This window comes from Budorcas taxicolor, chromosome 10 (genome assembly GCF_023091745.1).
Source record: "Budorcas taxicolor isolate Tak-1 chromosome 10, Takin1.1, whole genome shotgun sequence".
Taxonomy (NCBI): domain Eukaryota; kingdom Metazoa; phylum Chordata; class Mammalia; order Artiodactyla; family Bovidae; genus Budorcas; species Budorcas taxicolor.
Genome location: NC_068919.1, coordinates 25,172,431 through 25,238,355, shown reverse-complemented (window position 1 = coordinate 25,238,355; position 65,925 = coordinate 25,172,431). Strand labels below are relative to the sequence as shown.

The 65,925-nt window shown below is 44.8% G+C and overlaps 5 protein-coding genes across 6 annotated transcripts in view; 4 read left to right on the top strand and 1 right to left on the bottom strand.

Annotated features, from left to right (window-relative positions):
- Nucleotides 1-481, bottom strand: part of PIP4P1 (phosphatidylinositol-4,5-bisphosphate 4-phosphatase 1) — a 3,627-nt gene extending 3,146 nt beyond the window's left edge. Inside the window, exon 1 of one of the 2 annotated variants that reach the window (XM_052646221.1) lies at nt 227-481. In XM_052646221.1, coding sequence (XP_052502181.1) covers nt 227-389 — 163 coding nt within the window. In that variant the 5' untranslated portion in view covers nt 390-481. The remainder of the gene's footprint in view (nt 1-226) is intronic. The other variant, XM_052646222.1, reaches the window with a different exon arrangement.
- Nucleotides 482-17,376: 16,895 nt separating this feature from the next.
- On the top strand, nt 17,377-23,900 carry LOC128054659 (purine nucleoside phosphorylase). Its single transcript, XM_052647306.1, has 6 exons — nt 17,377-17,499; nt 19,502-19,671; nt 21,878-21,981; nt 22,187-22,362; nt 22,454-22,644; nt 23,372-23,900. The coding sequence occupies exons 1-6, from the start codon at nt 17,489-17,491 to the stop codon at nt 23,587-23,589; spliced, it is 870 nt and encodes a 289-aa protein (XP_052503266.1). The 5' UTR covers nt 17,377-17,488; the 3' UTR covers nt 23,590-23,900.
- A 5,279-nt stretch (nt 23,901-29,179) lies between these two features.
- Nucleotides 29,180-35,696, top strand: LOC128054660 (purine nucleoside phosphorylase). Its single transcript, XM_052647307.1, has 6 exons — nt 29,180-29,302; nt 31,305-31,474; nt 33,681-33,784; nt 33,990-34,165; nt 34,257-34,447; nt 35,173-35,696. The coding sequence occupies exons 1-6, from the start codon at nt 29,292-29,294 to the stop codon at nt 35,388-35,390; spliced, it is 870 nt and encodes a 289-aa protein (XP_052503267.1). The 5' UTR covers nt 29,180-29,291; the 3' UTR covers nt 35,391-35,696.
- A 5,284-nt stretch (nt 35,697-40,980) lies between these two features.
- On the top strand, nt 40,981-47,497 carry LOC128054661 (purine nucleoside phosphorylase). The gene is made up of 6 exons (XM_052647308.1): nt 40,981-41,103; nt 43,106-43,275; nt 45,482-45,585; nt 45,791-45,966; nt 46,058-46,248; nt 46,974-47,497. Exons 1-6 carry the CDS (start codon nt 41,093-41,095, stop codon nt 47,189-47,191), a joined length of 870 nt encoding a protein of 289 aa, XP_052503268.1. The 5' UTR covers nt 40,981-41,092; the 3' UTR covers nt 47,192-47,497.
- Nucleotides 47,498-57,222: 9,725 nt separating this feature from the next.
- Nucleotides 57,223-63,378, top strand: LOC128054658 (purine nucleoside phosphorylase-like). The gene is made up of 6 exons (XM_052647305.1): nt 57,223-57,335; nt 59,198-59,367; nt 61,356-61,459; nt 61,665-61,840; nt 61,932-62,122; nt 62,855-63,378. Exons 1-6 carry the CDS (start codon nt 57,280-57,282, stop codon nt 63,070-63,072), a joined length of 915 nt encoding a protein of 304 aa, XP_052503265.1. The 5' UTR covers nt 57,223-57,279; the 3' UTR covers nt 63,073-63,378.
- The last annotated feature ends 2,547 nt before the right edge of the window (nt 63,379-65,925 follow it).

Genomic DNA, 65,925 nt, shown 5'->3' with positions numbered 1-65,925 from the left:
TCTGACAAGCTCAGCGTGATTGTTATGATCAGTGCTTCCATCAGATTCCTCAGAGCTCCCTTCTGCTCCCAAGCTGCGGTCGCGATTGCGGAGGAAAGGAAGCCTCACCCAGTCACAGGTGCAACAGCCCCGCACCTGGCGCTTGGGCCCCGCCTCCGCCCTCGGCCCCGCCCCCTCCGCCTGTCAGAGTACCCCTGGGAACACCTCGGACCCCGCCCCGGCTTACCCTGGGGCGGGGCATGTTTACCGGCTCCGTACGGTGGTGCGGAGGGGGTCAGGCCTCCCCCGGGCCCAGGCCCACTCCCGCCCGGCCCCATTAATCCGTTTCCACCGGCGCCACCGTCGATGGGCTCGGAGAGCAGGGGGGATCTCTCTCCATCTGCCGCCATGGCCGCCACCGCCGCCTCCCGCTTCGGCCAAAGATACGGCTCTTTTCGCCTCTGCCGTCACCGCAGACACCACCGCCGCCGCCGCTACCGGGTCCCCAGGGCGCCTGCGCGCCGCGCGCCCAGCTCGCCCCGCAACCAGTGGCCTGCCCCGCCCCGTTCCGCCCCGCAGCACGTGATAGGCTATCCCCGCCCCGCCGTGCTGTTATTCGCGGAGACATAGCAATTTCTGGTCCTGTGAAGGCAGGTCTTGTTTTCCATTGGGAAGCTTGGCGCCAACGTCAACTGTCACATGACTTTCAGGACGCCGCTGGGCCTGCAAAAACTGCACGTGACGAGAAGTTCTTCTAACCATTGGAAGCGTGGCCCATCGCGCTACCTCCAGACCAGGAGGTGGGGCAGGGCTGCTTCAGCTCACTGGTCACGTGTTTCAGGAAGCCGCCCGTGATCTGTCGGTAGCCCAGAGCCGGCGCATAATCATTGCTCTTCATTGGCCTGAAGACACCACTAAAAGACTTTTCTACTCTTTGCGGTTATAGTTGGCCTCTCATTGGCTGGAGGCTTCCCTTCCCTGGGCCTGCGATCCTTGGGGCGCAACTTTATTGGCCGGAACTTAGCCCCAGAACCTGGGGGCGTGGCTCAAAGAGAGGCAGTAAACGCGTGAGGAAGTTAGGGCTGTTCTGAGCACGGAGAGTAGAAAAGATAGGCATCAGTTAGCCACTCTACTCAAAGGAATACCCTTGAAAAGTCACAGTGAAGATATGCCAGGAAGAAATGGATTAAAACGTTAAGATGTTTACCCTAGTCTTCGTCGCTGAAGTCACCTCTGGAACAGGACACAAGACCGGCTTCTCCAGAAAGCTGCCTTGCAGAATCCACCCTCCTAACATCTCCGGTTAAATTATGAAATTTTCTTTACATGAATCTGTTTCTGTTACTACAGGGGTGTCTCATCGTTTTACTCGGTTTTCTGGCCCCCAGTTGTAAACAGATATGCGTGATAAGAGTGTTTTGACTGAGTTAACCAATCAAGTCCGAGGATATTTTTGTTCGTGTTTGGCATAGAGACAGCCTTTAGACTTGTCTCAACCTCACCACCAGCCACGAGCCTGCTAACAGAGTTTATTCTAACAAGCATAGGAAAAGATCTTAAGCAGCTCCTGTGTTTAAACATACAGCCAATCCACCTAGCCATTCTTCTTTTCATCCATAGTCATCCATCCTCTACTTGCATAGCAAATAAGACTACTTTTCAAATCTATCAAGGGGATCCATTTCTGTCTGGGTCCAGACAGAAATGAAATGTGTAGAGTTCCCTCCTGTGGCTTAAAGGAACTTTTTGTTTCAGCTTTGTTGAGGATTCAAGGTTCTACCTGTTCTGGGTAGAGCAGGTACAGGTGGACAAAGTTATTATGCAATGATTTAGAAGGATTTCTTTAGTCATATGAATGCAGGGTGAGTAGACTGTTACTCTGGGATTGATGATGGTTGATAGAGTAAAAGTGAGTCACCTTAACGAGATCTTTGTTTCACAATGTAACTGAAGTAATTTCCTTTAGTTATGCAAGTGCAGGAATGGAAAGACCTCATTGTCATAGAAGGGAGTACCCAGAAATCAAAGGAAGTTGGTTCCAGCTCATAATCTTGGGAAATATCTGACTGCTCTGAATAGGAACATTTTAGCAGGTCTATTAACCATACAGGAGACAGGGATCAAGACCATCGCCATGGAAAAGAAATGCAAAAAAGCAAAATGGCTATGAAAAGAAGAGAAGCGAAAAGCAAAGGAGAAAAGGAAAGATATAAGCATCTGAATGCAGAGTTCCAAAGAATAGCAAGGAGAGATAAGAAAGCCTTCCTCAGCGATCAATGCAAAGAAATAGAGGAAAAGAACAGAATGGGAAAGACTAGAGATCTCTTCAAGAAAATTAGAGATACCAAGGGAACATTTCATGCACAGATGGGCTCAATAAAGGACAGAAATGATATGGACCTAACAGAAGCAGAAGATATTAAGAAGAGGTGGCAAGAATACATGGAAGAACTGTACAAAAAAGAGCTTCACGACCAAGATAATCACAATGGTGTGATCACTCACCTAGAGCCAGACATCCTGGAATGTGAAGTCAAGTGGGCCTTAGAAAGCATCATTACAAACAAAGCTAGTGGAGGTGATGGAATTCCAGTTGAGCTGTTTCAAATCCTGAAAGATGATGCTGTGAAAGTGCTGCACTCAATCTGCCAGCACATTTGGAAAACTCAGCAGTGGCCACAGGACTGGAAAAGGTCAGTTTTCATTCCAATGCCAAAGAAAGGCAATGCCAAAGAATGCTCAAACTACTACACAATTGCACTCATCTCACACGCTAGTAAAGTAATGCTCAAAATTCTCCAAGCCAGGCTTCAGCAAGATGTGAACCATGAACTTCCAGGTGTTCAAGCTGGTTTTAGAAAAGGCAGAGGAACCACAGATCAAATTGCCAACATCCACTGGATCATGGAAAAAGCAAGAGAGTTCCAGAAAAACATCTATTTCTGCTTTATTGACTATGCCAAAGCCTTTGACTGTGTGGATCACAGTAAACTCTGGAAAATTCTGAAAGAGATGGGAATACCAGACCACCTGACCTGCCTCTTAAGAAATCTGTATGCAGGTCAGGAAGCAACAGTTAGAACTGGACATGGAACAACAGACTGGTTCCAAATAGGAAAAGGAGTGTGTCAAGGCTGTATATTGTCACCCTGCTTATTTAACTTATATGCAGAGTATATCATGAGAAATGCTGGGCTGGAGGAAGCACAAGCTGGTATCAAGATTACTGGGAGAAATATCAAAAACCTCAGATATGCAGATGACACCACCCTTATGGCAGAAAGTGAAGAGGAACTAAGGAGCCTCTTGGTGAAAGTGAAAGAGGGGAGTGAAAAAGTTGGCTTAAAGCTCAACGAAGATCATGGCATCTGGTCCCATCACTTCATGGGAAATAGATGGGGAAACAGTGGAAACAGTGTCAGACTTTATTTTTGGGGGCTCCAAAATCACTGCAGATGGTGACTGTAGCCATGAAATTAAAAGACGCTTACTCCTTGGAAGAAAAGTTATGACCAACCTAGATAGCATATTGAAAAGCAGAGACATTACTTTGCCAACAAAGGTCTGTCTAGTCAAAGCTATAGTTTTTCCAGTGGTCATGTATGGATGTGAGAGTTGGGCTGTGAAGAAAGCTGAGTGCAGAAGAATTGATGCTTTTGAACTGCTGGTGCTGGAGAAGACTCTTGAGAGTCCCTTGGACTGCAAGGAGATCAACCTGGGATTTCTTTGGAAGGAATGATGCTGAAGCTGAAACTCCAGTACTTTGGCCACCTCATGCGAAGAGTTGACTCACTGGAAAAGACTCTGATGCTGGAAGGATGGCAGGAGAAGAAGGGGACGACGGAGCATGAGATGGCTGGATGGCATCACTGACTTGATGGACATGAGTTTGAGTGAACTCCGGAAGCTGGTGATGGACAGGGAGGCCTGGCATGCTGCAGTTCATGGGGTGGCAAAGAGTCGGACATGACTGAGCGACTGAACTGAACTGATTAACTGTAGGGGCTCCTTGACTGAGAATAATTCTGAATGGCTGCCTTTCCCTGAAGAAACCCTCAGGTGAGGGTTTTACCTTACCCTTTCCAAGAAACCAAAGCAGAATCCTAAGGGTCTCTCAGTAACCTCTAAACCCAACCTTTGCGGACCAGCTTTCTTCTCCAATCTCATATGATTGTTACAAGAGTCTGAACCACACTTCAATTTCCCCCATATCATAACCCAAAGTGTGACTGTCTTAAATGGATGAAGCAACAAGAAATTGAAAAACACAACTCTGAGGACCATGACTGGTTTAGCTAGAAGCCTCTTTATTGAGCCTAACATAGGAAAGTGCAGCCTGCCCCAAATACTTAATAATAAAAAGAACTGCTGCTTTTCTAGCACTTGTAGCTGCTAAAGGGGCTGGAGACTTCACCTGAATTCTGATTTTGAGACACAGCTTTCCCAGGCCAGGTAAGTCCCACAGACAATTCAGAACTAAAGAACCTCTGAATACACAATGGAGAGGGGGCTGTAGCTCCACAGGGTAGCAGGCCAGTCTGCTGTTCTTTCTGTTGTTTCTGGGCGTACAGATGCTCAAGTGTTTGCTCTAGAGTGTAGTAGGGTTCATTACTTGCACCTTGGTTACACGTCATTCCACAACCTGTTCTTTTGTGATTCTTCTCACCCTCACCAAAGCCATATTTGATGTTTGTTTCATCTAGGTTTATAAAAATGTGGGAGAGTTGGAGAATTGGATACAGTACCAAGGATCCTAGAGGATGGTTGAGTAGAATGGCTTTTTTTCTTTTTTTCAGTAGTTTGGCCTCTTGGTGATGTTTTCATCATAGGTTAAATATAGAAATATGTGCTAGAGAAGTAAATGAAGAGGTAAGTGTTAACCAGGAGGAAGAATAGTCTTTCTGACTAATATGTGAGTCACTGAAGGAGAGATATGACGCAATAATCCTTGTATGTTTCCTGTTACAGAGCTCTTTTAATGCTAGCCTATCCTCTACCCATGTAGGTGTGAGAGAGGGTCAAGGGAAGTACAATGACTCTCTAAGTGCTCTCATTTGGAAGTGCCTTCTAATAAATTCCTTTGGGACCTGATTTCCAAGACTTCCTTGGAAGGAACCATTATGTACTTGGCAAATGGACTCATCACCGACTACATATAGTTGTAGGCATAGTTCTTTAGAAGAAATCTAAGATGAGTAAATTGTCTCACCCGGAGTGATATTACAACCTGGCGGCGGTCAGAAGAGACATATCCAGAAAGCAAGGTAATTTTTGAGAAGGGCCCTAAAAGAAGCAGGAAAAATTCCTATGAGTGTGAAGGAGAGGAATCCCTCTTCTGGTCTTCCATTATCTCTTGCTGCATAATAAGTAGCACTCAACCAAATGATACATTTTTTTCCTCATGATTCTGCAGGTTGTCTGAACCGTTCTTTCAGTGGTCTCACCTGGGCTCATTCATGAAAATAACTGAATGGTCCAAGATGGACTCTTCACATGTCTGGCAATTGTGTATACTGGTTCAGCTAGCTTCTTTATAGCAGGTGGAACTTAGGGTGATGGTCCAAGAGGGTGAGAGGAGAAGCTGCAAGACATATTTAGGCCTAGGCTGCAGCACTGGTATAACTTCATTCCTACCTCATTCAGGGTCATAGCACGTCATCAGGCCTGCCCAGATTCAAGGTGTGGGGAAAAGGACTTACAATTCTTTTTTTTCTTTTTTTTTTTCCTGTAGGACTTCAGTTCTTGATGGGAGGAGCTGCAAAATGTTATGGCCATGTTTTTCAACCTACTGTAAATGGTAGAATTTCAGCAAGCAATACATCTATACACATTTGTTATGTATCTACTCTGTGAAAGACACTCCTTAAGAAACTTAAACTCTGGGTAGGGAGGAATAGCAATGTGAAAATTCACAGTATAAAATATCAACCCTAGGGAATCTCCTAGTAGTCTAATGGTTAGGAGTCCGTGCTTTCAGTGCCAAGGGCCTGGGTTCAGTCCCTTGTTGGGGAACTAATATCACACAAGCCACGTGATGCAACCAAGAGAAGAGAGAGAATAAAATAAAATATCAACACAGGTAATGTTTTATTACATGGGAAAAATATCAATTCTAGATGTCTAGAATTTCTAAATATCTAGAAATTCATGGTGCAACACATGCTTCATAGGATATGAATTAAACAGTCTACAAATTCAAGGAAAGAGGAAATCACTTCTATCCAGAGCAGCCAAAGAAATCTTTTAAAAACATAAAGGATTATTATATTATTGTGCATGGATAACTTGGATTTGAGCTCTGCCTTGAGTGGGTCAGTAGGCAGAGTGATGCAAAAAGTAGTGATATTTGTTCATAGCTAATAAAGCAGTTTTATATCCATATTCATTTGATTTCAAAACCCACTGTAAGTTGAGCAGGGAAGGCAAGGTTGTTTTTTATTTTGCAGTCTGAAAACTGAGGCTCTGTAAGCTAGTCATTTAAGCTAACGCAAAGATTGAAATGGGATTAAAAGTCCAGCTCTCCTTAAAAATGAGACCACTCTGCAATCAGGTCTGAACACAGTCAAAACACGAACATTCTCCAAGCCAAAAAATCCCCAGTAGCCCCTCCTCCAGCGAATATGAATGACTGCTACTTCTTTACTTATTAGCGCTTTAGCCTCTGTGTAGTCTTCTCTGCTTCAAGATAAAATGGATTAGATACCCAATTATAGAATTGCCCTAATTCCTGACAGCACCCAATCCAGAGCAAAATCCCGTTTCGTTAAATCCTTTCAAAATTTCTTAACAAAAGCCTAATTGTATAACAAGTCCTTTCTAGCACCCTCTCACTGACAACACCTTAGTTCTTCATGATTTGTGCTTTTTCTCACTGCATGAAGTAGTAAAACAATTTTTTTAAAAAAATCCAGGTCTTCAGACTATGGTTTAATGCTTTTGCACTCACATCATCTACTAGGCAGATGGAAAAGGGCAAAAATTCAGGGGTGGCAAAGTGCATGGTATCTGGGATGGATCCCTTTTTATGCTCAATGCCTAGCCCATAGAAATTGTTTTAAAAAGTGAAGTCACTCAGTCATGTCAGACAAATGACAATTAAATGATTTAATTACCTTAAGCTGTATCTTGAAGGTATATTTCTATACTGAGCAATATTGTCAGCTGTAGTTCCAAGCAGGGTGGATATTCAGCTAAGACACTCCAGTGTGGCTGGCATCAGTTCTTTATGGCTGGCATTGGTTCTGATTGGTTGGTTCCTGTACTATACAAGTAAATAGTTTCAGTATTTCCCCCAGTACCGGGTATCTTACTTATTGGATGGGAGTTTCTCACTTAGATTGAGAAAAATCAGGCCTTGAAAGTATATTAGTTTGCTGGGACTGTCATAATAAAATATCACAGACTGGGTGTCTTAAACAATGAAAGTGAAAGTCACTCAGTTGTGTCTGACTCTTTGCAAGTCCATGAAATTCTCCAGGCCATAATATTGGAGTGGGTAGCCTTTCCCTTCTCCAGGGGATCTTCCTGACCCAGGAATCGAACTGGAGTCTCCTGCATTACAGGCGGATTCTTTACCAACTGAGCTATCACAATAGAAACTTATTCTCCCACAGTTCTGGAGCCTTGAAGCCCAAGATCAATGTGTCAGCACAGGCCTCTGTTCTTGGTTTGCAGATAGCTGCGTTCTCCACTGTGTCCTCACATGGACTTCTCTCTGTACACAGATATTCCTGCTGTCTTTTCCTCTTCTTTAAAGGAGTTAGGGCCCCTTATGATCTCATTTAACTTATTTTCTCTTTAAAGGCCCTGTCTCCAAATATGGTCAGTTGGGGTTGGGGCTTCAACATATGAATTTTGAAATAGTCCATGAGACTCCATAGTGGGAGGATATAAAGAAAGGAACTGCAAAGATTTGGAAGCATTTTTTTCTTCAGGCTTCCAACCAAGTGGCAACTACTATCACATTGGGTAGATGACCAAGAATGAGGCTGGAGATATCCACCTGGCTTCTGCTCCCTGGCGTCCCAATTGACTTCTCTTTTCCACGTACCCTATTTCTTCTTTACCCTTTACTGAAGTGGTAGTTTATCGCCCATGTGAAACCAACACAGACCCTTACTCCACTTCCAGGGCAAAGAATGTTTTTGATAATATGCAGAGTGAGTTAAGATAAGGAGTAGTGTCAGAGTTGGATGGAGTGGGGTAGGGTGCGTTCTAATTTTAAGAGATTATTTCTCTTTATCACTCTGAACATTTGTTCCCTTCTGTTCCAGGTCCTTTCCATGCCCCAGATCTTTGTCCCTTCTTTTAGGGTGTAGTCAGCTTCCCTATCTGGGAATGAGGGTGTTAGGTCACTTTACTCCTACTGTGCCTACTGACTGAGGCACAGATAGGGATCTCACACAGAAATGAAAGTGATCCTTTTGCCACCAGGATAAAAACTAAACTAATATTTTAATTTCAGGACTTGTAGAAAATGGAAGGTAAAAGATTGTTGTGATAGTAGGATAGGTATTTAAACAGGGAAACATCTATCTTGTGATACAGAGAGACTGAGTAATTTCAGGCAAGAGGCAGGAATAAACATGTTTCCTGCCTAAAACATCCTAAGATGTTGAGCCTGCTTCTATAAATGTTGCCGCTGGGAGTCACTAACTCGAGACATCTTTCCACTCCATAAGCCAATATTTGGTGATTTAGAGCCAGGCACTTCCATTCTCCAGTTTCCTTGATATTGAGCATAGACGATGGATGTGTTACTGCATGTGTGCCCAGCCATGGGAGCCCCTCAGAAATAGAAGGAGGCATGAGAAGAAGACAGAAAAGGGGTAATAAGGCAGTAATGAGCCAAATCACCCTAAAGTTGATGATCGTTCGGTTCCTGACTACAGGAACCTTACAAATACAGAATAAAACATAGTTCTAGCTTTTAAAAATGTGGATACAGGGTAAGCAGTAACTAGAAAAGATAAGAAAAGTGTTATGCAATAGAACTTTCTGTAGTGATTGAAATCTTTCTATGCTATGCAGTGTGGTAGACACTAGCCACTTGTGGCTTTTGAGCAGTTGGGATGTGCTTAGTATAACTAAGAACTAATTTTTATCTGTTTAATTTTGCCTTTCAGTTTTATTAAATTTAAATAGTCACATTTGGCTAGTGGCTCCTGTTTTAAACAATTCAGGGTTAGAGTTGCTGCACATGGGCTGGGCATACCTCTAGTTTTTTTCTGATCCAATTCATGTTTAGATAGTCTAGAGAAATAAAAAATAATAGCCAATATTTTCCATGTGCTTACTGTAATTCCAGGCACCTATCTGAACATTTATTTAACTGGCACTTTATTTAATCCTTGCAATAAGAGTAAATACCATTATTATCACCATTTAACAGAGAAAACTGAGGCATAACAAGATTTATTTTACTTGTTCTGGATCACACAGCTGGTCGGTAAGGCGTGGAGATGGAATTTATTCCATGGAATTCACAAGTAGTTTGATTAGAGTTCATTCATTTACAGGACACATTTAGGAACAAGGTGGCAAGGAGTGCCCCGGGGCCATGGGGCCATAGTTCTCAGACTCTGTGCCAAGGGGCAAATTCACAGGGGTACCATGGGATATTTAAAAAATTTAAGAGAAACACAGCAATATCTGACATATCTCTAGTGTGCTATGCAAACTACTAGCTCAAGGAAGTTCACAACTTAAACATTGGACTGTGCTACATTTATTTTCATAATAAAATATCTTTGCAAAGCCAGACTTAGAAGGTCCCTTTGATAAAAAAAAGTAAGAACTGTGTGAAAATCAGCATGGAACAGGAAATGAGGGTAAAAGTGCTGGACTCCAAGGTTTTAGAAGTTGAGCAGGGCCCAACAGACACACACAGTCCACTAGTAACTATCTGTGCTTATTTAAGAAAAAAAATATATTTTCTTTTAACTTATGTGTATTATTTTTTTTCAAATGATTACTAAGTTGTCAGGCACCAAGCAAAACTCTTAGGTGTTTCTTTTGATCTAGATGTGCTGTGAAAATGTTGCTGAGATCCTAAGTACCCTATAAACTGAGTAACTGGAAACCTCTGGACTGGGATATTGAAAACAGATCAAAATGGAGTATGGAGACTTGGCTTGTGATGGCCTAAAGAGAAATAATAGACATTTGGTAGATATTTCACATATGTGACCATTAAGTATTAGCTGCATACCAGTGTTCTTACTACCCCAAATACACACACAGACAGAATGTCTAAATCTGTTCCCTTGAAAGGTAAAAATCCTGTGAGGAAAAAAAGTCCTGTGGAAAGTAGTGAGAGATGTTAACCAGCCAAGGTTAGGGGTAGGAAGGGACCCAAGGTAGGGTTTAAGGCAATCTGGGGCCTGGGACCTTTTGGTGGATAGACCACTAAAATGTGTCCTGAAGAGGTCTGCTGGGCCTCATAGAGGAGACTTCTCACTAGGCCACTGGTGAATTTGAGATTAAAAAGGTTAGGGTCCAAATGATTGTGTATAGAAGCTTGGTTTCTGTACTTGAATTCAGAATAAAGTATGTGGTGTGGGTCTGAAGGTTACGTGGCCCTGGCCAAGGTGCAATCTGGTAAATCGTCCTTGCCTTTCATATAATAATACATTTCTTTGGTGCCCAGAATATTTATATACACTTCTGACTCTTCTTTGAATGACACTGGAAAAACACTACAGAATATTGAGTCTTGTTCCCCAGTTTTCCTTTTGTAGATATATTGAAGATCATCTTCACTTACTTTAGACAGAGACCATTACAATTAATTGATTAAGGAACTTTCCCAGTTGCCAGTGGCTAAGACTCTGTACTCCCAATGCAGTGGGCCTGGGCTCAATCCCTGGTCAGGGAACTAGATCCCACATACCACAACTAAAGATCCTGCATGCCGCGACAAAGCTCAAAGGTCCCAAGTACTACTACTAAGACCGGGTGCAGCCAAATAAAAAAGTATTAAAATAAAACAAAACAAAAAACAAACTTAATTAAGGGAATTCCCTGGAAGTCCAGTGGTTAGGACTTGGTGCTTTCACTGCCAAGGGCCTGGTTCAATTTGTGGTCAGGTGCTAGGATCCCACAAGCTGAGTGGCACAGCAAAAATAATAATAGTTATGTTCTGTTCTTGTCTTTTGAGTAAACTGAATTGGATTTGGGGTGTTTAACAAGAATATTTTTTTTACTTCCCTGGTGGTCTAGTGATTAAGAATCTGCCTGCCAATGCAAGGGACACAGGTTCGATCCCTGGTCCAGGAAGATCCCACATGCCATGGAGCAACTAAGTCTGTGTGCTCTGCAACAAGAAGCCAAAACATCAAAAGGAAAAGCAGTCCCTGCTCACAAAAGTAGAGAAAGCCTGCGTGCACCAATGAAGACCCAGAGCAGCCAAAAATAAACAAATAAAAATTTAAAAAATAAATTAAAAAAACCTTTCAGGGACTTCCCCAGTGTCCACTGGTTAGGACTCCATGCTTCCAACGTAAGGGATATGAGTTGGTGAACTAAGATCACACATGCCATGTGGCACAACCAAGAAAATTAAAAGGAAAAAAAAAACAACCTTCAGCAACTGAATATTGATAGATATTATCCCTGGGCTGATTTTTTCTTATGACTGAACTTATCCATCATTCAAAATCATGCTTTCTATGTCTCAATTGTACACACATTTCTAAGGTGAAACATTACTTTTAGACCACCCATTTGTTACCTTTGCTAAAATTACTGGATGAATAAGGAAAATAATAATAATAATAAACCAATAATAGTGATAGAATAAATCAGTCATTTGACACTGCACTCAGTTCTTTATATATGTTATTTTTGTTTTTATATATATTGGAAAATTCCACGGACAGAAGATCTTGACTGGCTGTAGTCCATGGGGTTGCAAAGAGTCATACACAACTGAATATGCACCCATATTGTCATTATTCTTATGTCCCTAACACAAGAACAGTTCTAGTACATAGTTGATCATGAATGAGTTAGAAACAGGGCTAGGAAACATTGGTTTGAGCCATGGTGTTGGGTAAAAAGGCCAGCAGGAAAGGTTTGAGTTCAGGAGAGTGGAAATAGGTGGAGGATTCCAATAACTAAGTAAGGACCATTGATTTGTGATTTGACGTGAATTTGGTTAAACTTATAAACGTAGGGGCAGAAAATAGCTGAATTCTTACAAAGATGTTATTTTTAGTAGTTCTGTTACAAAAAATTTCATTTGGGGGAAAAGTTCTCTAATTATCTGAATTCCTTGCATCAATTATTGTGTAAATCAAGAAATTGTCTGTTATTTTCTCATTCGATCCCCACCCTATCCCCATCCTTTGCCTGTTTCAAGGATCCAGGAATTGTGTGTGTGTGTGTGTGTGTGTGTTTTCCAATAAAACTTATTTACCAAAACAGACTGACAGCTGTATTTTGCTTGCTATTAGGATACCACCCAATAATGTTCACTGACAGTTTACAGCATTTGACTATCTGTTACAGACTACAATTCTTTGTAAATACTATTATTTATTTCTTATTCAACAACTTAAAAAATATATATCCATAATAATGAGTAAAGAATGTATGGAAATATTTTATAAATGACATAATTTGGAGAACATGGGGGAAATTCCTATTTCTCATTCAGTTCAGTTCAGTTCAGTTCAGTTGCTCAGTCATGTCCAACTCTTTGCAACCTCATGGACTGCAGCATGCCAGGCTTCCCTGTCCATCACCAACTCCTGGAGTTCACTCAGACTCATGTCCATTGAGCTGGTGATGCCATCTGACCAGCTCATCCTCTGTCATTCCCTTCGCCTCCTGTCTTCAATCTTTCTCAGCATCAGGGTCTTTTCCAAAGAGTCAGTTCTTCACACCAGGTGGCCAAAGTATTGGAGTTTCAACTTCAACATCAGTCCTTCCAGTGAATATTCAGGACTGATTTCCTTTAGGATTCACTGGTTTGATCTTCTTGCAGTCCAAGGGACTCTCAAGAATCTTCTCCAACAACACAGTTCAAAAGCATCAACTCTTCAGCGCTCAGCTTTCTTTATGGTCCAACTCTCACATCCATACACGACTATTGGAATATTTCTCATTACCGAATACCAAAGCTTAATACCCATAAGGAATTTGGTTGAAAACACCCAGAGAAGGGGATTTGCTGCATCCTCCTGTGATGATCTCGGAATTCTTGCCACTAGAAACATTTTCTTCTCCTCTGGGTCTAGATTTAGATCCCTGATTGTTGTTCAGTTGCTCAGATGTGTCCAACTCTTTGCAACACATGGACTGCAGCATTCCAGGCTTCCCTATTCTTTACTGTCTCCGAGGGTTCCTCAAACTCATGTCCGTTAAGCTGAAGACACAATCCAACTATCTCATTCTGTGTCGCACCCTTCTCTTTCCACCCTCAGTCTTTCCCACAGTCAGAGTTTTTTCCAATGTGTCGGCTCTTCCCATCAGGTAGCTGAGCATTAGAGCTTTAGCTTCAGCATCAGTCCTTCCAATAACTGTTCAGGGGTGATTTCCTTTAGGATTGACTGGTTTGATCTCCTTGCTATCCAAGTGACTCTCAAGAGTCTTCTCCAACACAATTTGAAAGCATCAATTCTTTGGAGCTCAGCCTTCTTTATGGTCCAACTCTTACATCCTTATATGACTACTGGAAAAACCATTCCAGTTGTCTTTTACTATAAAGACCTTTGACTAACTTTGACTAGACAGACCTTTTGTTAGCAAAGTGATGTCTCTGCTTTTTAATATGCTGTCTAGGTTTGTCATAGCTTTTCTTCCAAAGAGCAAGCATCTTTTAATTTCATGGCTGCACTCACTGGCTGCAGGGATTTTGGAGCCCAAGAAAATAGTCTGTCACTGTTTCCATTGGTTCCCCATCTAGTGATGGGCAAGTGATGGGACATCTGCATATCTGAAGTTATTGCTATTTCTTCAGGCAATCTTGATTCCAGCTTGCATTTCATCCAGCCCAGTATTTCATATGATGTACTCCGCATAGAAGTTAAATAAGCAGGGTAAAAATATATAGCCTTGATGTACACCTTTCCCAAGTTTGAACCAGTCTGTTGTTCCATGTCTGGTTCTAACTGTTGCTTCTTCATCTGCATACAGGTTTCTGGTAAGGCGGTCTGGCATTCCCCTCTCTTCAAGAATATTCCTCAGTTTGCTGTGATGCACACAGTCAAAGGCTTTGGTGTAGTCAATGAAGCAGAAGTAGATGTTTTTCTGGAATTCTCTTGCTTTTTCTACAATCCAGTGGATGTCGCGGCAATTTGATCTCTGATTCCTTTGCCTTTACTAAATCCAGTTTGTGCATCTGAAAGTTCTCAGTTCACATATTGTTGACGTTTGACTTGAAGGATTTTGAGAATTACCTTGCTAGCATGTGAAATGAGTGCAGTCGTGGGGTAATTTGAACATTCTTTGGCATTGCCCTTCTTTGGGATTAGAATGAAAACTGAGCTTTTCCAGTCTTATGGCCACTGCTGAGTTTCCCAATTTTGCTGGCATAGTGAGCGCAGCACTTTCACAGCATCATCTTTTAGGATTTGAAATAGCTCAGCTAGAATTCCATCACTTTTACTAACTTTGTTAATAGTGATGCTTCCTAAGGCCCACTTGACTTCGCAGTCCACCATATCTGGCTCTAGGTGAGTGACCACACCGTCATGTTTATCTGGGTCATTAAGATCTTTTTTGTATAGTTCTTCTGTGTATTCTTACCACCTCTTCTTATCTTCTTCTTTTAGGTCCATACCGTTTCTGTCGTTTGTTGTGCCCATTTTTGCATGAAATATTCCCCTGTTATCTCTAATTTTCTATTTTCTATGTGCTCTGCATAGAAGTTAAATAAGCAGGATGAAAATATACAGCCTTGATGTACATAGAAGAGACCTCTAGCCTTTCCCATTCTATTGTTTTCCTCTCTTTCTTTGCATCATTCACTTAAGAAGGCTTTCTTGTCTCTCCTTGCTATTCTTTGGAGCTCTGCATTCAGAGTACATCTTTCCTTTTCTCCTTTGCCTTTCGCTTCTCTTCGCTTCTCAGCTATCTGTAAGGCCTCCTCAGACAACCATTTTGCCTTGTTGTATTTCTTTTTTGGGTATGGTTTTGATCACTGCCTCCTGTACAATGTTACAAACCTCTGTCCATAGTTCTTCAGGTACTCTTTCTATCAGATCTAATCCCTTGAATCTGTTTGTCACTTCCACTGTCTAATCGTAAGGGATTTGATCTAGGTGAGACCTGAATGGCCTAATGATTTCCCCTACTTTCTTCAGTTTAAGCCTGGATTTTCCAACAGGGAGCTCATGATCTGAGCCACAGTCAGCTCCAGGTCTTGTTTTGCTGACTGTTTAGAGCTTCTCCATCTTGAGCTGCAAAAAAACTCAGATTTTGATATTGACCATCTGGTGATGTCCACGTGTAGAGCCTTTCTTGTGCTGTAGGAAGAGTGTATGCTATGGTCAGTGCGTTCTGTGGTCAAAACTCTGTTAGCCTTTGTCCTGCTTCATTTTGTACTCCAAAGCCAAACTTGCCCATTACTCCAGGTATCTTTTGACTTCCTGCTTTGCATTCTAATCCCCTATGATGAAAAGGACATCTTTTTTTGGTGTTAGCTCTAAAAGGTCTTGTAGGTCTTCATAGAACCAGTCAGCATCAGCTTCTTCAACATTAGTGGCTGGGACATAGACTTGGATTACTGTGATATTGAATGGTTTGCCTTGGAAACAAACTGAGCCCCTTCTGGTCATGTTTGAGATTGCACCCAAGTATTGCATTTCAGACTCTTTTGTTGACTATGAGGGCTACTTCATTTCTTCTAAGACAGTCTTGCCCACAGTAGTTGGTCTTCCGAATTAAATTCATCCATTCCCATTCATTTCAGTTCACTGATTCCTAAAAGGTTAATGCTCACTCTTGCCATCTCCTATTCGACCACTTCCAATTCACCTTGATTCATGGACCTTACATTCCAGGTTCTGCTTTGGCTCAGCCTCTTCATTCTTTCTGGAGCTATTTCTCCTCTCTTCTCCAGCAGCCTGTTGTACACCTACCAATCTGGGGGCTTCATCTTTCAGTGTCTTATCTTTTTGTCTTTTCATACTATTCATGGGGTTTGCAAGGCAAGAACACTGAAGTGGTTTGCCATTCCCTTCTCCAATGGACCACATTTTGTCAAAACGTTCTACCGTGACTCATCTGTCTTGGGTGGCCCTACACTGCCTGGCTTGTAGTTTCACTGAGTTACAGAAGGCTGTGATCCATGTGATCATTTTGGTTAGTCTACTGTGGTTATGGTTTTCATTCTGACTGCCCTCCTGATGGATGAGGATAAAAGGCCTGTGCAAGCTTCCTGATGGGAGGGACTGGCTGTGGGGAAAACTGAGTCTTGCTCTGAAGGGCAGGGCCATGCTCAATAAATCTTGAATCCAATTTTCTGCTGATGGGTGGGGCTGTGCTCCCTCCTTGTAATTTGGCCTGAAGCAGCCTAGAGTCTCTCTGGTAGGGCTATATGTTTTTCCAAATCCTATAACCTCCAGGTTAGCCTATCCCCAGTGAAATTTGCTCAGTCTTGTTCTACTCTTTGTGACCTATCAGATAACCATGTCGGTGTGGTCACTCACCGAGAGCCAGATATGGTGGATTGCGAAGTCAAGCAGCCCTGAGGAATACCCTAGCTGGGGAGTTCACCTTTCAGTGTCACATGTTCACGGGGTTCCCAAGCGAAGAATACGGAAGTGATTTGCCATTCTCTTCTCCAGTGCATGGCCTATACAGTCCACGGAATTCTCCAGACCAGAATACTGGCGTGGGTAGCTGTTCCCTTCTCCAGGGGCTGTTCCCACTCAGGGAGCAGCACCCAGGTCTCGCACTGCAGGCGGATTCTTTACCATCTGAGTCACCAGGGAAGTAGAATGGACCCTTTTTCCTTTGTTCAGGAAGGAACTCAGAGAGAGGCTACTTAATTTTATTCCGAGTTTGCAGGGTCTAGGGTTAAGATTTTTCTCTTTTCAAATCTCTCCTGATTTGCTGTAGACACAGTCAGGAATGGGGTTGCAGACAGGTGGTTAGAGGCTGTCCTCCGGGACTTCTAGCCCTCTTCCCGCACAGGCTTCCGAGCTGGAAACCCGACGTGCTGTAAGGACTGGGTGCAGAGACACAACACTGGATGCTCCCACCTCCCTCCGCCCCGTCTCCCCTAGCCCCTCCTCCTAAGGTAGAGTGCAGCTCGAGAAAGATACTGTGGGTGAGCGCCTTGCCCAGGGCTATTGAGTCGGGGCGGGTCACCATGGAAACGAGGCCGGCTGCGTACTCGCTTGCCATTGGCTGGGGACTCTGGCGCTGGGGATATAATGAGCCAGCGCGGTGCAAACAAGTGTGCTGTGTGGATAACACTCGGTGACAGAAGCCAGCTCAGCTCAGCGAAGCAGATATAAACCGAGAAGGGCAAACTCATTCAGAGGGCGTCTTCGGGACCATGGAGAATGGGTAAGGCGGGGACCAGGCCCAGGGGGTCCAGGAGGCCCCTGGAGAGAGGAAATGGCTGTCTTCGAGCCCTGAAAACACAGCACTCTGGGTCTCGAGAGGGCCAAGAGAGGGAACGAGTGCCCCGGAGATGCAGATATGCCTGCACTGGAGCCCGCTATCAGGGGCAAGGCAGCAGGGCGGTGGTGCGGCCGGCCCCGGCAGAGGCGCGCGCGGGAATCGAGCAGGGTGGCGCCGCCAGAGCAGGAAGGGGACAGGCTAGTAAGCCGTGGACTACTCCTTAAAGGAGCCGGTGTGTGCGTGCGTGCGCCGGGCCACGCACTTACTGAAGTGAGTATAGAGAGAGCGTGCTCCTCCACCCACGTATCGGGGAAGAGGTCTTCTGAACCCACCTGCTGCTGACAGATTCCGATTCGAGTGTGTAGGGAAAGCCGCGAGGTACTTTTGGTGCCTATATCTAGTGTTCGTCCTTCCAAGGAGAGAGTACTCCTCGTCCCTCGCGAACACTTCTCTTCCCTCCAAGTTGGAGGTCCAGTTAAGTTGCGGATGGCCTCTCCAAGAAAACGAAATTCTTACTCATGAAACTGAACAACAGATTCTTCCCATTCCCTGCCACCTCTCCCTCAGCCTTACCCTCCCACCCCGCACTCTCTCGCGCCCTTGCCTTTGAAAACCTTTATTTCTGCTTTTGTCCTTGAAATCCCTACCCAGCATTAGGGATCACAGTGGCTTTAGGGTGCCCAGGGATTCGGGGCGCTCTTTTTTTTTTTTTTTTTTGCTTTTTATAAAAGAAATTTATTTGCACGTAAATAAACACATTTTTGTAATGTTTTGGGAAAAAAATCCCACAGATTTTTGTCTACTTTCGGGGCGTTCTTGGGATATTGATGGCTAATGAAGAAGTCCTGTAAGCTGTGGCTCCCACGTGCTTGATGGGCCAGGGCTTAACAATTATTTTCCTTTCCTTTGCACCTTTTGGGGATGATATTTGATTCATTTTTACCATCTCACTCTTCTCTCAGCTCCATCTTCCTTTGACCCCAGTTCTGTTGCCCCCACCCTGTCCCTTGCCCAGCTACTTGTTTGAGGGTAGCCCAGTGTATGGTAGAGTCATCTGGTTTCCAAGGCAGTACTTTTGAAAAAAAAAGAAAAAGGTTTCCTCTGGAGGTTTGTTTGGTTAGTTGTGTTCAGCTCTGTCACACCTCAGTCTCCCCACCTCCCTTCTCCTTGTTTTTTCCAGATAGGTATGAGAGAATTGGACTAGAATTGTGAGAAAAATTCTCAGTTGATTGTTGGGGATGTCTGGTTATGTCTTTAGGTCTCTGAAAGGCAAAGGACCTTGGATCTTGATGAAGAGAAGGAAAGATGGGAGAAGGCAGGGAGGAAAAATATAGGCAGGGGGAAGAGTTGTTAAAAAAAAAAACAAGGTTCAAGTTCTGTGGACCTGTACCATGATTTTATGGACTCAAAGGTCTTTCGAGCTTGTTAGCAAGTTTTTAATTCCTTTCAAACAGAGCTTATACAGTAGGTGAGGCCAATCACATTTCCTTGCTTTACCCTAGAGGAAAGAATTTGAAGCACAAGTTAACTTGCTTAAAAAGACAAAATTGGGACTAGAATCCAGATAGAGTTCTGCTTCCCTCTAGGCCAGAATTATGAAACCTGGTTCTCAGATGAAAATTACCTGAGGCACTTTAGTAAGAAGTGTAGATTCTGGGGCCTCTCCCCAGAATGATCAGTCTGTAGAGGTGGGCTCCAGAGTCTATAGTGTTCACAAACTGCTGCTGAGAAACTTACACAGCCAGTTCTCCCCCAGCCCTTGACAAGCAGAACTTGGCCTGGATTTGCTTCTTTGTGCAGTAGCTTGTTCTAGCTCTTTGGCCAACTTCTGTATCCCCTGTCATCTTGGTACCCCTGCCAGCCTTTCTACACTGAAGGTTATTATTTTATGATACCCTTGGGTTGGGAGTGAACCTCACTTTGGTTTTCCATTTCTTCCCCCTAGATTTACATATGAAGATTATCAAGACACTGCAAAATGGCTTCTGTCTCACACCAAACACCGACCTCAAGTGGCAGTGATCTGTGGTTCTGGGTTAGGAGGTCTGATTAACAGATTAACTCAAGCCCAGACCTTTGACTACAGTGAAATACCAAATTTTCCCAAAAGTACAGGTACTGGCAACGGGAAGAGGGGATGAGACTGAGGGATACTGATGGGATTGTGATGGGAGGTCAACGCTTCTATGCCTGATCCTGGGTATCCTAGTAGCATTTGCCGAGCAACAACTGTTGTGAGAGAGGGAAAAAAACCCTACAAGAATCAGAATGACTTTAGAGATTCCTCCAGTAAAAACGTTTTAACACCATGTGTGTGTCACTGGTACTGTATGATGACATATTTCCTATGCCTAATGACTCAGTTCCTTAAAGCTTTACAACACTTCCCCTAGACATCCTTTCCCCCCACACACCGTGGTCACCACATCCTCAGACACCTCACTCATTTCTTTCAGTCTGCATCCCATGTGGAGAAAGAAGTGCCTGTGACCTCCCGGGACAAAGTCAGCCCCCCACCCCCACCCCACACCCCCACCCTCACCCTATCCTGTGTGTTCCTACCATTCTCAATCTCCCCAGCTCTAGTTCCAGTCCTAGAATAAGGCACACACTGGTACATACCAACAAATGAACACACTGGCTGCCGTGTTCTTGCAGACAAATACCCAGGTAATATATGAAAACACAAGACTTGGTTCACACTGACCTTTGTTGGGGGTGGGGAAGGGCCCCCTATGCACAGTGGAGCTCTGAGGCATCTGAGGAGAGTGTATCCAGCATCTCAATAGCAGCCAGAAGGCTCCAAGGCCAGACTTCCCTGGAAGTCCAGTGGCTAACACTCCCCAGTTCACTGCAGGGACTGGGTTCCATCCCTGATTGAGGGAGTTTCTCATGCCAAGGGTGAGGCTTAGAGGAGGGTCAGGTGAGAAATGGCCTAGTTTACTTGTTCAAGGACAAGGGTAGTTTATTTGATTTAATTATTAATTTCTCAGGACTAACTTCTGTTGGTTTATTATTAATTTTTCAGATTGTGCCTTCCTTTCTCTTTTCCCTGGAGAGTTAAGACTTTTAACAGATATTTTTCATTCCCTTTGGAACAAGACTAGGAGACCAGAGCAGGGAGTGGCAATGGGGTTGGAGAAGGAAATAGTAGAGAGAAGGGAGTGCAAAGTTTTCTCAGGGAGTAGTGACTTTGGCTCCATCTGCCACTCTACCCAGTGACAAGGGCACTGCACTCAGTGAAAAGTGGTTAATATCTTTAAACTTTGTCAATTTATTTTTCATACTCTATTTGGGTTTTCCTAACTGTATCACCTCTGCTCTATTACAGGTAACTTTTTCATATGCTCCTCAATCTCTGAGTACCCTCTGAACTCTCCCTCTTTGTTTTGGTTGTTCTCCCAGACCATTGATTCCCTTTAGAAATGGTAGATGAAAGAAATAGTAATAATTGTTACTATGTCTGTGTGAGGAGTTATCTTTGCAGTCCCATGCCCCTACCTGTCACATACAGGGCATGTATTCCCACAGGACTATCTTGTGAGTCACAGAAACGACTTGTATGGGTCCAGTGTTGGCCCGTTTCCTTGTTCATAGCCTTTTTAGGAAGCTAGGCTATACCATGAGCTTCCTTTCATGAGTCAGGAAGCATATAGCTTAGTTATGGTCATAAGAATATGCATTTTGAGAGTTTTGAAAATTTTGGAAAAGAGGTCTGTGATTACGACACTCACTGCATTCATTATTACGCACTTAGTCTGTTTTTACCCACTGTTCTATTACCTACTTATTTCTTTTATTCTCTTGCCTTATGACTTTCTCATTCTTTTAAAGTTTCTTTAAGAAGTAACTGGTGTATATTCACATTGAACATCTTTCCCCCATCGCCCTAATCTCAGAGTGTACGTGTATCTAAGTTTATGATTACTTTCTGTCTCCCCCACCCGTGGCTTCCCTGGTGGTTCAGTAGTAAAGAATCCACCTGCAGTACAGGAGACCCTGGTTCAGTCCTGAAGCTGGGAAGATCCCCTGGAGAAGGGAATGGCAACCTACTCCAGTATTATTCTTGCCTAGAGAGTCCCATGGACAGAGGAGCCTGGCAGGCTATAGTCCACAGGGTCACAAAGAGCTGGACACGACTGAAGCAGCTGAGCACACCTCCAGACTTAAACTTTCTGAGAGTGGAGAGGATGACGTTTTCTATTGGTTAATTATACTCTCACATGTTGAACAGGGTGAGTCGGGCCAGTGTAGGTGCTCAGGGGATATGTGTTGTATGAAAGCATCATTCCATGCATTTCCTTCTCTTTTCTGCATACAGTGCCAGGTCATGCTGGTCGACTGGTGTTTGGGATCTTGAATGGCAGAGCCTGTGTGATGATGCAGGGCAGGTTCCACATGTATGAAGGCTACCCGCTCTGGAAGGTAAAACAGAGGCACAAGCCTGACTGGGTCTGGAAGAAGGGACATAGACCTCTCTCTCCTATTTTACTACCTAGCTGCTTAAGCAAGGTAGATTTTAGGTCCCCCCACCTTTCTCTTCTTTCATGATGTATGTCATGTTTTTCTGCTTGGGTGTATTGGTAAAATTTTAAAGAAAACTCTCTGATGTTTATTTTTCTCTTCTAAGGTGACATTCCCAGTGAGGGTTTTCCGGCTTCTGGGTGTGGAGACCCTAGTGGTCACCAATGCGGCTGGAGGGCTCAACCCCAACTTTGAGGTTGGCGATATCATGCTGATCCGTGATCACATCAACCTACCTGGTTTCAGTGGTGAGAACCCTCTCAGAGGGCCCAATGATGAAAGGTATCTCTCCTGCTTCTTTTTGTTTAGATGGGTCAGCTTGGGAGAGCTCGCTGTATTCCATTAATCTGAGATAATCCAACCTGTGCTCTAGGTTTGGAGTTCGTTTCCCTGCCATGTCTGATGCCTACGACCGGGACATGAGGCAGAAAGCTCACAGTACCTGGAAACAAATGGGAGAGCAGAGAGAGTTACAGGAAGGCACCTACGTGATGGTGGCGGGCCCCAATTTTGAAACTGTGGCAGAGTGTCACCTGCTGCAGACACTAGGGGCAGATGCTGTTGGTGAGAAGGGGAACTTGGCTGGTGGCTTCATAATTTGGGGGGACTTTTTTGTTTTGTCTTTTTTCTTTTTTCTGGCTGCTCTGCAGGGCATGTGGGATCTTAGTTCCCCAGTCGGGGATTGAATCTGCAGTCCCTGCATTGGAAGTACAGAGTCTTAAACACTGGATTGCCAAGGAACTCCCTTGACTTGGAGGCTTGAAGAGAGGATCCTGGTAAAATAGGTTGGAAAAGAGTAAAAGATTGTAGCTTTAGATGATACACTGAAGTAGGGGTCTGCTTTAAGGGAAGATTGAATTAACTGACTTTAAAGGTGATTGGGAGGTTTGCACTGTAGCCTCAACCCACCACCCAGCACCAAGGACTTTAACCAGTGTAATGCTAATGTGAGAACTGTCCATTGTGTGATAACTGTTTTTGATTATTTTAACAAAAATCGTAGGTACCTTCTATACCTCTGGCTGGAAAATAGAATTGCAACATTAGAATTGACTTTAAAATGATTACAAGCAGAGATAGAAATAAAGCATTGCAATATTATAAGAAATGTGTAAAGCCCCCTGAAGCCCAAATCTTTTAGATAATACAGAGCAACCTAAGCTTGACACTAATTTAGCTGCTTCTTTGGATGTTTTCTTAGTGTCGAATTGTCAACGAGGTGGTGAATGGAGGTGAGGCTAAGGGTCATTTGGGGATTCTGACAGTTTATTTCCCTCTTTCTTCACATCAGGCATGAGCACGGTACCAGAAGTTATAGTCGCAAGACACTGTGGACTTCGAGTCTTTGGCTTCTCACTCATCACAAACAAGGTCATCTTGGATTATGAGAGCCAGGGGAAGGCCAATCACGAGGAAGTACTAGAGGCCGGGAAGCAAGCTGCTCAGAGATTGGAGCAGTTTGTCTCCATTCTTATGGCTAGCATTCCACTGTCCCAGCACGCCAGTTAACCAGCCCCGGCGTGGGTTGGCCTCTCCATTATGGGATCTGAGGAGCTGCTACCTACTTCAGCCCTTGCTGGAGTCACGTGCCTCTGCCTTAGTTGGCGGCAGAAAGGAGGGTCACCTTCCCTGCTTCTCCCACCAGACCTTACTGCTGCTGAGCCCTCTTCTGGTCAGTTTGTCATCTCAAAATGATTTCCACTCCTATTCCTCTTCAAGAACTGGAGCCCAAGCCCCAGCACACATCCAGAGATTTGGTTTGGGGCCCTCAAACTCAGACAGTAACTATTACTGGCTTAAGATGGTCCTGTCACATTCCTCAGGGCTCAGTTCTGCCTCAGAGCACTGGAGACCACACTGGAAATAACCTATTCCTTTTGGATTTTTATGCTATTGTATTTTGAGAATAAAGAGAAAGATGAAATAAATTTCTTCATTTTTATGTAGTTTGGGATAAGGTTGGGATATGGACCTAGAGTGACATGAAAGCAATCATGAGACCTCATTTTGTTTGACTCTGTTGCTTCTCAGACAGCGAAGAACTGAGATGTGGTTTTATGTGAATTGAGGGTAGGATGAAGCAAAGGCAAAGAGGTGAAAGTGAGAGGACGTGCTAGAAGATAAGGAAAGGCTAACTTCTGGCACCTGATGGCTACTTCCCTCGGATCAGTCTTCCTCTGCCCCTTTGCTTTCTGGTAGTTTCTGTCTGCTCGTGAGTATCTGAATTAGTTCACTGATCTCAGCTTGTGTTCCATCGTTGCCACTTCCTTGTTAAGTCCTAGTTGTATTTCCTATTGATTTCCTTCAGTTCCCTCACCCAAACATCTGCCATAATTCACGGCAGCCATACACTCCTTCCTTCCATTCTCACAGTGCAATGGCAAATCAAATACCCTTTTCTCTGCTGCTTGCCATGCCACTGCTGATGAGAGTGCTGCCAGCCCTTGCGAGGCTGACTCATACCCTGGCCTCTCGGACCACCCCCTTTCCTCCTATTGCTTTTTCCTGGACATTAGCCTTTCTTTTCAGTCTGCTTGATCAGAACCTCCCCGTGACATAAGCCCAGGCTTGCCTCGTTGGCTCACTGAACTCTTTGTGCTTCTCAGTTTGCATTCAGCTGACTGGCGTGTTTGAAAGACATACTACTCCCACCTCCTCAGGCCTGTTTGCCTTTTGGGAGAGGGTAGAGCTGGGGGAGCCTCCAACAGTGGTAACATTTCAATTAGTAGTAGTATAATGTGGAAGAGAAATTTTGGCAGGAAAGCTTTCCAGAACTCTTATAGATAATCCTTTGTTTGGTAACTGACCTACTTAGCTGAACCCAACACAAAAAGCATTCTGGAGGGGCACTATGACTATTCTTCCTTTCATCCATTCTTCTTTTCATCAAGTTAGTGAATACTTGTTTAACACTGAGCTAAGAGAATGTTAAGTTCAGAATATAAAAATGATCTTTTCCTCTCAAGGGCCTTACAGTTCCCTACAGACATTTTGTTGTTCAGTCTCCAAGTGGTGTCCGACTCTGCAACCCCAGGGACTGCAGCACACCAGGCTTCCCTGTCCTTCACTGTCTCCTGGAGTTTGCTCAAACTCATGTCTGTTGAGTCAGTGATGCCGTCCAACCAAATCATCCTCTGTTGCCCCCTTGTTTTGCCTTCCATCTTTCCCAGCATCAGGGTCTTTTCCACTGAATCAGGTTTTCACATCAGGTACCCAAAAGCTTCAGCTTCAGTATCCATCCTTCCAATGGATACTCAGGATTGATTTCCATTGGAATTGACTGGCTTGATCTTACAGTCCAAGACACTCTCAAGAGTCTTCTCCAGCAACACAATTCGAAAGCATCAATTCTTTGGTGCTCAGTCTTCCTTATGGTCCAACTCTCACATCCTTACATGACTACTGGAAAAACAAGTAGTCTTTGACTATACGGACCTTTGACTAACTTTGGCTAGAACTTTTGTCAGCAAAGTGATGTCTCTGCTTTTTAATATGCTGTCTACTTTGTCATAGCTTTTCTTCGAAAGTGCAGGCATCTTTTAATTTCATGGCTGCACTCACTGGCTGCAGGGATTTTGGAGCCCAAGAAAATAGTCTGTCACTGTTTCCATTGGTTCCCCATCTAGTGATGGGCAAGTGATGGGACATCTGCATATCTGAAGAATTGCTATTTCTTCAGGCAATCTTGATTCCAGCTTGCATTTCATCCAGCCCAGTATCATATGATGTACTCTACATAGAAGTTAAATAAGCAGGGTGAAAATATATAGCCTTGATGTACACCTTTCCCAAGTTTGAACCAGTCTGTTGTTCCATGTCTGGTTCTAACTGTTGCTTCTTCATCCGCATACAGGTTTCTGGTAAGGTGGTCTGGCATTCCCCTCTCTTCAAGAATATTCCTCAGTTTGCTGTGATGCACACAGTCAAAGGCTTTGGTGTAGTCAATGAAGCAGAAGTAGATGTTTTTCTGGAATTCTCTTGCTTTTTCTACAATCCAGTGGAGGTCGGCAATTTGATCTCTGATTCCTTTGCCTTTACTAAATCCAGTTTGTGCATCTGAAAGTTCTCAGTTCACATATTGTTGACGTTTGACTTGAAGGATTTTGAGAATTACCTTGCTAGCATGTGAAATGAGTGCAGTCGTGGGGTAATTTGAACATTCTTTGGCATTGCCCTTCTTTGGGATTAGAATGAAAACTGAGCTTTTCCAGTCTTATATCCACTGCTGAGTTTCCCAATTTTGCTGGCATAGTGAGCGCAGCACTTTCACAGCATCATCTTTTAGGATTTGAAATAGCTCAGCTAGAATTCCATCACTTTTACTAACTTTGTTAATAGTGATGCTTCCTAAGGCCCACTTGACTTCGCAGTCCACCATATCTGGCTCTAGGTGAGTGACCACACCGTCATGTTTATCTGGGTCATTAAGATCTTTTTTGTATAGTTCTTCTGTGTATTCTTACCACCTCTTCTTATCTTCTTCTTTTAGGTCCATACCGTTTCTGTCGTTTGTTGTGCCCATTTTTGCATGAAATATTCCCCTGTTATCTCTAATTTTCTATTTTCTATGTGCTCTGCATAGAAGTTAAATAAGCAGGATGAAAATATACAGCCTTGATGTACATAGAAGAGACCTCTAGCCTTTCCCATTCTATTGTTTTCCTCTCTTTCTTTGCATCATTCACTTAAGAAGGCTTTCTTGTCTCTCCTTGCTATTCTTTGGAACTCTGCATTCAGAGTACATCTTTCCTTTTCTCCTTTGCCTTTCGCTTCTCAGCTATCTGTAAGGCCTCCTCAGACAACCATTTTGCCTTGTTGTATTTCTTTTTGGGGTATGGTTTTGATCACTGCCTCCTGTACAATGTTACAAACCTCTGTCCATAGTTCTTCAGGTACTCTTTCTATCAGATCTAATCTCTTGAATCTGTTTGTCACTTCCACTGTCTAATCGTAAGGGATTTGATCTAGGTGAGACCTGAATGGCCTAATGATTTCCCCTACTTTCTTCAGTTTAAGCCTGGATTTTCCAACAGGGAGCTCATGATCTGAGCCACAGTCAGCTCCAGGTCTTGTTTTGCTGACTGTTTAGAGCTTCTCCATCTTGAGCTGCAAAAAAACTCAGATTTTGATATTGACCATCTGGTGATGTCCACGTGTAGAGCCTTTCTTGTGCTGTAGGAAGAGTGTATGCTATGGTCAGTGCGTTCTGTGGTCAAAACTCTGTTAGCCTTTGTCCTGCTTCATTTTGTACTCCAAAGCCAAACTTGCCCATTACTCCAGGTATCTTTTGACTTCCTGCTTTGCATTCTAATCCCCTATGATGAAAAGGACATCTTTTTTTGGTGTTAGCTCTAAAAGGTCTTGTAGGTCTTCATAGAACCAGTCAGCATCAGCTTCTTCAACATTAGTGGCTGGGACATAGACTTGGATTACTGTGATATTGAATGGTTTGCCTTGGAAACAAACTGAGCCCCTTCTGGTCATGTTTGAGATTGCACCCAAGTATTGCATTTCAGACTCTTTTGTTGACTATGGGGGCTACTTCATTTCTTCTAAGACAGTCTTGCCCACAGTAGTTGGTCTTCCGAATTAAATTCATCCATTCCCATTCATTTCAGTTCACTGATTCCTAAAAGGTTAATGCTCACTCTTGCCATCTCCTATTCGACCACTTCCAATTCACCTTGATTCATGGACCTTACATTCCAGGTTCTGCTTTGGCTCAGCCTCTTCATTCTTTCTGGAGCTATTTCTCCTCTCTTCTCCAGCAGCCTGTTGTACACCTACCAATCTGGGGGCTTCATCTTTCAGTGTCTTATCTTTTTGTCTTTTCATACTATTCATGGGGTTTGCAAGGCAAGAACACTGAAGTGGTTTGCCATTCCCTTCTCCAATGGACCACATTTTGTCAAAACGTTCTACCATGACTCATCTGTCTTGGGTGGCCCTACACTGCCTGGCTTGTAGTTTCACTGAGTTACAGAAGGCTGTGATCCATGTGATCATTTTGGTTAGTCTACTGTGGTTATGGTTTTCATTCTGACTGCCCTCCTGATGGATGAGGATAAAAGGCCTGTGCAAGCTTCCTGATGGGAGGGACTGGCTGTGGGGAAAACTGAGTCTTGCTCTGAAGGGCAGGGCCATGCTCAATAAATCTTGAATCCAATTTTCTGCTGATGGGTGGGGCTGTGCTCCCTCCTTGTAATTTGGCCTGAAGCAGCCTAGAGTCTCTCTGGTAGGGCTATATGTTTTTCCAAATCCTATAACCTCCAGGTTAGCCTATCCCCAGTGAAATTTGCTCAGTCTTGTTCTACTCTTTGTGACCTATCAGATAACCATGTCGGTGTGGTCACTCACCGAGAGCCAGATATGGTGGATTGCGAAGTCAAGCAGCCCTGAGGAATACCCTAGCTGGGGAGTTCACCTTTCAGTGTCACATGTTCACGGGGTTCCCAAGCGAAGAATACGGAAGTGATTTGCCATTCTCTTCTCCAGTGCATGGCCTATACAGTCCACGGAATTCTCCAGACCAGAATACTGGCGTGGGTAGCTGTTCCCTTCTCCAGGGGCTGTTCCCACTCAGGGAGCAGCACCCAGGTCTCGCACTGCAGGCGGATTCTTTACCATCTGAGTCACCAGGGAAGTAGAATGGACCCTTTTTCCTTTGTTCAGGAAGGAACTCAGAGAGAGGCTACTTAATTTTATTCCGAGTTTGCAGGGTCTAGGGTTAAGATTTTTCTCTTTTCAAATCTCTCCTGATTTGCTGTAGACACAGTCAGGAATGGGGTTGCAGACAGGTGGTTAGAGGCTGTCCTCCGGGACTTCTAGCCCTCTTCCCGCACAGGCTTCCGAGCTGGAAACCCGACGTGCTGTAAGGACTGGGTGCAGAGACACAACACTGGATGCTCCCACCTCCCTCCGCCCCGTCTCCCCTAGCCCCTCCTCCTAAGGTAGAGTGCAGCTCGAGAAAGATACTGTGGGTGAGCGCCTTGCCCAGGGCTATTGAGTCGGGGCGGGTCACCATGGAAACGAGGCCGGCTGCGTACTCGCTTGCCATTGGCTGGGGACTCTGGCGCTGGGGATATAATGAGCCAGCGCGGTGCAAACAAGTGTGCTGTGTGGATAACACTCGGTGACAGAAGCCAGCTCAGCTCAGCGAAGCAGATATAAACCGAGAAGGGCAAACTCATTCAGAGGGCGTCTTCGGGACCATGGAGAATGGGTAAGGCGGGGACCAGGCCCAGGGGGTCCAGGAGGCCCCTGGAGAGAGGAAATGGCTGTCTTCGAGCCCTGAAAACACAGCACTCTGGGTCTCGAGAGGGCCAAGAGAGGGAACGAGTGCCCCGGAGATGCAGATATGCCTGCACTGGAGCCCGCTATCAGGGGCAAGGCAGCAGGGCGGTGGTGCGGCCGGCCCCGGCAGAGGCGCGCGCGGGAATCGAGCAGGGTGGCGCCGCCAGAGCAGGAAGGGGACAGGCTAGTAAGCCGTGGACTACTCCTTAAAGGAGCCGGTGTGTGCGTGCGTGCGCCGGGCCACGCACTTACTGAAGTGAGTATAGAGAGAGCGTGCTCCTCCACCCACGTATCGGGGAAGAGGTCTTCTGAACCCACGTGCTGCTCACAGATTCCGATTCGAGTGTGTAGGGAAAGCCGCGAGGTACTTTTGGTGCCTATATCTAGTGTTCGTCCTTCCAAGGAGAGAGTACTCCTCGTCCCTCGCGAACACTTCTCTTCCCTCCAAGTTGGAGGTCCAGTTAAGTTGCGGATGGCCTCTCCAAGAAAACGAAATTCTTACTCATGAAACTGAACAACAGATTCTTCCCATTCCCTGCCACCTCTCCCTCAGCCTTACCCTCCCACCCCGCACTCTCTCGCGCCCTTGCCTTTGAAAACCTTTATTTCTGCTTTTGTCCTTGAAATCCCTACCCAGCATTAGGGATCACAGTGGCTTTAGGGTGCCCAGGGATTCGGGGCGCTCTTTTTTTTTTTTTTTTTTGCTTTTTATAAAAGAAATTTATTTGCACGTAAATAAACACATTTTTGTAATGTTTTGGGAAAAAAATCCCACAGATTTTTGTCTACTTTCGGGGCGTTCTTGGGATATTGATGGCTAATGAAGAAGTCCTGTAAGCTGTGGCTCCCACGTGCTTGATGGGCCAGGGCTTAACAATTATTTTCCTTTCCTTTGCACCTTTTGGGGATGATATTTGATTCATTTTTACCATCTCACTCTTCTCTCAGCTCCATCTTCCTTTGACCCCAGTTCTGTTGCCCCCACCCTGTCCCTTGCCCAGCTACTTGTTTGAGGGTAGCCCAGTGTATGGTAGAGTCATCTGGTTTCCAAGGCAGTACTTTTGAAAAAAAAAGAAAAAGGTTTCCTCTGGAGGTTTGTTTGGTTAGTTGTGTTCAGCTCTGTCACACCTCAGTCTCCCCACCTCCCTTCTCCTTGTTTTTTCCAGATAGGTATGAGAGAATTGGACTAGAATTGTGAGAAAAATTCTCAGTTGATTGTTGGGGATGTCTGGTTATGTCTTTAGGTCTCTGAAAGGCAAAGGACCTTGGATCTTGATGAAGAGAAGGAAAGATGGGAGAAGGCAGGGAGGAAAAATATAGGCAGGGGGAAGAGATGTTAAAAAAAAAAACAAGGTTCAAGTTCTGTGGACCTGTACCATGATTTTATGGACTCAAAGGTCTTTCGAGCTTGTTAGCAAGTTTTTAATTCCTTTCAAACAGAGCTTATACAGTAGGTGAGGCCAATCACATTTCCTTGCTTTACCCTAGAGGAAAGAATTTGAAGCACAAGTTAACTTGCTTAAAAAGACAAAATTGGGACTAGAATCCAGATAGAGTTCTGCTTCCCTCTAGGCCAGAATTATGAAACCTGGTTCTCAGATGAAAATTACCTGAGGCACTTTAGTAAGAAGTGTAGATTCTGGGGCCTCTCCCCAGAATGATCAGTCTGTAGAGGTGGGCTCCAGAGTCTATAGTGTTCACAAACTGCTGCTGAGAAACTTACACAGCCAGTTCTCCCCCAGCCCTTGACAAGCAGAACTTGGCCTGGATTTGCTTCTTTGTGCAGTAGCTTGTTCTAGCTCTTTGGCCAACTTCTGTATCCCCTGTCATCTTGGTACCCCTGCCAGCCTTTCTACACTGAAGGTTATTATTTTATGATACCCTTGGGTTGGGAGTGAATCTCACTTTGGTTTTCCATTTCTTCCCCCTAGATTTACATATGAAGATTATCAAGACACTGCAAAATGGCTTCTGTCTCACACCAAACACCGACCTCAAGTGGCAGTGATCTGTGGTTCTGGGTTAGGAGGTCTGATTAACAGATTAACTCAAGCCCAGACCTTTGACTACAGTGAAATACCAAATTTTCCCAAAAGTACAGGTACTGGCAACGGGAAGAGGGGATGAGACTGAGGGATACTGATGGGATTGTGATGGGAGGTCAACGCTTCTATGCCTGATCCTGGGTATCCTAGTAGCATTTGCCGAGCAACAACTGTTGTGAGAGAGGGAAAAAAACCCTACAAGAATCAGAATGACTTTAGAGATTCCTCCAGTAAAAACGTTTTAACACCATGTGTGTGTCACTGGTACTGTATGATGACATATTTCCTATGCCTAATGACTCAGTTCCTTAAAGCTTTACAACACTTCCCCTAGACATCCTTTCCCCCCACATACCGTGGTCACCACATCCTCAGACACCTCACTCATTTCTTTCAGTCTGCATCCCATGTGGAGAAAGAAGTGCCTGTGACCTCCCGGGACAAAGTCAGCCCCCCACCCCCACCCCACACCCCCACCCTCACCCTATCCTGTGTGTTCCTACCATTCTCAATCTCCCCAGCTCTAGTTCCAGTCCTAGAATAAGGCACACACTGGTACATACCAACAAATGAACACACTGGCTGCCGTGTTCTTGCAGACAAATACCCAGGTAATATATGAAAACACAAGACTTGGTTCACACTGACCTTTGTTGGGGGTGGGGAAGGGCCCCCTATGCACAGTGGAGCTCTGAGGCATCTGAGGAGAGTGTATCCAGCATCTCAATAGCAGCCAGAAGGCTCCAAGGCCAGACTTCCCTGGAAGTCCAGTGGCTAACACTCCCCAGTTCACTGCAGGGACTGGGTTCCATCCCTGATTGAGGGAGTTTCTCATGCCAAGGGTGAGGCTTAGAGGAGGGTCAGGTGAGAAATGGCCTAGTTTACTTGTTCAAGGACAAGGGTAGTTTATTTGATTTAATTATTAATTTCTCAGGACTAACTTCTGTTGGTTTATTATTAATTTTTCAGATTGTGCCTTCCTTTCTCTTTTCCCTGGAGAGTTAAGACTTTTAACAGATATTTTTCATTCCCTTTGGAACAAGACTAGGAGACCAGAGCAGGGAGTGGCAATGGGGTTGGAGAAGGAAATAGTAGAGAGAAGGGAGTGCAAAGTTTTCTCAGGGAGTAGTGACTTTGGCTCCATCTGCCACTCTACCCAGTGACAAGGGCACTGCACTCAGTGAAAAGTGGTTAATATCTTTAAACTTTGTCAATTTATTTTTCATACTCTATTTGGGTTTTCCTAACTGTATCACCTCTGCTCTATTACAGGTAACTTTTTCATATGCTCCTCAATCTCTGAGTACCCTCTGAACTCTCCCTCTTTGTTTTGGTTGTTCTCCCAGACCATTGATTCCCTTTAGAAATGGTAGATGAAAGAAATAGTAATAATTGTTACTATGTCTGTGTGAGGAGTTATCTTTGCAGTCCCATGCCCCTACCTGTCACATACAGGGCATGTATTCCCACAGGACTATCTTGTGAGTCACAGAAACGACTTGTATGGGTCCAGTGTTGGCCCGTTTCCTTGTTCATAGCCTTTTTAGGAAGCTAGGCTATACCATGAGCTTCCTTTCATGAGTCAGGAAGCATATAGCTTAGTTATGGTCATAAGAATATGCATTTTGAGAGTTTTGAAAATTTTGGAAAAGAGGTCTGTGATTACGACACTCACTGCATTCATTATTACGCACTTAGTCTGTTTTTACCCACTGTTCTATTACCTACTTATTTCTTTTATTCTCTTGCCTTATGACTTTCTCATTCTTTTAAAGTTTCTTTAAGAAGTAACTGGTGTATATTCACATTGAACATCTTTCCCCCATCGCCCTAATCTCAGAGTGTACGTGTATCTAAGTTTATGATTACTTTCTGTCTCCCCCACCCGTGGCTTCCCTGGTGGTTCAGTAGTAAAGAATCCACCTGCAGTACAGGAGACCCTGGTTCAGTCCTGAAGCTGGGAAGATCCCCTGGAGAAGGGAATGGCAACCTACTCCAGTATTATTCTTGCCTAGAGAGTCCCATGGACAGAGGAGCCTGGCAGGCTATAGTCCACAGGGTCACAAAGAGCTGGACACGACTGAAGCAGCTGAGCACACCTCCAGACTTAAACTTTCTGAGAGTGGAGAGGATGACGTTTTCTATTGGTTAATTATACTCTCACATGTTGAACAGGGTGAGTCGGGCCAGTGTAGGTGCTCAGGGGATATGTGTTGTATGAAAGCATCATTCCATGCATTTCCTTCTCTTTTCTGCATACAGTGCCAGGTCATGCTGGTCGACTGGTGTTTGGGATCTTGAATGGCAGAGCCTGTGTGATGATGCAGGGCAGGTTCCACATGTATGAAGGCTACCCGCTCTGGAAGGTAAAACAGAGGCACAAGCCTGACTGGGTCTGGAAGAAGGGACATAGACCTCTCTCTCCTATTTTACTACCTAGCTGCTTAAGCAAGGTAGATTTTAGGTCCCCCCACCTTTCTCTTCTTTCATGATGTATGTCATGTTTTTCTGCTTGGGTGTATTGGTAAAATTTTAAAGAAAACTCTCTGATGTTTATTTTTCTCTTCTAAGGTGACATTCCCAGTGAGGGTTTTCCGGCTTCTGGGTGTGGAGACCCTAGTGGTCACCAATGCAGCTGGAGGGCTCAACCCCAACTTTGAGGTTGGCGATATCATGCTGATCCGTGATCACATCAACCTACCTGGTTTCAGTGGTGAGAACCCTCTCAGAGGGCCCAATGATGAAAGGTATCTCTCCTGCTTCTTTTTGTTTAGATGGGTCAGCTTGGGAGAGCTCGCTGTATTCCATTAATCTGAGATAATCCAACCTGTGCTCTAGGTTTGGAGTTCGTTTCCCTGCCATGTCTGATGCCTACGACCGGGACATGAGGCAGAAAGCTCACAGTACCTGGAAACAAATGGGAGAGCAGAGAGAGTTACAGGAAGGCACCTACGTGATGGTGGCGGGCCCCAATTTTGAAACTGTGGCAGAGTGTCACCTGCTGCAGACACTAGGGGCAGATGCTGTTGGTGAGAAGGGGAACTTGGCTGGTGGCTTCATAATTTGGGGGGACTTTTTTGTTTTGTCTTTTTTTTTTTCTGGCTGCTCTGCAGGGCATGTGGGATCTTAGTTCCCCAGTCGGGGATTGAATCTGCAGTCCCTGCATTGGAAGTACAGAGTCTTAAACACTGGATTGCCAAGGAACTCCCTTGACTTGGAGGCTTGAAGAGAGGATCCTGGTAAAATAGGTTGGAAAAGAGTAAAAGATTGTAGCTTTAGATGATACACTGAAGTAGGGGTCTGCTTTAAGGGAAGATTGAATTAACTGACTTTAAAGGTGATTGGGAGGTTTGCACTGTAGCCTCAACCCACCACCCAGCACCAAGGACTTTAACCAGTGTAATGCTAATGTGAGAACTGTCCATTGTGTGATAACTGTTTTTGATTATTTTAACAAAAATCGTAGGTACCTTCTATACCTCTGGCTGGAAAATAGAATTGCAACATTAGAATTGACTTTAAAATGATTACAAGCAGAGATAGAAATAAAGCATTGCAATATTATAAGAAATGTGTAAAGCCCCCTGAAGCCCAAATCTTTTAGATAATACAGAGCAACCTAAGCTTGACACTAATTTAGCTGCTTCTTTGGATGTTTTCTTAGTGTCGAATTGTCAACGAGGTGGTGAATGGAGGTGAGGCTAAGGGTCATTTGGGGATTCTGACAGTTTATTTCCCTCTTTCTTCACATCAGGCATGAGCACGGTACCAGAAGTTATAGTCGCAAGACACTGTGGACTTCGAGTCTTTGGCTTCTCACTCATCACAAACAAGGTCATCTTGGATTATGAGAGCCAGGGGAAGGCCAATCACGAGGAAGTACTAGAGGCCGGGAAGCAAGCTGCTCAGAGATTGGAGCAGTTTGTCTCCATTCTTATGGCTAGCATTCCACTGTCCCAGCACGCCAGTTAACCAGCCCCGGCGTGGGTTGGCCTCTCCATTATGGGATCTGAGGAGCTGCTACCTACTTCAGCCCTTGCCGGAGTCACGTGCCTCTGCCTTAGTTGGCGGCAGAAAGGAGGGTCACCTTCCCTGCTTCTCCCACCAGACCTTACTGCTGCTGAGCCCTCTTCTGGTCAGTTTGTCATCTCAAAATGATTTCCACTCCTATTCCTCTTCAAGAACTGGAGCCCAAGCCCCAGCACACATCCAGAGATTTGGTTTGGGGCCCTCAAACTCAGACAGTAACTATTACTGGCTTAAGATGGTCCTGTCACATTCCTCGGGGCTCAGTTCTGCCTCAGAGCACTGGAGACCACACTGGAAATAACCTATTCCTTTTGGATTTTTATGCTATTGTATTTTGAGAATAAAGAGAAAGATGAAATAAATTTCTTCATTTTTATGTAGTTTGGGATAAGGTTGGGATATGGACCTAGAGTGACATGAAAGCAATCATGAGACCTCATTTTGTTTGACTCTGTTGCTTCTCAGACAGCGAAGAACTGAGATGTGGTTTTATGTGAATTGAGGGTAGGATGAAGCAAAGGCAAAGAGGTGAAAGTGAGAGGACGTGCTAGAAGATAAGGAAAGGCTAACTTCTGGCACCTGATGGCTACTTCCCTCGGATCAGTCTTCCTCTGCCCCTTTGCTTTCTGGTAGTTTCTGTCTGCTCGTGAGTATCTGAATTAGTTCACTGATCTCAGCTTGTGTTCCATCGTTGCCACTTCCTTGTTAAGTCCTAGTTGTATTTCCTATTGATTTCCTTCAGTTCCCTCACCCAAACATCTGCCATAATTCACGGCAGCCATACACTCCTTCCTTCCATTCTCACAGTGCAATGGCAAATCAAATACCCTTTTCTCTGCTGCTTGCCATGCCACTGCTGATGAGAGTGCTGCCAGCCCTTGCGAGGCTGACTCATACCCTGGCCTCTCGGACCACCCCCTTTCCTCCTATTGCTTTTTCCTGGACATTAGCCTTTCTTTTCAGTCTGCTTGATCAGAACCTCCCCGTGACATAAGCCCAGGCTTGCCTCGTTGGCTCACTGAACTCTTTGTGCTTCTCAGTTTGCATTCAGCTGACTGGCGTGTTTGAAAGACATACTACTCCCACCTCCTCAGGCCTGTTTGCCTTTTGGGAGAGGGTAGAGCTGGGGGAGCCTCCAACAGTGGTAACATTTCAATTAGTAGTAGTATAATGTGGAAGAGAAATTTTGGCAGGAAAGCTTTCCAGAACTCTTATAGATAATCCTTTGTTTGGTAACTGACCTACTTAGCTGAACCCAACACAAAAAGCATTCTGGAGGGGCACTATGACTATTCTTCCTTTCATCCATTCTTCTTTTCATCAAGTTAGTGAATACTTGTTTAACACTGAGCTAAGAGAATGTTAAGTTCAGAATATAAAAATGATCTTTTCCTCTCAAGGGCCTTACAGTTCCCTACAGACATTTTGTTGTTCAGTCTCCAAGTGGTGTCCGACTCTGCAACCCCAGGGACTGCAGCACACCAGGCTTCCCTGTCCTTCACTGTCTCCTGGAGTTTGCTCAAACTCATGTCTGTTGAGTCAGTGATGCCGTCCAACCAAATCATCCTCTGTTGCCCCCTTGTTTTGCCTTCCATCTTTCCCAGCATCAGGGTCTTTTCCACTGAATCAGGTTTTCACATCAGGTACCCAAAAGCTTCAGCTTCAGTATCCATCCTTCCAATGGATACTCAGGATTGATTTCCATTGGAATTGACTGGCTTGATCTTACAGTCCAAGACACTCTCAAGAGTCTTCTCCAGCAACACAATTCGAAAGCATCAATTCTTTGGTGCTCAGTCTTCCTTATGGTCCAACTCTCACATCCTTACATGACTACTGGAAAAACAAGTAGTCTTTGACTATACGGACCTTTGACTAACTTTGGCTAGAACTTTTGTCAGCAAAGTGATGTCTCTGCTTTTTAATATGCTGTCTACTTTGTCATAGCTTTTCTTCGAAAGTGCAGGCATCTTTTAATTTCATGGCTGCACTCACTGGCTGCAGGGATTTTGGAGCCCAAGAAAATAGTCTGTCACTGTTTCCATTGGTTCCCCATCTAGTGATGGGCAAGTGATGGGACATCTGCATATCTGAAGAATTGCTATTTCTTCAGGCAATCTTGATTCCAGCTTGCATTTCATCCAGCCCAGTATCATATGATGTACTCTACATAGAAGTTAAATAAGCAGGGTGAAAATATATAGCCTTGATGTACACCTTTCCCAAGTTTGAACCAGTCTGTTGTTCCATGTCTGGTTCTAACTGTTGCTTCTTCATCCGCATACAGGTTTCTGGTAAGGTGGTCTGGCATTCCCCTCTCTTCAAGAATATTCCTCAGTTTGCTGTGATGCACACAGTCAAAGGCTTTGGTGTAGTCAATGAAGCAGAAGTAGATGTTTTTCTGGAATTCTCTTGCTTTTTCTACAATCCAGTGGAGGTCGGCAATTTGATCTCTGATTCCTTTGCCTTTACTAAATCCAGTTTGTGCATCTGAAAGTTCTCAGTTCACATATTGTTGACGTTTGACTTGAAGGATTTTGAGAATTACCTTGCTAGCATGTGAAATGAGTGCAGTCGTGGGGTAATTTGAACATTCTTTGGCATTGCCCTTCTTTGGGATTAGAATGAAAACTGAGCTTTTCCAGTCTTATATCCACTGCTGAGTTTCCCAATTTTGCTGGCATAGTGAGCGCAGCACTTTCACAGCATCATCTTTTAGGATTTGAAATAGCTCAGCTAGAATTCCATCACTTTTACTAACTTTGTTAATAGTGATGCTTCCTAAGGCCCACTTGACTTCGCAGTCCACCATATCTGGCTCTAGGTGAGTGACCACACCGTCATGTTTATCTGGGTCATTAAGATCTTTTTTGTATAGTTCTTCTGTGTATTCTTACCACCTCTTCTTATCTTCTTCTTTTAGGTCCATACCGTTTCTGTCGTTTGTTGTGCCCATTTTTGCATGAAATATTCCCCTGTTATCTCTAATTTTCTATTTTCTATGTGCTCTGCATAGAAGTTAAATAAGCAGGATGAAAATATACAGCCTTGATGTACATAGAAGAGACCTCTAGCCTTTCCCATTCTATTGTTTTCCTCTCTTTCTTTGCATCATTCACTTAAGAAGGCTTTCTTGTCTCTCCTTGCTATTCTTTGGAACTCTGCATTCAGAGTACATCTTTCCTTTTCTCCTTTGCCTTTCGCTTCTCAGCTATCTGTAAGGCCTCCTCAGACAACCATTTTGCCTTGTTGTATTTCTTTTTGGGGTATGGTTTTGATCACTGCCTCCTGTACAATGTTACAAACCTCTGTCCATAGTTCTTCAGGTACTCTTTCTATCAGATCTAATCTCTTGAATCTGTTTGTCACTTCCACTGTCTAATCGTAAGGGATTTGATCTAGGTGAGACCTGAATGGCCTAATGATTTCCCCTACTTTCTTCAGTTTAAGCCTGGATTTTCCAACAGGGAGCTCATGATCTGAGCCACAGTCAGCTCCAGGTCTTGTTTTGCTGACTGTTTAGAGCTTCTCCATCTTGAGCTGCAAAAAAACTCAGATTTTGATATTGACCGTCTGGTGATGTCCACGTGTAGAGCCTTTCTTGTGCTGTAGGAAGAGTGTATGCTATGGTCAGTGCGTTCTGTGGTCAAAACTCTGTTAGCCTTTGTCCTGCTTCATTTTGTACTCCAAAGCCAAACTTGCCCATTACTCCAGGTATCTTTTGACTTCCTGCTTTGCATTCTAATCCCCTATGATGAAAAGGACATCTTTTTTTGGTGTTAGCTCTAAAAGGTCTTGTAGGTCTTCATAGAACCAGTCAGCATCAGCTTCTTCAACATTAGTGGCTGGGACATAGACTTGGATTACTGTGATATTGAATGGTTTGCCTTGGAAACAAACTGAGCCCCTTCTGGTCATGTTTGAGATTGCACCCAAGTATTGCATTTCAGACTCTTTTGTTGACTATGGGGGCTACTTCATTTCTTCTAAGACAGTCTTGCCCACAGTAGTTGGTCTTCCGAATTAAATTCATCCATTCCCATTCATTTCAGTTCACTGATTCCTAAAAGGTTAATGCTCACTCTTGCCATCTCCTATTCGACCACTTCCAATTCACCTTGATTCATGGACCTTACATTCCAGGTTCTGCTTTGGCTCAGCCTCTTCATTCTTTCTGGAGCTATTTCTCCTCTCTTCTCCAGCAGCCTGTTGTACACCTACCAATCTGGGGGCTTCATCTTTCAGTGTCTTATCTTTTTGTCTTTTCATACTATTCATGGGGTTTGCAAGGCAAGAACACTGAAGTGGTTTGCCATTCCCTTCTCCAATGGACCACATTTTGTCAAAACGTTCTACCATGACTCATCTGTCTTGGGTGGCCCTACACTGCCTGGCTTGTAGTTTCACTGAGTTACAGAAGGCTGTGATCCATGTGATCATTTTGGTTAGTCTACTGTGGTTATGGTTTTCATTCTGACTGCCCTCCTGATGGATGAGGATAAAAGGCCTGTGCAAGCTTCCTGATGGGAGGGACTGGCTGTGGGGAAAACTGAGTCTTGCTCTGAAGGGCAGGGCCATGCTCAATAAATCTTGAATCCAATTTTCTGCTGATGGGTGGGGCTGTGCTCCCTCCTTGTAATTTGGCCTGAAGCAGCCTAGAGTCTCTCTGGTAGGGCTATATGTTTTTCCAAATCCTATAACCTCCAGGTTAGCCTATCCCCAGTGAAATTTGCTCAGTCTTGTTCTACTCTTTGTGACCTATCAGATAACCATGTCGGTGTGGTCACTCACCGAGAGCCAGATATGGTGGATTGCGAAGTCAAGCAGCCCTGAGGAATACCCTAGCTGGGGAGTTCACCTTTCAGTGTCACATGTTCACGGGGTTCCCAAGCGAAGAATACGGAAGTGATTTGCCATTCTCTTCTCCAGTGCATGGCCTATACAGTCCACGGAATTCTCCAGACCAGAATACTGGCGTGGGTAGCTGTTCCCTTCTCCAGGGGCTGTTCCCACTCAGGGAGCAGCACCCAGGTCTCGCACTGCAGGCGGATTCTTTACCATCTGAGTCACCAGGGAAGTAGAATGGACCCTTTTTCCTTTGTTCAGGAAGGAACTCAGAGAGAGGCTACTTAATTTTATTCCGAGTTTGCAGGGTCTAGGGTTAAGATTTTTCTCTTTTCAAATCTCTCCTGATTTGCTGTAGACACAGTCAGGAATGGGGTTGCAGACAGGTGGTTAGAGGCTGTCCTCCGGGACTTCTAGCCCTCTTCCCGCACAGGCTTCCGAGCTGGAAACCCGACGTGCTGTAAGGACTGGGTGCAGAGACACAACACTGGATGCTCCCACCTCCCTCCGCCCCGTCTCCCCTAGCCCCTCCTCCTAAGGTAGAGTGCAGCTCGAGAAAGATACTGTGGGTGAGCGCCTTGCCCAGGGCTATTGAGTCGGGGCGGGTCACCATGGAAACGAGGCCGGCTGCGTACTCGCTTGCCATTGGCTGGGGACTCTGGCGCTGGGGATATAATGAGCCAGCGCGGTGCAAACAAGTGTGCTGTGTGGATAACACTCGGTGACAGAAGCCAGCTCAGCTCAGCGAAGCAGATATAAACCGAGAAGGGCAAACTCATTCAGAGGGCGTCTTCGGGACCATGGAGAATGGGTAAGGCGGGGACCAGGCCCAGGGGGTCCAGGAGGCCCCTGGAGAGAGGAAATGGCTGTCTTCGAGCCCTGAAAACACAGCACTCTGGGTCTCGAGAGGGCCAAGAGAGGGAACGAGTGCCCCGGAGATGCAGATATGCCTGCACTGGAGCCCGCTATCAGGGGCAAGGCAGCAGGGCGGTGGTGCGGCCGGCCCCGGCAGAGGCGCGCGCGGGAATCGAGCAGGGTGGCGCCGCCAGAGCAGGAAGGGGACAGGCTAGTAAGCCGTGGACTACTCCTTAAAGGAGCCGGTGTGTGCGTGCGTGCGCCGGGCCACGCACTTACTGAAGTGAGTATAGAGAGAGCGTGCTCCTCCACCCACGTATCGGGGAAGAGGTCTTCTGAACCCACGTGCTGCTCACAGATTCCGATTCGAGTGTGTAGGGAAAGCCGCGAGGTACTTTTGGTGCCTATATCTAGTGTTCGTCCTTCCAAGGAGAGAGTACTCCTCGTCCCTCGCGAACACTTCTCTTCCCTCCAAGTTGGAGGTCCAGTTAAGTTGCGGATGGCCTCTCCAAGAAAACGAAATTCTTACTCATGAAACTGAACAACAGATTCTTCCCATTCCCTGCCACCTCTCCCTCAGCCTTACCCTCCCACCCCGCACTCTCTCGCGCCCTTGCCTTTGAAAACCTTTATTTCTGCTTTTGTCCTTGAAATCCCTACCCAGCATTAGGGATCACAGTGGCTTTAGGGTGCCCAGGGATTCGGGGCGCTCTTTTTTTTTTTTTTTTTTGCTTTTTATAAAAGAAATTTATTTGCACGTAAATAAACACATTTTTGTAATGTTTTGGGAAAAAAATCCCACAGATTTTTGTCTACTTTCGGGGCGTTCTTGGGATATTGATGGCTAATGAAGAAGTCCTGTAAGCTGTGGCTCCCACGTGCTTGATGGGCCAGGGCTTAACAATTATTTTCCTTTCCTTTGCACCTTTTGGGGATGATATTTGATTCATTTTTACCATCTCACTCTTCTCTCAGCTCCATCTTCCTTTGACCCCAGTTCTGTTGCCCCCACCCTGTCCCTTGCCCAGCTACTTGTTTGAGGGTAGCCCAGTGTATGGTAGAGTCATCTGGTTTCCAAGGCAGTACTTTTGAAAAAAAAAGAAAAAGGTTTCCTCTGGAGGTTTGTTTGGTTAGTTGTGTTCAGCTCTGTCACACCTCAGTCTCCCCACCTCCCTTCTCCTTGTTTTTTCCAGATAGGTATGAGAGAATTGGACTAGAATTGTGAGAAAAATTCTCAGTTGATTGTTGGGGATGTCTGGTTATGTCTTTAGGTCTCTGAAAGGCAAAGGACCTTGGATCTTGATGAAGAGAAGGAAAGATGGGAGAAGGCAGGGAGGAAAAATATAGGCAGGGGGAAGAGATGTTAAAAAAAAAAACAAGGTTCAAGTTCTGTGGACCTGTACCATGATTTTATGGACTCAAAGGTCTTTCGAGCTTGTTAGCAAGTTTTTAATTCCTTTCAAACAGAGCTTATACAGTAGGTGAGGCCAATCACATTTCCTTGCTTTACCCTAGAGGAAAGAATTTGAAGCACAAGTTAACTTGCTTAAAAAGACAAAATTGGGACTAGAATCCAGATAGAGTTCTGCTTCCCTCTAGGCCAGAATTATGAAACCTGGTTCTCAGATGAAAATTACCTGAGGCACTTTAGTAAGAAGTGTAGATTCTGGGGCCTCTCCCCAGAATGATCAGTCTGTAGAGGTGGGCTCCAGAGTCTATAGTGTTCACAAACTGCTGCTGAGAAACTTACACAGCCAGTTCTCCCCCAGCCCTTGACAAGCAGAACTTGGCCTGGATTTGCTTCTTTGTGCAGTAGCTTGTTCTAGCTCTTTGGCCAACTTCTGTATCCCCTGTCATCTTGGTACCCCTGCCAGCCTTTCTACACTGAAGGTTATTATTTTATGATACCCTTGGGTTGGGAGTGAATCTCACTTTGGTTTTCCATTTCTTCCCCCTAGATTTACATATGAAGATTATCAAGACACTGCAAAATGGCTTCTGTCTCACACCAAACACCGACCTCAAGTGGCAGTGATCTGTGGTTCTGGGTTAGGAGGTCTGATTAACAGATTAACTCAAGCCCAGACCTTTGACTACAGTGAAATACCAAATTTTCCCAAAAGTACAGGTACTGGCAACGGGAAGAGGGGATGAGACTGAGGGATACTGATGGGATTGTGATGGGAGGTCAACGCTTCTATGCCTGATCCTGGGTATCCTAGTAGCATTTGCCGAGCAACAACTGTTGTGAGAGAGGGAAAAAAACCCTACAAGAATCAGAATGACTTTAGAGATTCCTCCAGTAAAAACGTTTTAACACCATGTGTGTGTCACTGGTACTGTATGATGACATATTTCCTATGCCTAATGACTCAGTTCCTTAAAGCTTTACAACACTTCCCCTAGACATCCTTTCCCCCCACATACCGTGGTCACCACATCCTCAGACACCTCACTCATTTCTTTCAGTCTGCATCCCATGTGGAGAAAGAAGTGCCTGTGACCTCCCGGGACAAAGTCAGCCCCCCACCCCCACCCCACACCCCCACCCTCACCCTATCCTGTGTGTTCCTACCATTCTCAATCTCCCCAGCTCTAGTTCCAGTCCTAGAATAAGGCACACACTGGTACATACCAACAAATGAACACACTGGCTGCCGTGTTCTTGCAGACAAATACCCAGGTAATATATGAAAACACAAGACTTGGTTCACACTGACCTTTGTTGGGGGTGGGGAAGGGCCCCCTATGCACAGTGGAGCTCTGAGGCATCTGAGGAGAGTGTATCCAGCATCTCAATAGCAGCCAGAAGGCTCCAAGGCCAGACTTCCCTGGAAGTCCAGTGGCTAACACTCCCCAGTTCACTGCAGGGACTGGGTTCCATCCCTGATTGAGGGAGTTTCTCATGCCAAGGGTGAGGCTTAGAGGAGGGTCAGGTGAGAAATGGCCTAGTTTACTTGTTCAAGGACAAGGGTAGTTTATTTGATTTAATTATTAATTTCTCAGGACTAACTTCTGTTGGTTTATTATTAATTTTTCAGATTGTGCCTTCCTTTCTCTTTTCCCTGGAGAGTTAAGACTTTTAACAGATATTTTTCATTCCCTTTGGAACAAGACTAGGAGACCAGAGCAGGGAGTGGCAATGGGGTTGGAGAAGGAAATAGTAGAGAGAAGGGAGTGCAAAGTTTTCTCAGGGAGTAGTGACTTTGGCTCCATCTGCCACTCTACCCAGTGACAAGGGCACTGCACTCAGTGAAAAGTGGTTAATATCTTTAAACTTTGTCAATTTATTTTTCATACTCTATTTGGGTTTTCCTAACTGTATCACCTCTGCTCTATTACAGGTAACTTTTTCATATGCTCCTCAATCTCTGAGTACCCTCTGAACTCTCCCTCTTTGTTTTGGTTGTTCTCCCAGACCATTGATTCCCTTTAGAAATGGTAGATGAAAGAAATAGTAATAATTGTTACTATGTCTGTGTGAGGAGTTATCTTTGCAGTCCCATGCCCCTACCTGTCACATACAGGGCATGTATTCCCACAGGACTATCTTGTGAGTCACAGAAACGACTTGTATGGGTCCAGTGTTGGCCCGTTTCCTTGTTCATAGCCTTTTTAGGAAGCTAGGCTATACCATGAGCTTCCTTTCATGAGTCAGGAAGCATATAGCTTAGTTATGGTCATAAGAATATGCATTTTGAGAGTTTTGAAAATTTTGGAAAAGAGGTCTGTGATTACGACACTCACTGCATTCATTATTACGCACTTAGTCTGTTTTTACCCACTGTTCTATTACCTACTTATTTCTTTTATTCTCTTGCCTTATGACTTTCTCATTCTTTTAAAGTTTCTTTAAGAAGTAACTGGTGTATATTCACATTGAACATCTTTCCCCCATCGCCCTAATCTCAGAGTGTACGTGTATCTAAGTTTATGATTACTTTCTGTCTCCCCCACCCGTGGCTTCCCTGGTGGTTCAGTAGTAAAGAATCCACCTGCAGTACAGGAGACCCTGGTTCAGTCCTGAAGCTGGGAAGATCCCCTGGAGAAGGGAATGGCAACCTACTCCAGTATTATTCTTGCCTAGAGAGTCCCATGGACAGAGGAGCCTGGCAGGCTATAGTCCACAGGGTCACAAAGAGCTGGACACGACTGAAGCAGCTGAGCACACCTCCAGACTTAAACTTTCTGAGAGTGGAGAGGATGACGTTTTCTATTGGTTAATTATACTCTCACATGTTGAACAGAGTGAGTCGGGCCAGTGTAGGTGCTCAGGGGATATGTGTTGTATGAAAGCATCATTCCATGCATTTCCTTCTCTTTTCTGCATACAGTGCCAGGTCATGCTGGTCGACTGGTGTTTGGGATCTTGAATGGCAGAGCCTGTGTGATGATGCAGGGCAGGTTCCACATGTATGAAGGCTACCCGCTCTGGAAGGTAAAACAGAGGCACAAGCCTGACTGGGTCTGGAAGAAGGGACATAGACCTCTCTCTCCTATTTTACTACCTAGCTGCTTAAGCAAGGTAGATTTTAGGTCCCCCCACCTTTCTCTTCTTTCATGATGTATGTCATGTTTTTCTGCTTGGGTGTATTGGTAAAATTTTAAAGAAAACTCTCTGATGTTTATTTTTCTCTTCTAAGGTGACATTCCCAGTGAGGGTTTTCCGGCTTCTGGGTGTGGAGACCCTAGTGGTCACCAATGCAGCTGGAGGGCTCAACCCCAACTTTGAGGTTGGCGATATCATGCTGATCCGTGATCACATCAACCTACCTGGTTTCAGTGGTGAGAACCCTCTCAGAGGGCCCAATGATGAAAGGTATCTCTCCTGCTTCTTTTTGTTTAGATGGGTCAGCTTGGGAGAGCTCGCTGTATTCCATTAATCTGAGATAATCCAACCTGTGCTCTAGGTTTGGAGTTCGTTTCCCTGCCATGTCTGATGCCTACGACCGGGACATGAGGCAGAAAGCTCACAGTACCTGGAAACAAATGGGAGAGCAGAGAGAGTTACAGGAAGGCACCTACGTGATGGTGGCGGGCCCCAATTTTGAAACTGTGGCAGAGTGTCACCTGCTGCAGACACTAGGGGCAGATGCTGTTGGTGAGAAGGGGAACTTGGCTGGTGGCTTCATAATTTGGGGGGACTTTTTTGTTTTGTCTTTTTTTTTTTCTGGCTGCTCTGCAGGGCATGTGGGATCTTAGTTCCCCAGTCGGGGATTGAATCTGCAGTCCCTGCATTGGAAGTACAGAGTCTTAAACACTGGATTGCCAAGGAACTCCCTTGACTTGGAGGCTTGAAGAGAGGATCCTGGTAAAATAGGTTGGAAAAGAGTAAAAGATTGTAGCTTTAGATGATACACTGAAGTAGGGGTCTGCTTTAAGGGAAGATTGAATTAACTGACTTTAAAGGTGATTGGGAGGTTTGCACTGTAGCCTCAACCCACCACCCAGCACCAAGGACTTTAACCAGTGTAATGCTAATGTGAGAACTGTCCATTGTGTGATAACTGTTTTTGATTATTTTAACAAAAATCGTAGGTACCTTCTATACCTCTGGCTGGAAAATAGAATTGCAACATTAGAATTGACTTTAAAATGATTACAAGCAGAGATAGAAATAAAGCATTGCAATATTATAAGAAATGTGTAAAGCCCCCTGAAGCCCAAATCTTTTAGATAATACAGAGCAACCTAAGCTTGACACTAATTTAGCTGCTTCTTTGGATGTTTTCTTAGTGTCGAATTGTCAACGAGGTGGTGAATGGAGGTGAGGCTAAGGGTCATTTGGGGATTCTGACAGTTTATTTCCCTCTTTCTTCACATCAGGCATGAGCACGGTACCAGAAGTTATAGTCGCAAGACACTGTGGACTTCGAGTCTTTGGCTTCTCACTCATCACAAACAAGGTCATCTTGGATTATGAGAGCCAGGGGAAGGCCAATCACGAGGAAGTACTAGAGGCCGGGAAGCAAGCTGCTCAGAGATTGGAGCAGTTTGTCTCCATTCTTATGGCTAGCATTCCACTGTCCCAGCACGCCAGTTAACCAGCCCCGGCGTGGGTTGGCCTCTCCATTATGGGATCTGAGGAGCTGCTACCTACTTCAGCCCTTGCCGGAGTCACGTGCCTCTGCCTTAGTTGGCGGCAGAAAGGAGGGTCACCTTCCCTGCTTCTCCCACCAGACCTTACTGCTGCTGAGCCCTCTTCTGGTCAGTTTGTCATCTCAAAATGATTTCCACTCCTATTCCTCTTCAAGAACTGGAGCCCAAGCCCCAGCACACATCCAGAGATTTGGTTTGGGGCCCTCAAACTCAGACAGTAACTATTACTGGCTTAAGATGGTCCTGTCACATTCCTCGGGGCTCAGTTCTGCCTCAGAGCACTGGAGACCACACTGGAAATAACCTATTCCTTTTGGATTTTTATGCTATTGTATTTTGAGAATAAAGAGAAAGATGAAATAAATTTCTTCATTTTTATGTAGTTTGGGATAAGGTTGGGATATGGACCTAGAGTGACATGAAAGCAATCATGAGACCTCATTTTGTTTGACTCTGTTGCTTCTCAGACAGCGAAGAACTGAGATGTGGTTTTATGTGAATTGAGGGTAGGATGAAGCAAAGGCAAAGAGGTGAAAGTGAGAGGACGTGCTAGAAGATAAGGAAAGGCTAACTTCTGGCACCTGATGGCTACTTCCCTCGGATCAGTCTTCCTCTGCCCCTTTGCTTTCTGGTAGTTTCTGTCTGCTCGTGAGTATCTGAATTAGTTCACTGATCTCAGCTTGTGTTCCATCGTTGCCACTTCCTTGTTAAGTCCTAGTTGTATTTCCTATTGATTTCCTTCAGTTCCCTCACCCAAACATCTGCCATAATTCACGGCAGCCATACACTCCTTCCTTCCATTCTCACAGTGCAATGGCAAATCAAATACCCTTTTCTCTGCTGCTTGCCATGCCACTGCTGATGAGAGTGCTGCCAGCCCTTGCGAGGCTGACTCATACCCTGGCCTCTCGGACCACCCCCTTTCCTCCTATTGCTTTTTCCTGGACATTAGCCTTTCTTTTCAGTCTGCTTGATCAGAACCTCCCCGTGACATAAGCCCAGGCTTGCCTCGTTGGCTCACTGAACTCTTTGTGCTTCTCAGTTTGCATTCAGCTGACTGGCGTGTTTGAAAGACATACTACTCCCACCTCCTCAGGCCTGTTTGCCTTTTGGGAGAGGGTAGAGCTGGGGGAGCCTCCAACAGTGGTAACATTTCAATTAGTAGTAGTATAATGTGGAAGAGAAATTTTGGCAGGAAAGCTTTCCAGAACTCTTATAGATAATCCTTTGTTTGGTAACTGACCTACTTAGCTGAACCCAACACAAAAAGCATTCTGGAGGGGCACTATGACTATTCTTCCTTTCATCCATTCTTCTTTTCATCAAGTTAGTGAATACTTGTTTAACACTGAGCTAAGAGAATGTTAAGTTCAGAATATAAAAATGATCTTTTCCTCTCAAGGGCCTTACAGTTCCCTACAGACATTTTGTTGTTCAGTCTCCAAGTGGTGTCCGACTCTGCAACCCCAGGGACTGCAGCACACCAGGCTTCCCTGTCCTTCACTGTCTCCTGGAGTTTGCTCAAACTCATGTCTGTTGAGTCAGTGATGCCGTCCAACCAAATCATCCTCTGTTGCCCCCTTGTTTTGCCTTCCATCTTTCCCAGCATCAGGGTCTTTTCCACTGAATCAGGTTTTCACATCAGGTACCCAAAAGCTTCAGCTTCAGTATCCATCCTTCCAATGGATACTCAGGATTGATTTCCATTGGAATTGACTGGCTTGATCTTACAGTCCAAGACACTCTCAAGAGTCTTCTCCAGCAACACAATTCGAAAGCATCAATTCTTTGGTGCTCAGTCTTCCTTATGGTCCAACTCTCACATCCTTACATGACTACTGGAAAAACAAGTAGTCTTTGACTATACGGACCTTTGACTAACTTTGGCTAGAACTTTTGTCAGCAAAGTGATGTCTCTGCTTTTTAATATGCTGTCTACTTTGTCATAGCTTTTCTTCGAAAGTGCAGGCATCTTTTAATTTCATGGCTGCACTCACTGGCTGCAGGGATTTTGGAGCCCAAGAAAATAGTCTGTCACTGTTTCCATTGGTTCCCCATCTAGTGATGGGCAAGTGATGGGACATCTGCATATCTGAAGAATTGCTATTTCTTCAGGCAATCTTGATTCCAGCTTGCATTTCATCCAGCCCAGTATCATATGATGTACTCTACATAGAAGTTAAATAAGCAGGGTGAAAATATATAGCCTTGATGTACACCTTTCCCAAGTTTGAACCAGTCTGTTGTTCCATGTCTGGTTCTAACTGTTGCTTCTTCATCCGCATACAGGTTTCTGGTAAGGTGGTCTGGCATTCCCCTCTCTTCAAGAATATTCCTCAGTTTGCTGTGATGCACACAGTCAAAGGCTTTGGTGTAGTCAATGAAGCAGAAGTAGATGTTTTTCTGGAATTCTCTTGCTTTTTCTACAATCCAGTGGAGGTCGGCAATTTGATCTCTGATTCCTTTGCCTTTACTAAATCCAGTTTGTGCATCTGAAAGTTCTCAGTTCACATATTGTTGACGTTTGACTTGAAGGATTTTGAGAATTACCTTGCTAGCATGTGAAATGAGTGCAGTCGTGGGGTAATTTGAACATTCTTTGGCATTGCCCTTCTTTGGGATTAGAATGAAAACTGAGCTTTTCCAGTCTTATATCCACTGCTGAGTTTCCCAATTTTGCTGGCATAGTGAGCGCAGCACTTTCACAGCATCATCTTTTAGGATTTGAAATAGCTCAGCTAGAATTCCATCACTTTTACTAACTTTGTTAATAGTGATGCTTCCTAAGGCCCACTTGACTTCGCAGTCCACCATATCTGGCTCTAGGTGAGTGACCACACCGTCATGTTTATCTGGGTCATTAAGATCTTTTTTGTATAGTTCTTCTGTGTATTCTTACCACCTCTTCTTATCTTCTTCTTTTAGGTCCATACCGTTTCTGTCGTTTGTTGTGCCCATTTTTGCATGAAATATTCCCCTGTTATCTCTAATTTTCTATTTTCTATGTGCTCTGCATAGAAGTTAAATAAGCAGGATGAAAATATACAGCCTTGATGTACATAGAAGAGACCTCTAGCCTTTCCCATTCTATTGTTTTCCTCTCTTTCTTTGCATCATTCACTTAAGAAGGCTTTCTTGTCTCTCCTTGCTATTCTTTGGAACTCTGCATTCAGAGTACATCTTTCCTTTTCTCCTTTGCCTTTCGCTTCTCAGCTATCTGTAAGGCCTCCTCAGACAACCATTTTGCCTTGTTGTATTTCTTTTTGGGGTATGGTTTTGATCACTGCCTCCTGTACAATGTTACAAACCTCTGTCCATAGTTCTTCAGGTACTCTTTCTATCAGATCTAATCTCTTGAATCTGTTTGTCACTTCCACTGTCTAATCGTAAGGGATTTGATCTAGGTGAGACCTGAATGGCCTAATGATTTCCCCTACTTTCTTCAGTTTAAGCCTGGATTTTCCAACAGGGAGCTCATGATCTGAGCCACAGTCAGCTCCAGGTCTTGTTTTGCTGACTGTTTAGAGCTTCTCCATCTTGAGCTGCAAAAAAACTCAGATTTTGATATTGACCGTCTGGTGATGTCCACGTGTAGAGCCTTTCTTGTGCTGTAGGAAGAGTGTATGCTATGGTCAGTGCGTTCTGTGGTCAAAACTCTGTTAGCCTTTGTCCTGCTTCATTTTGTACTCCAAAGCCAAACTTGCCCATTACTCCAGGTATCTTTTGACTTCCTACTTGTGCATTCTAATCCCCTTTGATGAAGTTCAGTTCAGTCGCTCAGTCGTGTCCGACTCTTTGCGACCCCATGAATCGCAGCACGCCAGTCCTCCCTGGCCATCACCAACTCCCGGAGTTCACTCAGACTCATGTCCATCGAGTCAGTGATGCCATCCAGCCATCTCATCCTCTGTCGTCCCCTTCTCCTCCTGCCCTCAATCCCTCCCAGCATCAGTCTTTTCCAATGTGTCAACTCTTAGCATTGGGTGGCCAAAGTACTGGAGCTTCAGCTTTAGCATCATTCCTTCCAAAGAAATGCCAGGGCTGGTCTCCTTCAGAATGGATTGGTTGGATCTCCTTGCAGTCCAAGGGACTCTCAAGAGTCTTCCCCAACACCACAGTTCAAAAGCATCAATTCTTCGGTGCTCAGCCTTCTTCACAGTCCAACTCTCACATCCATACATGACCACAGGATAAACCATAGCCTTGACAAGACCAACCTTAGTCGGCAAAGCAACATCTCTGCTTTTCAATATGCTATCTAGGTTGGTCATAACTTTTCTTCCAAGGAGTAAGCGTCTTTTAATTTCATGGCTGCAATTACCATCTGCAGTGATTTTGGAGTCCCCAACAATAAAGTCTGACGCTGTTTCCACTGTTTCCCCATCTATTTCCCATGAAGTGATGGGACTGGATATCATGATCTTTGTTTTCTGAATGTTGAGCTTTAGGCCAACTTTTTCACTCTCCTCTTTCACTTTCATCAAGAGGCTATTTAGTTCCTCTTCACTTTCTGCCATAAGGGTGGTGTCATCTGCATATCTGAGGTTATTGAGATTTCTCCCGGCAATCTTGATTCCAGCTTATGTTTCTTCCAGTCCAGCGTTTCTCATGATGTACTCTGCATAGAAGTTAAATAAGCAGGGTGACAATATACAGCCTTGACGTACCCCTTTTCCTATTTGGAACCAATCTGTTGTTCCATGTCCAGTTCTGACTGCTGCTTCCTGACCTACTAACAGATTTCTCAAGAAGCAGGTCAGGTAGTCTGATATTCCCATCTCTTTCAGAATTTTCCAGAGTTTACTGTGATCCACACAGTCAAAGGCTTTGGCATAGTCAATAAAGCAGAAATAGATGTTTTTCTGGAACTCTCTTGCTTTTTCCATGATCCAGCGGATGTTGGCAATTTGATCTGTGGTTCCTCTGCCTTTTCTAAAACCAGCTTGAACATCTGGAAATTCACGGTTCACGTATCGCTGAAGCCTGTCTTGAAGAATTTTGAGCATTACTTTGCTAGCGTGTGAGATGAGTGCAATTGTGTGGTAGTCTGAGCATTCTTTGGCATTGCCTTTCTTTGGAATTGGAATGGAAACTGACCTTTTCCAGTCCTGTGGCCACTGCTGAGTTTTCCAAATGTGCTGGCAGATTGAGTGCAGCACTTTCACAGCATCATCTTTCAGGATTTGAAACAGCTCAACTGGAATTCCATCACCTCCACTAGCTTTGTTCGTAGTGATGCTTTCTAAGGCCCACTTGACTTCACATTCCAGGATGTCTGGCTCTAGGTGAGTGATCACATCATCATCATTATCTGGGTAGTAAAGATCTTTTTTGTACAGTTCTTCTGTGTATTCTTGCCACCTCTTCTTAATATCTTCTGCTTCTGTTAGGTCCAGACCATTTCTGTCTTTTATCGAGCCCATCTTTGCATGAAATGTTCCCTTGGTATCTCTAATTTTCTTGAAGAGATCTCTAGTCTTTCCCATTCTGTTCTTTTCCTCTATTTCTTTGCATTGATCGCTGAAGAAGGCTTTCTTATCTCTTCTTGCTATTCTTTGAAACTCTGCATTCAGATGCTTATATCTTTCCTTTTCTCCTTTGCTTTTCACCTCTCTTCTCTTAACAGCTATTTTTAAGGCCTCCTCAGACAGCCATTTTGCTTTTTTGCATTTCTTTTCCATGGGGATGGTCTTGATCCCTGTCTTCTGTACAATGTCATGAACCTCGTTCCATAGTTCATCAGGCACTCTATCTATCAGATCTAGGCCCTTAAATCTATTTCTCACTTCCACTGTATAATCATAAGGGATTTGATTTAGGTCAGACCTGAATGGTCTAGTGATTTTCCCTACTTTCTTCAATTTGAGTCTGAATTTGGTAATAAGGAGTTCATGATCTGAGCCACAGTCAGCTCCTGGTCTTGTTCTTGTTGACTTTATAGAGCTTCTCCATCTTTGGCTGCAAAGAATATAATCAATCTGATTTCGGTGTTGACCATCTGGTGATGTCCATGTGTAGAGTCTTCTCTGGTGTAGTTGGAAGAGGGTGTTTGCTATGACCAGTGCATTTTCTTGGCAAAATGCTATTAGTCTTCGCCCTGCTTCATTCCGCATTCCAAGGCCAAATTTGCCTGTTACTCCAGGTGTTTCTTGACTTCCTAATTTTGCATTCCAGTCCCCTATAATGAAAAGGACATCATTTTTGGGTGTTAGTTCCAAAACAGTCTTGTAGGTCTTCATAAAACCGTTCAACTTCAGCTTCTTCAGCATTACTGGTTGGAGCATAGACATGGATAACTGTGATATTGAATGGTTTGCCTTGGAGACGAACAGAGATCATTCTGTCGTTTTTGAGATTGCATCCATGTACTGCATTTCAGACTCTTTTGTTGATCATGATGGCTACTCCATTCCTTCTGAGGGATTCCTGCCCGCAGTAGTAGATATAATGGTCATCTGAGTTAAATTCATTCATTCCAGTCCACTTTAGTTCGCTGATTCCTAGAATGTCAATGTTCACCCTTGCCATCTCTTGTTTGACCACTTCTAATTTGCCTTGATTCATGGATCTGACATTCCAGGTTCCTATGCAATATTGCTCTTTACAGCATCGGACCTTGCTTCTATCACTAGTCACATCCACAGCTGGGTATTGTTTTTGCTTTGGCTCCATCCCTTCATTCTTTCTGGAGTTATTTCTCCACTGATCTCCAGAAGCATATTTGGCACCTACTGACCTGGGGAGTTCCTCTTTCATTATCCTATCATATTGCCTTTTCATACTGTTCGTGGGGTTCTCAAGGCAAGAATACTGAAGTGGTTTGCCATTCCCTTTTCCAGTGGACCACATTCTGTCAGACCTCTCCACCATGACCCACCCGTCTTGGGTTGCCCCGTGGCCATGGCTTGGTTTCATTGAGTTAGACAAGGCTGCGGTCCTAGCGTGATTAGCTTGACTAGTTTTCTGTGAGTATGGTTTCATTGTGTCTGCCCACCTACCATCTTACCTACCTATGATGAAAAAGACATCTTTTTTTGGTGTTAGCTCTGAAAGGTCTTGTAGGTCTTCATAGAACCAGTCAGCAGCAGCTTCTTCAGCATTAGTGGCCAGGACATAGACTTGGATTACTGTGATATTGAATGGTTTGCCTTGGAAACGAACTGAGCCCCTTCTGGTCATGTTTGAGATTGCACCCAAGTATTGCATTTCAGACTCTTTTGTTGACTATGAGGGCTACTTCATTTCTTCTAAGACAGTCTTGCCCACAGTAGTTGGTCTTCCGAATTAAATTCATCCATTCCCATTCATTTCAGTTCACTGATTCCTAAAAGATTGATGCTCATTCTTGCCATCCCCTATTTGACCACTTCCAATTCACCCTGATTCATGGACCTTACATTCCAGGTTCTGCTTTGGCTCAGCCTCTTCATTCTTTCTGGAGCTATTTCTCCTCTCTTCTCCAGCAGCCTGTTGTACACCTACCAATCTGGGGGCTTCATCTTTCAGTGTCTTATCTTTTTGTCTTTTCATACTATTCATGGGGTTTGCAAGGCAAGAACGCTGAAGTGGTTTGTCATTCCCTTCTCCAATGGACCACATTTTGTCAAAACGTTCTACCATGACTCATCTGTCTTGGGTGGCCCTACACTGCCTGGCTTGTAGTTTCACTGAGTTACAGAAGGCTGTGATCCATGTGATCATTTTGGTTAGTCTACTGTGGTTATGGTTTTCATTCTGACTGCCCTCTTGATGGATGAGGATAAAAGGCCTGTGCAAGCTTCCTGATGGGAGGGACTGGCTGTGGGGAAAACTGAGTCTTGCTCTGAAGGGCAGGGCCATGCTCAATAAATCTTGAATCCAATTTTCTGCTGATGGGTGGGGCTGTGCTCCCTCCTTGTAATTTGGCCTGAAGCAGCCTAGAGTCTCTCTGGTAGGGCTATATGTTTTTCCAAATCCTATAACCTCCAGGTTAGCCTATCCCCAGTGAAATTTGCTCAGTCTTGTTCTACTCTTTGTGACCTATCAGATAACCATGTCGGTGTGGTCACTCACCGAGAGCCAGATATGGTGGATTGCGAAGTCAAGCAGCCCTGAGGAATACCCTAGCTGGGGAGTTCACCTTTCAGTGTCACATGTTCACGGGGTTCCCAAGCGAAGAATACGGAAGTGGTTTGCCATTCTCTTCTCCAGTGCATGGCCTATACAGTCCACGGAATTCTCCAGACCAGAATACTGGCGTGGGTAGCTGTTCCCTTCTCCAGGGGCTCTTCCCACTCAGGGAGCAGCACCCAGGTCTCACACTGCAGGCGGATTCTTTACCATCTGAGTCACCAGGGAAGTAGAATGGACCCTTTTTCCTTTGTTCAGGAAGGAACTCAGAGAGAGGCTACTTAATTTTATTCCGAGTTTGCAGGATCTGCGGTTTAAATTCTTCTCTTTTCAAATCTCTCATGATTTACTGTGGACACAGTCAGGAATGGGGTTGCAGACAGGTGGTTAGAGGCTCTCCTCCCTGACTTCTTTTCTTTTTTTAATTTTTTAATTTTAAAATCTTTAATTCTTACATGCGTTACCAAACATGAACTCCCCTCCCACCTCCCTCCCCATAACATCTCTCTGGGTTATCCCCATGCACCAGCCCCAAGCATGCTGTATCCTGCGTCAGACATAGACTGGCGATTCGATTCTTACATGATAGTATACATGTTAGAATGCCATTCTCCCAAATCATCCCACCCTCTCCCTCTCCCTCTCCCTCTAAGTCCAAAAGTCCGTTATACCCATCTGTGTCTTTTTTGCTGTCTTGCATACAGGGTCATCATTGCCATCTTTCTAAATTCCATATATATGTGTTAGTATACTGTATTGGTGTTTTTCTTTCTGGCTTACTTCACTCTGTATAATCGGCTCCAGTTTCATCCATCTCATCAGAACTGATTCAAATGAATTCTTTTTAATGGCTGAGTAATACTCCATTGTGTATATGTACCACAGCTTTCTTATCCATTCATCTGCTGATGGACATCTAGGTTGTTTCCATGTCCTGGCTATTATAAACAGTGCTGCGATGAACATTGGGGTACATGTGTCTCTTTCAATTCTGATTTCCTTGGTGTGTATGCCCAGCAGTGGGATTGCTGGGTCATAAGGTAGTTCTATTTGCAATTTTTTAAGGAATCTCCACACTGTTCTCCATAGTGGCTGTACTAGTTTGCATTCCCACCAACAGTGTAGGAGGGTTCCCTTTTCTCCACACCCTCTCCAGCATTTATTGCTTGCAGATTTTTGGATCGCAGACATTCTGACTGGTGTGAAGTGGTACCTCATTGTGGTTTTGATTTGCATTTCTCTAATAATGAGTGATGTTGAGCATCTTTTCATGTGTTTGTTAGCCATCCATATGTCTTCTTTGGAGAAATGTCTATTTAGTTCTTTGGCCCATTTTTTGATTGGGTCATTTATTTTTCTGGAATTGAGCTGCATAAGTTGCTTGTATATTTTTGAGATTAGTTGTTTGTCAGTTGCTTCATTTGCTATTATTTTCTCCCATTCAGAAGGCTGTCTTTTCACCTTGCTTATATTTTCCTTTGTTGTGCAGAAGCTTTTAACTTTAATTAGACCCCATTTGTTTATTTTTGCTTTTATTTCCAGAATTCTGTCCTCCCGGACTTCTAGCCCTCTTCCCGCACAGGCTTCCGAGCTGGAAACCCGACGTGCTGTAAGGACCGGGTGCAGGGACACAACACTGGATGCTCCCATCTCCCTCCGCCGCATCTCCCCTACCGCCTCCTCCTAAGGTAAAGTGCAGCTGGAGAAAGGTACTGCGGGTGGAAAGAACTCAGATTAGATTTACAGCCTTGCCCTGGGCTATTGAGTCGGGGCGGGTCACCATGGAGACAAGGCCGGTTGCGTACTCGCTTGCCATTGGCTGGGGACTCTGGCGCTGGGGATATAACGAGCCAGCGCGGTGCAAACAGTGTGCTGTGTGGATAACACTCGGTGACTGAAGCCGGCTGAGCTCAGCGGAGCCGATATGAACGGAGAAGGGCAAACTCATCGAGACGGCGTCTTCGGGACCATGGAGAATGGGTAAGGCGGGGACCAGGCCCAGGGGATCCAGGAGGCCCCTGGGGAGAGGAAATGGCTGTCTTCGAGCCCTGAAAACACAGCACTCTGGGTCTCGAGAGGGCCAAGAGAGGGAACGAGTGCCCCGGAGATGCAGATATGCCTGGCTTGGAGCGCGGTATCAGGGGCAAGGCAGCAGGGCGGTGGTGCGGCCGGCCGGGAATCGAGCAGGGTGGCGCCGCCAGAGCAGGAAGGGGACAGGCTAGTAAGCCGTGGACTACTCCTTAAAGGAGCCGGTGTGTGCGTGCGTGCGCCGGGCCACGCACTTACTGAAGTGAGTATAGAGAGAGCGTGCTCCTCCACCCACGTATCGGGGAAGAGGTCTTCTGAACCCACGTGCTCCTCACAGATTCCGATTCGAGTGTGTAGGGAAAGCCCGCGAGGTACTTTTGGTGCCTGTATCTAGTGTTCGTCCTTCCAAGGAGAGAGTACTCATCTCGTACTCTCGCTTCTCTTCCCTCCAAGTTGGAGGTCCACTTAAGTTGCGGATGGCCTCTCCAAGAAAACGAAATTCCTGCTCATGAAACTAACAGATCCTTCCCATTACCTGCCACCTCTCCTTCAGCCTTACTCTCCCACCCCGCACTCCCTCGTGCCCTTGCCTTTGAAAACCTTTATTTCTGCTTTTGTCTTTGAAATCCCTACCCAGCATTAGGGATCACAGTAGCTTTAGGGTGCCCAGGGATTCGGGGCGTTCTTGGGATATTGATGGCTAATGAAGAAGTCCTGTAAGCTGTGGCTCCGACGTGCTTGATAGGCCAGGGCCTCACAATTATTTTCCTTTCCTTTGCACCTTTTGGGGATGATATTTGATTCATCTTTACTATCTCACTCTTCTCTCATCTCCATCTTCCTTTGACCCCAGTCCTATTGCCCCCACCCTGTCCCTGGCCCAGCTACTTGCCTGAGGGTAGCCCAGTGTATGGTAGTCATCTGATTTCCAAGGCAGTACCTTTGAAAAAAAGAGAAAGAAAAAGGTTTCCTCTGGAGGTTTGTTTGGTTAGTTGTGTTCAGCTCTGTCACACCTCAGTCTCCCCACCTCCCTTCTCCTTGTTTTTTCCAGATAGGTATGAGAGAATTGGACTAGAATTGTGAGAAAAATTCTCAGTTAATTGTTGGGGATGTCTGGTTATGTCTTTAGGTCTCTGAAAGGCAAAGGACCTTGGATCTTGATGAAGAGAAGGAAAGATGGGAGAAGGCAGGGAGGAAAAATACAGGCAGGGGGAAGAGTTGTTAAAAAAAAAAAAGGTTCAAGTTCTGTGGATCTGTACCATGATTTTATGGACTCAAAGGTCTTTCGAGCTTGTTAGCAAGTTTTTAATTCATTTTCAAACAGAGCTTATACAATAGGTGAGGCCAATCACATTTCCTTGCTTTACCCTAGAGGAAAGAATTTGAAGCACAAGTTAACTTGCTTAAAAAGACAAAATTGGGACTAGAATCCAGATAGAGTTCTGCTTCCCTCCAGGCCAGAATTATGAAACCTGGTTTTCAGATGAAAATTACCTGAGGCACTTTTGTAAGAGTATAGATTCTGGGGCCTCTCCCCAGAATGATCAGTCTGTAGAGGTGGGCTCCAGAGTCTATAGTGTTCACAAACTGCTGCTGAGAAACTTACACAGCCAGTTCTCCCCCAGCCCTTGACAAGCAGAACTTGGCCTGGATTTGCTTCTTTGTGCAGTAGCTTGTTCTAGCTCTTTGACCAACTTCTGTATCCCCTGTCATCTTGGTACCCCTGCCAGCCTTTCTACACTGAAGGTTATTATTTTATGATACCCTTGGGTTGGGAGTGAATCTCACCTTGGTTTTCCATTTCTTCCCCCTAGATTTACATATGAAGATTATCAAGACACTGCAAAATGGCTTCTGTCTCACACCAAACACCGACCTCAAGTGGCAGTGATCTGTGGTTCTGGGTTAGGAGGTCTGATTAACAGATTAACTCAAGCCCAGACCTTTGACTACAGTGAAATACCAAATTTTCCCAAAAGTACAGGTACTGGCAACGGGAAGAGGGGATGAGACTGAGGGATACTGATGGGATTGTGATGGGAGGGCAACCCTTCTATGCCTGATCCTGGGCATCCTAGTAGCATTTGCCGAGCAACAACTGTTGTGAGAGAGGGGGAAAAAACCCATCAAGAATCAGAATGAGTTTAGAAAGAAATTCCTCCAGTAGAAACGTTTTAACAGACAGAGCATGTGTGTGTCAATGGTACTGTATGATGACATATTTCCTATGCCTAATGACTCAGTTCCTTAAAGCTTTACAACACTTCCCCTAGACATCCTTTCCCCCCACACACCGTGGTCACCACATCCTCAGACACCTCACTCATTTCTTTCAGTCTGCATCCCATGTGGAGAAAGAAGTGCCTGTGACCTCCCGGGACAAAGTCAGCCCCCCACCCCCACCCCACACCCCCACCCTCACCCTATCCTGTGTGTTCCTACCATTCTCAATCTCCCCAGCTCTAGTTCCAGTCCTAGAATAAGGCACACACTGGTACATACCAACAAATGAACACACTGGCTGCCGTGTTCTTGCAGACAAATACCCAGGTAATATATGAAAACACAAGACTTGGTTCACACTGACCTTTGTTGGGGGTGGGGAAGGGCCCCCTATGCACAGTGGAGCTCTGAGGCATCTGAGGAGAGTGTATCCAGCATCTCAATAGCAGCCAGAAGGTTCCAAGGCCAGACTTCCCTGGAAGTCCAGTGGCTAACACTCCCCAGTTCACTGCAGGGACTGGGTTCCATCCCTGATTGAGGGAGTTTCTCATGCCAAGGGTGAGGCTTAGAGGAGGGTCAGGTGAGAAATGGCCAAATTTACTTGTTCAAGGACAAGGGTAGTTTATTTGATTTAATTATTAATTTCTCAGGACTAACTTCTGTTGGTTTATTATTAATTTTTCAGATTGTGCCTTCCTTTCTCTTTTCCCTGGAGAGTTAAGACTTTTAACAGATATTTTTCATTCCTTTTGGAACAAGACTAGGAGACCAGAGCAGGGAGTGGCAATGGGGTTGGAGAAGGAAATAGTAGAGAGAAGGGAGTGCAAAGTTTTCTCAGGGAGTAGTGACTTTGGCTCCATCTGCCACTCTACCCAGTGACAAGGGCACTGCACTCAGTGGATTAATCTTTTTAAACTTTGTCAATTTATTTTTTATACTCTATTTGGGTTTTCCTAACTGTATCACCTCTGCTCTATTACAGGTAACTTTTTCATATGCTCCTCAATCTCTGAGTACCCCCTGAACTCTCCCTCTTTGTTTTGGTTGTTCTCCCAGACCATTGATTCCCTTTAGAAATGGTAGATGAAAGAAATAGTAATAATTGTTACTATGTCTGTGTGAGGAGTTATCTTTGCAGTCCCATGCCCCTACCTGTCACATACAGGGCATGTATTCCCACAGGACTATTTTGTGAGTCACAGAAACGACTTGTATGGGTCCAGTGTCCGCCCATTTCCTTGTTCATAGACTTTTTAAAGTTTCTTTAAGAAGTAACGGTGTATATTCACATTGAACATGTTTGCCCCCATCACTCTAATCTCAGAGTGTACTTGTATCTAAGTTTATGATTATTTTCTGTCTCCCCCACCCGTGGCTTCCCTGGTGGTTCAGTAGTAAAGAATCCACCTGCAGTACAGGAGACCCTGGTTCAGTCCCGAAGCTGGGAAGATCCCCTGGAGAAGGGAATGGCAACCTACTCCAGTAGTATTCTTGCCTAGAGAGTCCCATGGACAGAGGAGCCTGGCGGGCTACAGTCCACAGGGTCACAAAGAGCTGGACACGACTGAAGCAGCTGAGCACACCTCCACCAGACTTAAACTTTCTGAGAGTGGAGAGGATGACGTTTTCTATTGGTTAATTATACTCTCACATGTTGAACAGAGTGAGTCGGGCCAGTGTAGGTGCTCAGGGGATATGTGTTGTATGAAAGCATCATTCCATGCATTTCCTTCTCTTTTCTGCATACAGTGCCAGGTCATGCTGGTCGACTGGTGTTTGGGATCTTGAATGGCAGAGCCTGTGTGATGATGCAGGGCAGGTTCCACATGTATGAAGGCTACCCGCTCTGGAAGGTAAAACAGAGGCACAAGCCTGACTGGGTCTGGAAGAAGGGACATAGACCTCTCTCTCCTATTTTACTACCTAGCTGCTTAAGCAAGGTAGATTTTAGGTCCCCCCGCCTTTCTCTTCTTTCATGATGTATGTCATGTTTTTCTGCTTGGGTGTATTGGTAAAATTTTAAAGAAAACTCTCTGATGTTTATTTTTCTCTTCTAAGGTGACATTCCCAGTGAGGGTTTTCCGGCTTCTGGGTGTGGAGACCCTAGTGGTCACCAATGCGGCTGGAGGGCTCAACCCCAACTTTGAGGTTGGCGATATCATGCTGATCCGTGATCACATCAACCTACCTGGTTTCAGTGGTGAGAACCCTCTCAGAGGGCCCAATGATGAAAGGTATCTCTCCTGCTTCTTTTTGTTTAGATGGGTCAGCTTGGGAGAGCTTGCTGTATTCCATTAATCTGAGATAATCCAACCTGTGCTCTAGGTTTGGAGTTCGTTTCCCTGCCATGTCTGATGCCTACGACCGGGATATGAGGCAGAAAGCTCACAGTACCTGGAAACAAATGGGGGAGCAGAGAGAGTTACAGGAAGGCACCTACGTGATGGTGGCGGGCCCCAGTTATGAGACTGTGGCAGAGTGTCACCTGCTGCAGAAACTAGGGGCAGATGCTGTTGGTGAGAAGGGGAACTTGGCTGGTGGCTTCATAATTTGGGGGGACTTTTTTGTTTTGTCTTTTTTCTTTTTTCTGGCTGCTCTGCAGGGCATGTGGGATCTTAGTTCCCCAGTCGGGGATTGAATCTGCAGTCCCTGCATTGGAAGTACAGAGTCTTAAACACTGGATTGCCAAGGAACTCCCTTGACTTGGAGGCTTGAAGAGAGGATCCTGGTAAAATAGGTTGGAAAAGAGTAAAAGATTGTAGCTTTAGATGATACACTGAAGTAGGGGTCTGCTTTAAGGGAAGATTGAATTAACTGACTTTAAAGGTGATTGGGAGGTTTGCACTGTAGCCTCAACCCACCACTCAGCACCAAGGACTTTAACCAGAGTAATGCTAATGTGAGAACTGTCCATTGTGTGATAACTGTTTTTGATTATTTTAACAAAAATCGTAGGTACCTTCTATACCTCTGGCTGGAAAATAGAATTGCAACATTAGAATTGACTTAAAAATGGTCACACACAGAGATAGAAATAAAGCATTGCAGTGGTGATATTATAAGAAATGTGTAAAGCCCCCTGAAGCCCAACTTTTTAGATAATACAGTACAATCTAAGCTTGACACTAAATTAGCTGCTTCTTTGGATGTTTTCTTAGTGTCGAATTGTCAACGAAGTGGTGAATGGAGGTGAGGCTAAGGGTCATTTGGGGATTCTGACAGTTGGTTTCCCTCTTTCTTCACATCAGGCATGAGCACGGTACCAGAAGTTATAGTCGCAAGACACTGTGGACTTCGAGTCTGTGGCTTCTCACTCATCACAAACAAGGTCATCTTGGATTATGAGAGCCAGGGGAAGGCCAATCACGAGGAAGTACTAGAGGCCGGGAAGCAAGCTGCTCAGAGATTGGAGCAGTTTGTCTCCATTCTTATGGCTAGCATTCCACTGTCCCAGCACGCCAGTTAACCAGCCCCGGCGTGGGTTGGCCTCTCCATTATGGGATCTGAGGAGCTGCTACCTACTTCAGCCCTTGCTGGAGTCACGTGCCTCTGCCTTAGTTGGCGGCAGAAAGGAGGGTCACCTTCCCTGCTTCTCCCACCAGACCTTACTGCTGCTGAGCGCTCTTCTGGTCAGTTTGTCATCTCAAAATGATTTCCACTCCTATTCCTCTTCAAGAACTGGAGACCAATCCCCAGCACACATCCAGGGATTTGGTTTGGGGCCCTCAAACTCAGACAGTAACTATTACTGGCTTAAGATGGTCCTGTCACATTCCTCGGGGCTCAGTTCTGCCTCAGAGCACTGGAGACCATACAGGGAACAGCCTGTTCCTTTTGGATTTTTATGCTATTGTATTTTGAGAATAAAGAGAAAGATGAAATAAATTTCTTCATTTTTATGTAGTTTGGGATAAGGTTGGGATATGGACCTAGAGTGACATGAAAGCAATCATGAGACCTCATTTTGTTTGACTCTGTTGCTTCTCAGACAGCAAAGAACTGAGATGAGGTGGTATGTGAATTGAGGGTAGGATGAAGCAAAGGCAAAGAGGTGAAAGTGAGAGGACGTGCTAGAAGATAAGGAAAGGCTAACTTCTGGCACCTGATGGCTACTTCCCTCGGATCAGTCTTCCTCTGCCCCTTTGCTTTCTGGTAATTTTTGTCTGCTCGTGAGTATCTGAGTTAGTTCACTGATCTCAGCTTGTGTTCCATCGTTGCCACTTCCTTGTTAAGTCCTAGTTGTATTTCCTATTGATTTCCTTCAGTTCCCTCACCCAAACATCTGCCATAATTCACGGCAGCCATACACTCCTTCTCTCCATTCTCACAGTGCAATGGCAAATACCCTTTTCTCTGCTGCTTGCCATGCCACTGCTGATGAGAGTGCTGCCAGCCCTTGCGAGGCTGACTCATACCCTGGCCTCTCGGACCACCCCCTTTCCTCCTATTGCTTTTTCCTGGACATTAGCCTTTCTTTTCAGTCTGCTTGATCAGAACCTCCCCGTGACATAAGCCCAGGCTTGCCTCGTTGGCTCACTGAACTCTTTGTGCTTCTCAGTTTGCATTCAGCTGACTGGCATGTTTGAAAGACATACTACTCCCACCTCCTCAGGCCTGTTTGCCTTTTGGGAGAGGGTAGAGCTGGGTGAGCCTCCAACAGTGGTAACATTTCAATTAGTAGTAGTATAATGTGGAAGAGAAATTTTGGCAGGAAAGCTTTCCAGAACTCTTATAAATAATCCTTTGTTTGGTAACTGACCTACTTAGCTGAACCCAACACAAAAAGCATTCTGGAGGGGCACTATGACGACTCCTTTCATCCATTCTTCTTTTCATCAAGTTAGTGAATACTTGTTTAACACTGAGCTAAGAGAATGTTAAGTTCAGAATATAAAAATGATCTTTTCCTCTCAAGGGCCTTACAGTTCCCTACAGACATTTTGTTCAGTCTCCAAGTGGTGTCCGACTCTGCAACTCCATGCACTGCAGCACACCGGGCTTCCCTGTCCTTCACTGTCTCCTGGAGTTTGCTCAAACTCATGTCCGTTGAGTCAGTGATGCCGTCCAACCAACTCATCCTCTGCCGCCCCCTTCTTTTGCCTTCCATCTTTCCCAGCATCAGGGTCTTTTCCACTGAATCAGCTTTTCACAACAGGTGGCCGGAATATTGGAGCTTCAGCTTCAGTATCAGTCCTTCCAATGAATATTCAGGATTGATTTCCTTTGGGATTGACTGGTTTGATCTTGCAGTCCAAGGGACTCTCAAGAGTCTTCTTCAGGAACACAATTCAAAAGCATCAATTCTTTGGTGCTCAGTCTTCCTTATGGTCCAACTCTCACATCCTTACATGACTACTGGGAAAACCATAGCTTTGACTGGATGACCTTTTGTTGGCAAAGTGATATCTCTGCTTTTTAATACACTGTCTAGGTTTGTCATAGCTTTCCTTCCAGTGAACAAGTGTCTTTTAATTTCATGACTGCAGTCACTGTCTGCAGTGATTTTGGAGCCCAAGAAAGGAAAATTGGTCACTGCTTCCACCTTTCCCCCTTCTATTTGCCATGAAGTAATGGGACTGAATGCCATGATCTTAGTTTTTTTAATGTTGAGTTTGAAGCTAGCTTCTTCATTCTCTTTCACCCTGATCAAGAGGCTCTTTAGTTCCTCTTCATTTCCTGCCAGTAGAAATACGCATTTCCAAAGCTATTACCTGTCCATATAAGGTGGTATAAAATAGGTACAAGTCACATGTTATGGGAGCCTAAAAGATAAACTGGGTTGTGAGGATTGGTTACTGAGAGAAAGGTTCTTTAACGTTGACCTTAGTCTTCAGGGTTGACCAAGGGAGGAAAAGGATTTCACATGAGGGCGAGCCAAAGTGCAGAGCAATGAAAAGCACTAGGCATGTTCAGGGGCCATTGTCACAACAGGTGTGACTAGAACAGAAGATGTGGAGACATAGCAGATGGGCATTTGGAGGTTAGAAGAGGGCTGCATTTTTGGTGCTGGGCTTTCGTACCCCAGATCTGCAGTGTGGTGGGTCAGGAACCTGAATAGTGCCATCTGAAAAATATGTCCCAGAGAGACTTGAAATAGTTAAGGGCATTTCTAGAGCTTTAAAAGGGCGTCTAGACTTTGTGTGTGTGTGTGGCCACTGTGGAGCATGCAGGACCTTAGTTCCCTAACCAGGGATAGAGTCTATGCCTCCTGCAGTGGAAGAATGGAGTCTTAACCACTGGACCACCAGGGATGTCCCTCTAGCCTTTTAGATTTAGAAGGTGTCATGTATTTCATAATAAAATACTAGGCTAATAAGAA

What these genes read in the sequence shown, in the direction of transcription:
- LOC128054659 (XM_052647306.1), top strand. An exon ending in AAATTTTCCCAAAAGTACAG is followed by an intron (nt 19,672 to 21,877) that starts GTACTGGCAACG and finishes TTCTGCATACAG; the next exon opens with TGCCAGGTCATGCTGGTCGA. An exon ending in ACTAGGGGCAGATGCTGTTG is followed by an intron (nt 22,645 to 23,371) that starts GTGAGAAGGGGA and finishes TCTTCACATCAG; the next exon opens with GCATGAGCACGGTACCAGAA.
- LOC128054660 (XM_052647307.1), top strand. An exon ending in AAGGCTACCCGCTCTGGAAG is followed by an intron (nt 33,785 to 33,989) that starts GTAAAACAGAGG and finishes TTCTCTTCTAAG; the next exon opens with GTGACATTCCCAGTGAGGGT. An exon ending in AGAGGGCCCAATGATGAAAG is followed by an intron (nt 34,166 to 34,256) that starts GTATCTCTCCTG and finishes CCTGTGCTCTAG; the next exon opens with GTTTGGAGTTCGTTTCCCTG.
- LOC128054661 (XM_052647308.1), top strand. An exon ending in AAGGCTACCCGCTCTGGAAG is followed by an intron (nt 45,586 to 45,790) that starts GTAAAACAGAGG and finishes TTCTCTTCTAAG; the next exon opens with GTGACATTCCCAGTGAGGGT. An exon ending in AGAGGGCCCAATGATGAAAG is followed by an intron (nt 45,967 to 46,057) that starts GTATCTCTCCTG and finishes CCTGTGCTCTAG; the next exon opens with GTTTGGAGTTCGTTTCCCTG.
- LOC128054658 (XM_052647305.1), top strand. Translation starts at nt 57,280, where the DNA reads ATGAACGGAGAAGGGCAAACTCATCGAGACGGCGTCTTCGGGACCATG. An exon ending in TTCGGGACCATGGAGAATGG is followed by an intron (nt 57,336 to 59,197) that starts GTAAGGCGGGGA and finishes TCTTCCCCCTAG; the next exon opens with ATTTACATATGAAGATTATC. An exon ending in ACTAGGGGCAGATGCTGTTG is followed by an intron (nt 62,123 to 62,854) that starts GTGAGAAGGGGA and finishes TCTTCACATCAG; the next exon opens with GCATGAGCACGGTACCAGAA.